This window comes from Nicotiana tomentosiformis, chromosome 7, assembly GCF_000390325.3.
Source record: "Nicotiana tomentosiformis chromosome 7, ASM39032v3, whole genome shotgun sequence".
Taxonomy (NCBI): Eukaryota; Viridiplantae; Streptophyta; class Magnoliopsida; order Solanales; family Solanaceae; genus Nicotiana; species Nicotiana tomentosiformis.
The window spans coordinates 81,840,703-81,912,791 of record NC_090818.1 but is presented as its reverse complement, the minus strand read 5'-3'; the positions used below and the strand labels follow the sequence as shown (position 1 = coordinate 81,912,791).

General features: G+C 38.7%; 1 long non-coding RNA gene and 1 pseudogene across 1 annotated transcript; both read left to right on the top strand.

Moving 5' to 3' along the window:
* The first annotated feature begins 28,720 nt into the window (after window positions 1-28,720).
* Window positions 28,721-66,931, top strand: LOC104120236 (uncharacterized; annotated as a pseudogene).
* Window positions 59,761-62,749, top strand: LOC138896524 (uncharacterized). Its single transcript, XR_011409847.1, has 2 exons — window positions 59,761-61,402; window positions 62,542-62,749. It is a non-coding gene; the product is annotated as an uncharacterized lncRNA (long non-coding RNA).
* Window positions 66,932-72,089: the final 5,158 nt, after the last annotated feature.

The window sequence follows — 72,089 nt, the reverse complement described above, 5'->3', positions numbered from 1 at the left end:
GATGTTCTTTTGTTGTGGATGCTGCATTCATGCCTGCGGGTTTAGATAATCAGTTTGACAAGCCCTCATAGTAGACAGGTTAGCATTCAGCGAAGGATCGGTAATACTCCACTTCACTCGGAGTGCAGCCGAGTCAATAAGTCATCGTGTCAGAGTTTTACTACAGACTTATGGGTAGGTCAGGTCCCTGTCCTGACTATGTTTTGATGTCGAATAATCTTAGAGGCTTTGTAGACACACGCACAGAGGTTCATTTTGTACAGTATCTCAGAGGCCCTAACGACCCATATGTATTCATGTTTTAAGAACGATGGTCCATTGATACAATGTTTGCCCATTTTAAGTTATAAATTATGATTTGTGGCCATGTTGTCCCATGATAGTTATTGGAGGAATGAGTTCAGTCAACTCAACCTATGTATGTTCTAGTTTTCGGCGTGCGATCTTGAGCTACAGAGTGGTTCGCTCGGGCTAGTACGGTATCGGGTGCCAGCCAAGCCTCCTCAGGTTTGGGGCGTGACAGAACTTGTATCAGAGCGAGTCGTGTCCTAGGAAGTATACAAAGACGTGCCTAGTTGAGTCTCACTTATGGGTGTGTTGCGCACCACACTTATAATAGAGAGGCTATAGGGCATTTAGGAAATATTGCCCTTCTTTTGATTCCAGATCGTGCCATAGATCTAAGTCGTAAGAAATCAGTATGAAGCTTCCACCAGATTTTGTATGCACTAGAGGTGCAGGTATCATAGTAGAGCTTTAAGGCATAGATGTAATTTCTACCTATGTGGAAGGGAGGTTAGGAAAGTGACAGAAGATACGATGCTAGATTGAAAGGTAAGTAAGGTAAAGGTGAAGAAGATATAAGATACTCAGGTACAAAAGGTTGTGAATAGTCTAGACTTCAGATAGAGGTTGAGTTTTAGATTAGTTTATAGAGGATACCCTAGCAAAATTTTTGTAAATCTCTAAGAGTTAACATTCGAGGACGAATGTTTCTAAAGGGGGAAGGATGTTACATCCCGTACTTTTCTACGTTGGATTTGTCATAAGATAATTGACATAAGTTCAATGACAAGACTATTTTTGAGGTTATAAGTGCTAATGATATTTATATCAAGTGATAAGTAAGTATTGTGAAGGTTATAGGGTGGCACCAATGTGCACATGAGTCATAGCACTTAAAGTACATGGTGTACACGTGTATATTTTGGTGATGAGTCATTAGGTGTGCACCTAGAGGATTACACATGTAGAATGGAAAGGAAGTCTTTAATGTTAGTAGTATAACATCCCGTACTTTAGTATTAGGATGAGTCGTAGTAATCCATATGAGCTTAAAAGGGATTAAGGTCATTCATGAGGTTATAGAGGATTTGTGACAATGTTATTGTAAGACCCCGTAAGTTTAACAACCTTGATACCGTTAGATACATTTTAATATGGTACCATGATATTTTTTTAATATTTTTATAGTAGTACTTTTGGATGAGGATATGTGGACAATTACAAGGTGACTAGGAAGTCACCACGTGGCTACATAGTAAGGAGCAACAAGTGACTAATACAAGTTATCATGGAGGTGGCATCTTTAAAGCTAATTAGGAAATTGTGGATAAGTATTGCTAGTAGTAGAACTAGATAAAGATTAGGTAGAATAAAGGGGTGGATACGTGTACAAATTAGGTGAGGTTATGGAATGGGTGTCTAATTTTATTAGATGACCATGTGTCATAAATTAAGGAAAGAGTGGAGGGGGGGAGGATCCCATGTGTAGTTGTGGGAGACAATATTTAGTGACTAAGCACTACTAGAGATAAAGGTGGCATTCCTATAAATGGTGACTCTTGGTTTATGTGGCTAGGTGGCATCTTTAGGGGATTTCTGGGCATAAGTAAGCCACAAAAGCAGGGCCCACAACTCACAATTATAAGAGATCTTCCTACATTATTAAGTGAGATGTATTTACATAGCTAGCAACGAAAAGGCTCTCACTTTGCTTACTATATTCCACAACGTTTTCTAGTCTTTTTAAGGAGTGTTTGATTCTTGTTCAAAATTAAGAAGGAGCAAAAATTGTTCTTGGAAAGCTCAAGTGAAAGTAGTTGATAATTTCATCAAGTAAGGTATGTTAAGGCTATCCCTTCTTTCCTTTTGGCACGATCCATATGATACAAACGAAACGAGCAAACGCATAACTTTCATGAATGACTCTATTCATAGACGTACTAGGAGTGCCTATGTTCTTGATTCCCCATGTGTCCTACTATCATATCGTCCATTCATGGGTCTCATGGCATTTTAAGAGATCGTATTAACTTACTTCATTATGCATTGCATTCTTTTATACATATGCATTAACCCATGACCAGATGGCATTATATACGCGTACATTATGTGTATATGGGTATGGAAAAAGGTTATGGCGTTATATACTGATAGCATACTAGGAAGCTCAACTCTATTCAAGGACAAGGATGAAGCTTTGGAATCTCAAAGATGGCCTTTAACAATATGTCAAGCTAAAGAGTTGCAAAATAAGGCCATTAGACTTCAAGTGCAAATAAAGAAGCTTTTAATTGTGGAGGACGAGCTAAAGACCAAAGGAGATAAATTATACAAGTTGTACAATTTTTTGGTGGCCCAAATTGAAGTCCAAGAGGAGGAAGATTGAGTCCCGAACTCGGCCCTTGAAATCTAGCAAAAGGGCACACAGAAGAGCCCAAAATGAGCTTAAAAGAGGTCCAAATGGGGGTGTTTGAAATGGAGCCCAATTGGAGTCCAAACCAATGACCCAAACTAGTAGTTTTAAGGCCCAAATCTGCCCCAAAGGGATTTGGCCGCCCCTACCTAATTTTGTGACTTTTCTTATTTCTTAGCAACCACCCTACCTAATTTTGATGACTTTGTTACCCCTTAGCAGCCCCCTACCTAATTGTAATGACTTTTTAAGCCTTAGTACTCCTATAAATAAGGAGTTCTTCTCATTCATTGAGACACTTCATTATTGATTAAGTATATCATACTTTGAGAGTTCTTTTGAACCTTTGTTACTTGTGCTTTGAGATTTATCTTTCAACCTTTACTAGTTCATAGTTCAAGGTAGTAAGATTACTTCTCTATTGTGATATCTTTGATTTCTTTGTGGTATTCTTAGAAGGCGATTAATACTAGTTATTAATTGTTGTCTCAAGTTACTCGTAAAGCGATCAAGATCCTAATCTATTGTTTTGATTTGCTTTTAAGTAAAGGCGTTTGATTTCTTCAATAAATCAAGACGTTGTTGCTTTGATCTTGTCAAGGCTATAGAACTTGCATTTTTGGAAGTTCTTGGAATTCTTTCCTTGAATTTTCCCATATCCTTTATTTTCTACCCTTTAGTTCTAGTTGTTAAATTCCTTATTGTTATTGCTTCCGCATTTACTTTTCAAATTCTTACTCTAGTTTGGATTCCCGACCTTGTCGTTATCATATACGCACCACCACCTGATGAGTTGGTATACGTTGATGATTTTGCTTACAGAGGCTGAGATGATATGATGGGATGCCCTCAAAGGCTTGATGATGTTATGTACGCACAGACCTATGCATTATAAGACGTTTATATGGATATGCATGACATTATAAATATTTCATGATTTACAGAGCTATCCAGACTTACAGGTTGAGTCCTTTATTCCATGTTTCTTCCATGTCCTTTATATATTGATTTACATGCCTTACATACTCAGTACATTATTCGTATTGATGTCCTTTTGTTGTGGACGCTGCATTCATGCCTGCAGGTATTGATAATCAGTTTGACGAGCCCTCTTAGTAGACAGGTTAGCATTCAACAAAGGATTGGTAAGACTCTATTTCATTCGGAGTGCAGCCGAGTCTATAAGTCATCGCGTCAGAGTTTTACTACAGACTTATGGGTAGGTCGGGTCCCTCTCCCGACTATGTTTTGATGTCGAATAATCATAGAGGCTTTGTAGACACACACACAGAGGTTCATTTTGTACAGTATGTCAGAGGCCCTGACGGCCCATATGTATTCATGTTTTAAGAACGATGGTTCATTGATACTGCGTTTAACCACTTACAGTTATACATTATGAGTTGTGGCCATATTGGCCCATGATAGTTATTGAAGGAATGAGTTCAGTCAACTCAACCTACGTATGTTCTAGTTTTTGTCGTGCGATCTTGAGTTATAGAGTGGTTCGCTCGGGCCAGTACGGCACCAGGTGCCAGCCACGCTTCCCCAAGTTTGGGGCGTGACATTATAGGCCTAGTCTATTCAAGGATGCACATGCTTTTGTGAAAATGTATGATAGGTGCCAAAAGACGGGTACAATTTCGACAAGGCATGAGATGCCATTGAAGGGCATACTTGAGGTCAAAATCTTCGATGTTTGGGGAATAGACTTCATGGGGCCGTTTCCAGCATCAAATGGTCATCGGTACATCTTGGTTGCAGTTGACTATTTGTCAAAGTGGGTTGAGGATGTGGCTTTGCTACGAATGATGCTAAAGTGGTGGTGAGCTTTGTGAAGAAAAATATTTTCACCATATTCGGGACTCCGCATGCTTTGATTAGAGATGGAGGTACTCACTTTTGTAACAAACTATTTGGAACCTCTTAACTAAGTATGGGGTGAGACACAAGGTCACAACTGCTTATCATCCACAAACCAGTGGTCAAGTGAAGGTCTCAAATAGGGAGGTGAAGAAAATTTTGGAGAAGATAGTGAGCGCAAGTAAGAAGAACTGGGCTAGCAAGCTAGATGACGCTCTATGGGCATATCGCACGACATAAAAAACTCCAATTGGCGCTTCGCCGTACAGCTTAGTTTATGGAAAGGCTTATCTGTCACGACCCAAAATCCCCCACCGTCGGAACCATGATGGCGCCTAACATCCCACTTGCTAGGCAAGCCAACGTTAAAGTATTATGAAGTCAACTCTTATACATTGCAGTAATTAATAGTAATTAAGCTATAACGAGTGCGGAATATTATAACAACTTCATCATTTACCACTTCCCGGATCTGGTGTCATAATTCATGAGCATTCAAGAATTTACTACAAGTAATAGTCTGAGAGAAGTACAACTGTTTGAATGAAAGAAACAGTAAAACAGAAAAGATAGATGGGGACTTCAAGGTCTGTGAACGCCGACAGATCTACCTTGAGTCTCCGGATAGCGGGACCAACAGCTAAACTCTCGATCAACCCTAGCCGGTACCAAAATCTGCACAAGAAGTGCAGAGTATAGTATCAGTACAACCGACCCCATATACTGGTAAGTGTCGAGCCTAACCTCGACGAAGTAGTAACGAGGCTATGACAAGACACCCACATAATAAACCTGTGCAGATAATAGTATATGTACAATAAAACAACAATTACAGCTAAACATGTACTATTGGGAGGGGGGCATGCTAAAGGGGCAAAGGATACAGGAGATACAGCGAAAATGGTAACCGGAATAGTCAACATGCTTTTAACCAGTGGAAACAACTAAACACAATGAAAAAAATTGCACGGCATCACCCTTCGTGCATTAACTCTCATAACGTGGCAAGGCATCACCCTTCGTGCATTAACACTCACAATATGGCACGACATCACCCTTCGTGCATTAACACTCACAATATGGCATGGCATCACTCTTCGTGCATTAATACTCACAATATGGTATGGCATCACCCTTCGTTCATTAACACTCACCCTTACCACATATCAATGAACAAGTAATAGCAGGGAGATAGAATCAACAAGAACAAGCCTTACTTCAACAATGGTTCCACAATACAAACCTCAACTTTAGAATCAATACTCAATTATCACAAAAACCGTAAACACGATAAGTACGATTAATTTAGTAAGTAACTAGTCTAAGCATAGATAACAAGATCAAGTACGCAAAAAACTACAAGGAACAAGTTCCACCCGCATGCTTTAACCCGACAACAACGCATAAGTACTCATCAACTCACATATATATTGTACCCAACATCTAAACATGTAACAAATAAACAAACAATTCCTAATCCCATAAGTCAGGGTTAACCACGACACTTACCTCGCTCCAACGGCCAAACTCAAAGCTCAATCACAGCTTTTCCTTTCACACAAGCCTCCAAACCGATAGAATCTAGCAATTTACCAACCAAACAATTCAATTTAAGCGTTAGGAACTACCCACTATTGTAAAGAATTCAATTTAGGCCATTTTTGAAAAAGTCAACAAAAGTCAACACCCGAGCACGCTTGGTCCAAACCCAAAATTCGGACCAAAACCCGATTACCCATTCACCTCCGAGCCCGGTTATATAATTGGTTTTGGAATCCGACCTCAATTTGAGGTCTCAATCCCCAAATTACCAAATCCCTAATTTCTACCCAAAAACCCCTAATTCCACCATGAAAACCTTTGATTTTAGGTTGAAATCTTATGGAAAATAGTGAAAGATTGAAAGGAAATAGGTTAGAATTACTTACCAACGATTTCGGGGAGAGGAAGTCTTGGAAAAATTGCCTCTAAGGTAAAGGTTTTGAAAATTTGGGAAATGAACCAAAAATCCCGTCTAAGTCCTACTTCATCAGTTGCAGATGTCGCATTTGCGACCTGGGCTTCGCAAATGCGAAGTCCTTCACACCTCTGCTGTCTTCGCAATTGCGAAGAATTTTCACAAATGCAAACTTTGGATGACCGCCAATGCGACACTATCGTCGCAAATGCGATGGATGCCTTTCCCATACCCACTTCGCAAATGCGAAGGTAATTTTGCAAATGCAAAATCTGTGTGGCCCAGCTTCTCTTCGCATACCCCTCAGAGGTCGCAAATGCGATGCCTGATCTCGCAAATGTGAGATCAGAGGCCTGCAACAAGATCAGTTACACCAGCAATTTCACCAAGTCCAAATTCACTCTGAATCCTATCCGAAACTCACCCGAGCCCTAGGGGCTCTAAACCAAAAGTGAACACTAGTCTAAAAATATCATACGAACTTGCTCGCGCGATCAAATCATCAAAATAACACATAGAACTACGAATTGAACACCAAATCAAGTGAGATTTTTCAAGAAAGCTTTGAAATTTCTATTTTCACAACCGGACGTCCGAATCACGTCAAACCAACTCCGTTTCTCACCAAATTTCACAGATAAGTCATAAATGTGGTATTGGACCTATACCGGGTTTCGGAACCAAAATATGGACCCGTTATCCAAAAAGTCAAACTTTGCTCAAACATTTCAAGTTCAATAAGTCTTTAACTTTCAAATTTCGACAAAGTCCGATATCTCGGGCTAGGGACTTCCGAATTCGATTCTGAGCATACGCCCAAGTCCCAAATCACGATACGGATCCACCGGGACCGTCAAAACATGAATCCGAGTCCGTTTACCAAAAGTGTTGACCAAAGTCAACTCAAATAAAGTTTTTAGGTAAAATTCCTTATGTTTATCAGTTTTTAACATAAAAGCTTTCTGGAAAGACGTCCGGATTGCGCATGCAAATCGAGGAAGGCTAAATCATGATTTTTAAGGCTTCGGATCACAGAATTAGGTTTCAAAACACGAGATGACCTATCAGGTCATCACATTATCCACCTCTAAGACAACCGTTCGTCCTCGAACGGACATAGAAAAGTACCTGAACTGGTGAATAGGTGGGGATATCTACTCCGCATGTCCGACTCGGACTCCGAAGTAGCTGCCTCGATGGGCTAACCTCTCCACTGCACTCGGATTGAAGGATAACTCTTCGACCTTAATTGACAAACCTGCTGGGCTAGAATGGCCATCGGCTCCTCCTCATAAGTCAAATCCTTATCCAACTAGACAGAGTTAAAATCTAACACATTTGACGGATCACCGTGATACTTACGGAGCATGGACACATGGAACACTGGCTGAACTGCTGATAACCCCGGAGGCAACGCAAGCCTGTAAGCCACCTCTCCCACTCTCTCGAGAATCTCAAAAGGTCCGATATACCTAGGGCTCAGCTTGCCCTTCTTCCCAAACCTCATGACACCCTTCATGGGTGATATCCGGAGCAACACTCTCTCACCGACATGAATGCAACATCACGAACTCTACGATCGGCATAACTCTTCTGCCTAGACTGAGTTGTGCGAAGTCGATCCTAAATAATCTTGACCTTATCCAAGGCATCATGTACTAGATCTGTACCCAACAACCGAGCCTCCCCCGGCTCAAACCACCCAACTGGCGACCGGCACCGCCTAGCATATAATGCCTCATAGGGAGCTATCTGAATGCTCGACTGGTAGCTCTTGTTGTAGGCAAAATTCGCAATGGGCAAGAACTGATCCCACAATCCTCCGAAGTCTATAACTCATGCGCGGAGCATATCCTCCAAGATCTGAATAGTGCGATCGGACTGTCCGTCTGTCTGAGGATGAAACGATGTGCTCAACTTAACCCGCGTGCCCAACTCATGCTGTACTGCCCTCCAGAAGTGCGAGGTGTACTGTGTACCTCGATCAGAAATAATAGACACGGGCACACCGTGAAGACGGACGATCTCGCGGATATAAATCTCTGCCAACCGCTCCGAAGAATAGGTAACTGCCACGGGAATGAAGTGTGCTGACTTAGTCAGCCTATCCACAATGACCCAAACTGCGTCGAACTTCCTTTGAGTCTATGGGAGTCCAACAACGAAATCCATAGTGATACGCTCCCACTTCCACTCAGGAATCTCTATCTTCTAAAGCAAACCACCAGGTCTGTGATGCTCATATTTCACTTGCTGACAATTCAGGAACCGAACTACATAAGCAACTATATACTTCTTCATCCTCCTCCACCAATAATGCTGTCGCAAGTCCTAATACATCTTGGCGGCGCTCGGGTGAATAGAATACTGGGAACTGTGGGCCTCCTCAAGAATCATCTCATGAAGTCCATCCACATTAGGCACACAAACACGACCCTGCATCCTCAAAACTCCATCATCTCCAACCGTAACCTGCTTGGCATCACCGTGCCGCACTGTATCCCTAAGGACAAGCAAATGAGGGTCATCATACTGCCGCTCCCTGATGCGCTCAAACAACAAAGACTGAGCGACTGTACAAGCTAGAACACGACTAGGCTCAGAAATATCCAACCTCACAAACTGGTTGGCCAAAGTCTGAACATCTGATGCTAGCGGCCTCTCACCGACTGGAATAAATGCAAGGCTGCCCATACTCGCTGCCTTCCTACTCAATGCATCGGCCACCACATTGGCCATCCCGGGATGGTACAAGATGGTGATATCATAGTCTTTCAATAGCTCCAACCACCTCTTCTGCCTCAAATTGAGATCCTTTTGCTTGAAAAAATATTGAAGGCTCCGATGATCGGTGAAAACCTCACACGACACGCCATAAAGATAGTGCCTCCAAATCTTCAGCGCATGAACAATGGCTGCCAACTCTAAATCATGGACATGGTAATTCTTCTCATGAACCTTCAATTGCCGTAACGCATATGCAATCACCCTGCCCCCTGCATCAATACTACACCGAGCCCAATACGGGAAGCATCATAATATACCGTGTAAGATCCTGAACATGTGGGCAACACCAACACTGGCACTTTAGTCAAAGCCGTCTTGAGCTTTTGAAAGATCGCCTCACACTCGTCCGACCATCTGAACGGGGCACCCTTCTGGGTCAACCTGGTCAACGGGGCTGCTATAGATGAAAACCCCTCCATAAATCGACGGTAATAACCCGCCAAACCCAAGAAGCTCCTGATCTCCGTGGCTGAAGTGGGTCTAGGCCAGTTCTGAACTACCTCAATATTCTTAGAATCTACCTGAATGCCCTCTACTGATACGACGTGCCCCAAGAACGCGACTGAATCTAACTAAAACTCGCACTTCAAAAACTTGGCATATAACTGGCTGTCTCTTAGAGTCTACAGCACAACTATAAGATGATGCTCATGCTCCTCTTGACTGCGGGAGTAGATCAAGATATCGTCAATAAACACAATCACAAAGGAGTCCAAATAAGGCTTGAACACTCGGTTCATCAAATCCATGAATGTTGCTGGAGCATTTGTCAACCTAAAAGACATCACTAGAAATTCATAATGCCCGTACCGAGTTCGAAAAGCTATCTTAGGGACATCGGATGCCCTACTCCTCAACTGATGGTAGCCGCACCTCAAATCAATCTTCGAAAACACCTTGGCACCCTGAAGCTGATCAAATAAGTCATCAATCCTCGGCAATGGATACTTGTTCTTGATAGTGACCTTGTTCAACTGCCGATAATCTATGCACATCCTCATCGATCCATCCTTCTTCTTCACAAACAACACCGGTGCACCCCAGGGCGAGACACTAGGTTGAATGAAACCCTTATCAAGCAAATCCTGCAACTGTTCCTTCAATTCTTTCAACTCTGGCGGGGCCATACAATATGGCGGAATGGAAATGAGCTGAGTGCCCGGAGCCAAATCAATACAGAAATCAATATCCCTATCGGGTGGCATCCCCGGCGGGTCTATAGGAAATACCTCTGGAAACTCACGAACAACTGGCACGGAATCCATGGAAGGAACCTCTGCACTAGAATCATGAACATAAGCCAAATAAGCCAAACACCCCTTCTCGACCATACGTCGAGCCTTCATATAAGAGATAACCCTACTAGTGGAATGGCCAGGAGTCCCTCTCCACTCTAATCGACACAACCCTAGTAAGGCTAAGGTCACCGTCTTGGCGTGACAATCCAATATAGCGTGATAAGGTGACAGCCAATCCATACCTAAAATGACATCGAAATCAACCATATTGAGAAGTAGAAGGTCTATACTAGTCTCAAGACTCCCAATGGTGACTACACATGAACGATAAATGCGGTCTACAACAATAGCATCTTCCACAGGTGTGGACACATATACAGAAGCACTCAAAGAATCATGAGGTACAACCAAATATGAAGCAAAATAGGATGACACGTAGGAATAAGTAGAACCCGAATCAAATAGAACTGAAGCATCTCTGCTGCAAACTGAAACAGTACATGTGATAACAGCGTCAGATGACTCGGCCTCAGGCCTGGCTAGAAAAGCATAACAGCGGAGCTGGACCCCATCACCCTGAACTACGTCCCTGGGATGGCCTCTAGCTAGCTGGCCTCTACCTCTAACAGTTTGACCTCTACCTCTAACAGTCTGGCCTCTACCTTTGGCTGCCTGACCCCTGCCTCTAGCTAGCTGAGCAGGCGGTGTAGTAGCTAGTGCCGGAACCATGGCATGAGAACCCTGATGTTGTGAGTCGCCCGATGCCCGAGGGCAAAATCTAGCAATGTGCCTCGGATCACCACAAGTATAATAGGACCTCGGCTGCTGTGACTGCTGGCCCTAAAACTGACCCTATCGACCTGAGTAACCACCCTGAAAACTCTGGAGCGGAGGTGCACTAATAGGAGTTGGTGGTGCACTGTAGGCTAGCTGGTCGGAATAAGGCATATGAAGGCCACGACCACCTGAGGCACCGTGGGATGCCTGGAGTACTGAATGAAACGGCCTGGGAGGATGGCCTCTACCAAAAGTACCCCTGCCTCCAGATGAGGCACCACTGAACCCCCCGGAATGACGTGGTCTCTTGTCAGACCCCTGACCTCCATGAGCAAGAACTATCTCGACTCGCCTGGCGACATTGGCAGTCGCCTGAAAAGAAATCTCACTCCCAGTCTCCTTATCCATCTTCAATTTGATAGGTTGAGCGAGTCCGTCAATAAACCTCCTCACTCTCTCTCTCGGTAGAAAGCAGAAGAAGAGCATGATAGGTTAAATCCACAAAACGGGTCTCATACTGAGTAACAGTCATACTACCCCGCTGGAGACGCTCGACCTGACGACGATACTCCTCTCTCAATGTGATAGGAAGAAACTTCTCTAAGAAGAGCTGAGAGAACTGATCCCAAGTAAGAGCAGGCGACCCAGCTGGTTTGGTCAACAAATAATCCCTCCACCATTTCTTGGCGGAACCAGTCATCTGAAATGCAACAAAATCGACCCCATTGGTCTCCACTATACCCTTGTTCCGTAGCACCTCATGACAGCTGTCAAGATACTCCTGGGGATCCTCTGAAAGAGCACCACTGAAGTGAACTGGGAAGAGCTTGGTAAACCTGTCCAATCTCCATAAAGCCTCAGAAGACATAACTGACCCATCACCGGTCTATGCCGCAACAACCGGCTAAACTACTCCGACTGGATGAGCGGCTAGAGTCTGATACTGGGGAGCCATCTCCTCCGGAGTGTGAGTAGCAGGAGTCTGGTCTCCTCCTCCAGCTTGAGAGGCGGTTGATGCCATGGGAAATGCGCCAGTATGGGCCACACTCTCCATAAGGCCCACTAAACGGACCAAAGCATCCTGAAGCACTAGGGTGGCAATGAACCCCTCCGGGACCTGAGCTGGTCCGACAGGCATAGCCTGGGCTGGAACCTCCTTATCAAACTCTACCTGAGGCTCCACCGCTGGTGTTGCTGCTCAAGCTCTGGGCTGAGCTCTGCCCCTGCCTCGGCCTCTGGCACGGCCTCAGCCTCGACCTCTGCCCCTCGTAGGAGCTGCCACTGGAGGCTCTGGCTGCTGCTCGGCTGAAGATGCGGTATGTGTTCTCGCCATCTGCGAGAGAATAAGAGTAGAAGAGTTCAATTTGCATTGTGAGAACAAAATCGCACGATAGAGAAGATTAGAAGTGAAATTTGTTCCTAAACTTCATAGCCTCTAGGAGATAAGTAGAGACGTCTCCGTACCGATCCTCCAGATTCTACTAAGCCTTCTCGTGAATTGTAAGACCTATGCAACCTATTGCTCTGATACCAATTTGTCACGACCCGAAATCCCCCACCGTCGGGACCGTGATGGCGCCTAACATCCCACTTGCGAGGCAATCCGACGTTAAAGTATTATGAATTCAACTCTTATACATTGCAGTGATTAACAGTAATTAAGCTATAACGAGTGCGGAATATTATAACAACTTCATCATTTACCGCTTCCCGCATCTGGTGTCACAAAGCATTCTTGAATTTACTACAAGTAATAGTCTGAGAGAAGTACAATTGTTTGAATGAAAGAAACAGTAAAACAGAAAAGATAGACGGGAACTTCAACGTTTGTGAACGCCGACAGATCTACCTTGAGTCTCCGGATAGCGGGTCCAACAGCTAAACTCTCGATCAACCCGAGCCGATACCGAAATCTGTACAAAAAGTGCAGAGTGCAGTATCAGTACAGCCGACCCCATGTACTGGTAAGTGTCGATCCTAACCTCGACAAAGTAGTGACGAGGCTATGACAAGACACCCACATAATAAACCTGTGCAGATAACAGTATATGTATAAGAAAACAACAATAATAGCCAAACATGTACTATTAGAAGGGGGCATGCTAAAGGGGCACATGATACATCAGATACAACGGAATTGATAACCGGAATAGTCAACATGCTTTTAGCCAGTGGAAACAACTAAACACAATGAAGAAAATTACACGGCATCACCCTTCTTGCATTAACTCTGATAACGTGGAATGGCATCACCCTTCGTGCATTAACACTCACAATATGGCACGGTATCACCCTTCGTGCATTAACACTCACAATATGGCACGGCATCACCCTTCGTGCATTAACACTCACAATATGGCATGGCATCACCCTTCGTGCATTAACACTCACAATATGGCACGGCATCACCCTTCATGCATTAATACTCACAATATGGCACGGCATCACTCTTCGTGCATTAACAAACACCCTTACCACATATCAATGAACAAGTAATATCAGGGAGATAGAATCAACAAGAACAAGCCTTACTTTAACTATGGTTCCACAATACAAACCTCAACTTTGGAATCAATACTCAATTATCACAAAAACCGTAAACACGATAAGTACGATCAATTTAGTAAGTAACTAGTCTAAGCATGGATAACAAGATCAAGTACGCAAGAAACTACAAGGAATAAGTTCCACCCGCATGCTTTAACCCGACAACAACGCATAAGTACTCGTCACCTCACATATACATTGTACCCAACATCTAAACATATAGCAAATAGACAAACAATTCCTAATCCCTCAAGTCAGGGTTAACCACGACACTTACCTCGCTCCAACGGCCAAACTCAAAGCTCAATCGCAGCTTTTCCTTTCACACAAGCCTCCGAACTGATAGAATCTAGCAATTTACCAACCAAACAATTCAATTTAAGCCTTAGGAACTACCCACGATTGTAAAGAATTCAATTTAGGCCATTTTTGAAAAAGTCAACACCCGGGCTTGCTTGGTCCAAACCTGAAATTCGGACCAAAACTCGATTATCCATTCACCCCCGAGCCCGGTTATATAATTAGTTTTGGAATCCGACCTCAATTTGAAATCTAAATCTCCAAATTACCAAATCCCTAATTTCTACCCAAAAACCCCCAATTCCACCATAAAAACCTTAGATTTTAGGTTGAAATCTTAGGAAAATAGTGAAAGATTGAAAGGAATTAGGTTAGAATTACTTACCAATGATTTGGGGGAGAAGAAGTCTTGGGAAAATTGCCTTTAAGGTTTTAGGTTTTGAAATTTTGGGAAATGAATCAAAAATCCCGTCTAAGTCCTATTTCATCAGCTGCAGATGTCGCATTTGCGACCTGGGCTTCGCAAATGCGAAGCCCGCAAATGCAAAGATACAATCGCAAATGCAAAGTCCTTGCTTGCTTTCATCTCAGACTTAAAGGTATGTTCTTCTTCTTTTTTCTTTTCTTGTATTATGTGATTTCTTGGAGTTGTAATCCCCCTTCCCCATCCCAAACGACCCCCACTTCACCATCTCCCCTAAGTTTCTTTTAGACTTTATGTTGCTATGGTGGGTGGTCTCTATGTAAAAATTGGTTGTTGAAATTGGGTGTGACTATGTTCTACGGAGTAGTAAACTATAATTCCCTCTACTTCGTTAAAAATTGGGAGGGCTACCATGTTCCACCATTGTTGAATAAAGAGACACACAATTGATGCTCACCACTTGTTTGATAAAATGCTTAAAAGAGTAAGTTATGCACCGGTGAAGTCTGAGTAGTCGAGTGTAGTTGTATGTGATGTTGGGCTAAATGTGGGGTATTTGGGGGTGGTATTATATAATCCGAAGCTTGTCTTTAATATTCACATGCCATAACCACACCACCCACACCATGTATCTTGTATTATGTATATTATATCACTTTGTTATAATTAGTTATTGTAGTGTATTAGTTGTAGAGATTGAGGACCATGTGTTACTTGCCTGCACTAAGGCTAAGCTACTTCACCAAGTTCGATTACTTGAATTGTGTGGAATAGTTAGTAGATTACAGGAAGTCTTGAGTACCCATCGCCTTGTGGTGCGACATTTGTGCACTTTGAACCACTATTAGAGTGTGTATAGAAAAAAAAAGAGAAAAAGAGAGAAAAGAAAATTTCAAGAAAAAATAGACAAATAATGTTGATAGTCAAAAAACACACACACACACATCCTAATCTTACTAATTCGTGCTAGTGGCGATGTAGAGTGCTTAATTGAAGAAAGGGCTATGTTTTGTATGGTTTGTGGCGAGTGAATTGGTTGAGAAGAATACGTGCTCGATTCTTAAGTGTTGTATATTAAAGTGCTTAGGAGGATTAGTCATTATTCCTAAATATATTTTGCTCGTCCCTTAGCCTACATTACAACCCATAAAGTCCTAATTGATCCTAGACTTGGCTAGCTTAAATTAGTAGAGATGTACACTACGAGCAAGCTTATGGTACGACCACGGGATGCTCATGAAATTCTTTGTGAGAGTGAGCGACTTTTTTTCAATTGAATGTGTGGACTATTCCTCTATTCATGAATGTGTGGACTAAATCCTTAATTTATGTTCAAAGTTATACTTGAATGTGTGGACTATTCCTCTATTCACTCTCTTGTTTGTTGGTGAGGGCACATGATCTCATGACGGATTGGATTGTTATAAACTACTCTTGTTGGGTGAGTGCGTGAGTTAAGGGTGCTTAGTGATAACGAGTTGGCTCTTGCGGTAGGGTGGTTGTGGATAGGTTGTTTGAATTGATTAAATTACATTGTGTATACTTGGGCATGTTTAGAAAGTGAAGAATGTGAATTGCGTAGGTTCATGCTTGATTGCCGGTATCGACCATAGTCAAAGGTAGAGCGTATGATTGAAATAAATTTGAATTGCTCTTTCCTAGTGAGATGTACTTTGTTGGGGTGTAGTTGTAGTTCCATTGCTCGAGGGCGAGCAAGTGTCTAAGTGTGGGGTATTTATATTCGGCTTAAAGTATGCATATTTATATTCATATTGCCTCGCATTTTACTCATGTTTCGTAGATTTCAGATATGTGATGTAATGATTTGCGCTAATTAGTGGTATTTTTATATGTAGGAATCATCCGGAGGCAATTTGGGATGAAGGTGCATGAATTGAAGCAAAAAGGAGATGAAACAAAAAAAAGCCACAAAGTAGTGCCACAGGCAGCATGGGGCGCCACCTGTGGCGCACAAATCAGAATCTCCAAGTTTCCAGTGCCATGGCTAGCGCCCCATGCTACCCCGAGCGCTGGTGGCGTGAATTTGTCCTATTTCACCCGGGACTTGGTTATTTCGACCACAATACGCCCCCAACTTGTATAAAAACAAATCAAAACCTATTTTGGAAAGGGAGAAGTCACTTTGAGAGAGAAACACAAATACAAAACACTCGGAAGCACGGAATTCATCAATTCTTCCATTTTTCGTCTAGTTTTCATAGCTTTTATGTTTAAAAATAATATTTTGATGATTGTTATGAACATGAATGGCTAAGAACCTCATTATTCTGGGGTTATGGGTCGTTCTTGGCTATTGTAAATTGACAGTTGATTGTTTTGCTTGACTTTATCATATTAATTTGTTTATTCAATCTTGTACTTATTTATTCTATTATGTAGCTAATAATAGAGTACTATCTACGAATCTATAGTTGAACTCGAAAGTAGGAACTATAAATTATATATAGAATTGAATAGAGTAAGTTCTTGAATCCGGGCATCAGAGAATAGATTCGTGATTAGGATAGGCATATTCTAGTTGCCTTACTTGGTTATTTTTGCAGGAAATATACATGCATTCTTGTCAAGTTTGATTCTATAGACATATAGTCTTAGGTTGGCTTGAATAGGCGAGCGAAGCATCGAAAAAACTTCGCGAACATAATAAACCCTGCTAATCAACAAATTAGATAAGTAAAGTGATTGTATCAACCTGAAAAACGCAATAGGATAGACGTCAATCCCATAACCCTGGAATATCCCCATCTCATTGAATTCTTCCTAAGTATTTGTTTGCTCTGCTTGCGATCTTATTTTCTTGCTTGCTTATTAGTTCTTAGTAATTTAGTTATAAGAATCAGCATCATTTTTTTCACACTCACTTGAGCATTAAATATATAAATAGCTTAGATTGGAAAATAGTTGATCCTAAATCCTCGTGGGAATGATACTTTCTTATCACTTATTACTTGTCGACCGCGTCTACTTGCGTGTGCATTTGGACCCAATAATGGGTTGTACTAGCATAACACCTGGAACTTAATCAACTTGGACCTACTGCTCTAGAGTATGGGCGGCGGGAGTCTGAGCTCCTCCCCCAGCCTGAGAAGTAGCTAGTGCAACTGGGATCTATCCCGCCTAAGCCAAAATACCGAACATGCTCAGGAAATATGCCAAAGTTTCCTGGAGTCCAGGGGTAGCAAAAAGCACCTCGGGTGCCTGCCTCCCAGCCGGAGCTATTGGTGGCTCCTCGGTCGCTGCTCTGGCAAGTGCTCTAGTTGTGACACGTTCCCCTCCTCGGCCCCGGCCTCTTACGGCTCTAGCAGGGGAGCGGGTGTCTGCTCAGCTGATTTGATAGTGCGTGTCCTCACCATCTGTGAGAGAATAGAAAGACAAAGGCTCAGATTCTGAAATCAACAAATTTGCATGATAAGGAATGAAAGAAGTAGAATTTTCTAATAGTTCAGTAGCTCAAAGATAAGTATAGACGTTTTCGTATCGATCCGCAAGACTCTACTAAACTTGCTTATGACTCGTAGCACCTGTGAAGTTAGAGCACTGATACTAACTTTCCACAACCCAAAATCACACCTTTAGGATCATGATGGCACCTAGTCTCTAAGACCAAGTAAGCCTAACACATGATGATAATTAACGGAAATAACCAACTTAACTACTAAACATTAAACTGATAAATGAAATAATATAGCTGAAACAGAACAATAGTCGTACAATCCCAAAACCTATAGTACAGAGTCATAAGCTCTCCTGAAACACACTACAAATATTTGAATACAACATTGTTCTGGAATTCAAATGACAATATTAATGAACGATAACAGAAGGTGACTTCAACGCCTGCGAGCGGAATAGCAGGTATACCTTGAAGTCTCCTCGGCAACTCAAATAGCTATCTAACGTCTGGAATGCTCCGAGGTACTTGGATCTGCACAATAATGTGCAGAGGCATAGTATGAGTACACCACAACGGTACCCAGTAAGTATCAAGACTAACCTCGGTGGAATAGTGACGAGGTACAAGTCAAGACACTCACTAGACACAAAACCTACGTAGAATCTCAATATAAAGCTAACAATGGAAAGAATATTAATATAAAGCTAACAGTGTAAAGAATATTAATATAAAGCTAGCAGTGGAAAGAATATTAATATAAAGCTAACAATGGAAAGTAAAAGCAACAATTGGCAACAAAGATTAGACATGTAATAAACAACAAAATAATCAGACTACAGTTAAAATGCAAGTGAAATTAATTAAGAAAAACAAATGACAGTCCAAATAATCAAGTCGTTCTAACACAAGATTTACAACGAGATTCACCTCGAGGTACAACACCTCATAATCACAAATCACAAGTCACAAATTACTATTCTTCCTTATAACGCCGTGTGAGCCTTACATTTATTTTTAAAGCATTTTTTTCGAAATAGCTTCACGCACTTCAGCCCCCTTATCTCGCTTCGTGTACTTCGAATGAAGTAATTTCCCTTACTAGCAACACGCGCATAAATCCCCCTTATCTCGTCACATGTGCATCAATAACACCACTCCTATGCCACCGCATGCGCATCTCATCACAACACAATAATCATCTGGCACCACACGTGCCCATATGCCACAACACAATACTGCCAATATCACAACGACACATAGCCCACGGTTCAATAATAATGTGTACAATAATTTCAACAATAAAATAATGAAATGGAAGAATAACTCAACAATGAAAGATATCCAATATAATAACAACTTTAATTTAATGCATATGAATAACCTAAGAGTCTAAACCGGTCAATTACCACAAATAAGCCTGTGCGCACATTCGAAACCTCATGTACACGTCTTTCACATAATTCAAAATGCAATTAGACCAAATCATATGGGGTGGTTTCTGCCACACAAATTTAGACAAGATACTTATCTAAATTAGACCAAATCAACACTCAAAAATAGCTTTTCCTTTAATATTTGCCTCCGCGCAGCTCAAATCTAACGAAAAATGACTTAATATCATCAAACAATGCTAGAGAAACCAATTCTAATAATTAAAGTTAAGATCTTTACACAATTTCCCAAAAGTCAACCCGAGCTCGCCCGAACTAAACCCGAGTCCAAGGGTAGATGTAGACTACCTATAACCCCACGAGTCCCCATATACACAATTCCCCAAAAGTCAACCCGAGCTCGCCCGAACTAAACCCGAGTCCAAGGGTAGATGTAGACTACCTATAACCCCACGAGTCCCCATATACACAATTCCCCAAAAGTCAACCCGAGCTATATATATATATATTATATTCAAATCTGAGTCCAATTCGACTCTCAAATCTCAAGTTTTTATTTTTCAAAACATAGTAAAAAATTCTCTTCAAATTCCATGGATTAGAGGTTAAATATCATAAATAATCATGTAATATAATTGAAATTGGATCAAAATCACTTATCCAATAGTTGTCTGTGAAAATTCATCCTCAAAATTGCCTCCTACCGAGTCTAGGTTTCTAAAATATGATAAATGAAGCTAAGTCCCGAAATCTCATTATTTTTTTCAGTTGCAGGTCTCGCAAATGCGACCTGAGGTTCGCAAATGCGAACTCCGAAAATGCGACAGACTCATCGCAATTGCTATGCCTGACAGACCCGGGGGATGTCGCAAATGCGACCCTGACTTCGCATTTGCGAAGTCAGTCCTCCTCGCAAAAGCGGTCATTTGGTTGCAAAAGCGAACAGCTCCCAGCAAAGGTCTCCTTCGCATTTGCGAGGTTGGCTTTGCAAATGCGAAGCCACCCAGCCCACTAACCCCTTTTCAAATGTGATGTAAATTCCGCAAATGCGATGATCACAAATGCGAACTTGTGCTTGCATTTGTGATAACTGCAGCACCAACACACCAGTTGCTGAGAAATCAGCACAATTCAATCTGATACACGTCTAAAACTCACCCGAGCCCTCGGGGCTCCACACCAAACATCCACACAAGTCTAAAATCATCATACAAACTCGCTTGCGCAATACAAATACCAAAATAATATCCGTAATCACGAATCGGATACCAAAAACACATAGAAAATTACAATAAACTCAAGAATTACTAGAAACACAACCATGCGTCTGAATCATATCAAACCCACTCGGAATGATACAAAACATTCCAGACAAGTTCCGAATAACAAACATACCTATTCCAAGTCACACAAAAAAAAATCTGAACTCGATAGCCATAAAGTCAACCTACGGTCAAACTTAGGATATTTCTAAACCTTCAAATTGTCAACTTTCGACAAAACAAGCTAAATCAATCTAGGAACCTCCGGATTCAATTCTGGGCGTACACTTAAGCCCAAAATCACTATACGAACCTATTGAAACCATCAAAATACCGTTTCGGGGTCGTTTTTACATAAGTCAAACCTCATTTCCAACTTAAGCTTCTAAACCAAGAACCACAGGATCCAAATCATTTCAAAACCTCCCCGAAATGAAACCAACCATCCCCATAAGTCATAAATCTACAAATACACATACGGGAAACTTCAAAAGGGGAAACAAGACTAAAATACGCAAAACGGCAAGTCGGGTCGTTACAATATTCTGCTTCTCTGCTTAAGCTCAAAATGCCCAATGATCCTAGGTTTAACGAGACTAGAGGTGACATTATTAATGCTGGGCATAGCCACCATTTATGCTGCCAGTAGTTGTGCATCCACTATTTCAATTGGTAGTTGAATGAATGTTTGTCAATTATTTGCTTCTCGAGCTTCTCCCAACCTTCTAGGAAATGCTCTCTCAGGTTCTGGTCAAAATCTTATAGTCTATCTTGGCTCCTAACCCATCGCATCTAAGTAAAGTACCTGAGATTTAACACACAACTAAAAAAAAATTAAAAAACTTGACCTGATAGGTAGTAAAATCTTAATCTAGTAAAATAATTAATTTCTAAGTCCCCAACAACGGCTCCTAAATCGCACACACAAGTAATATAGTGTAACGACCCGATCAGTTATTTTGCTTTCTAGATCCTCGTTCCCCTAAATAAGACTCCTCGTATGTGCTTTTACTATTTTATGACTTGCGGGGATGATTAGTTCGAGATTTGGGAGGGATCGGGTTGAAATCGGAACACTTAGTTCCTTAGTATTGGCTTTAAAGGGCTAAATTTGACTTGGGTCAACATTTCTAGTGAATGACCTCGAAACCAGGATTTGGTGGTCCCAACGGGTTCATATGATGATTTTGGACTTGGGCGTGTGTCCGGATCGAGTTTTGGGTGAACCGGGAGTATTTCGGCGCCTAAAGTTGAAAGTTAGTTTATTGAAGGTTTTAAAGTTCTTTAAATTTGGTGTGGGGTAGGTTTTGGTATTATCGAGGTCCGTTTGGGATTTCAAGCCCGGGAATAGTTCTGTATGGATATTTAAGATTTGCACGCAAAATTTGGTATCATTTCGAGTAGTTAAAGTATGATTCGGCGCGCTCGGAGTAAGTTGGAAGAATTTGAAGTTCATAAGTCCATTCTATTGGTTTTTGGTTGCGATTCTTAGTTTTAATATTGTTTTCCATTTTGAGGGTGCGATCGAGTCCGTTTTATGTTTACAAACTTGTTGGTGTATTTGGGCGAGGCCCCAGGGGCTTCGGGTATTAATCGGACTATGCGGGGACCAAGTTTGGGCTTGGAGAAGCTGCTGAAGCAGCAGGGCTTCTGGTGCGTTCGCACCTGCGAAGGATTGGCCGTAAGTGCAGCACCGCAGAAGCGGTTTGTTGGCCACAGGTGCACATTTGTTCTGCGTGGGCTAAGTCCGCAAATGCAGACATGGGGGGTGCAGATATGTGGCAGGCGCGGCTCGTACGTAGCAGGAGAGGCCTCGCAGAAGCGAACCATTTTTCTGCAAATGCGAACTTAGGCCAGCTGAGGGAGAGCCGCATCTTCGATGCACTTTCCGCAGATGCGGAGCCGCAGAAGCGTCCAATTCTCCACAGAAGCGAAAATTACTGGAGGCAGAAGCTTCATTTAAGTTGGGACTCACACCATTTTGGGTTCATTTATTGCATTCCTTGGGCAATTTTGGAGCTCTTAGAGAGAGAGTTTTCACCTATCTATTGGAGGTAAGTAATTTCTATCCAATGTAAGTTAAATACATAGATTATGGGTAGATTTTAACATGAAAAATTGTGAAACTTTTGGGTTTACATGAAAAACCTAGGTTTTGATAAAAATGGGATTTAACCACGAAAATGATTATGGAATTGGGTGAAAACTGTATATTTGAGTTCGTGAGGTTATGGGTAACATTTATCTTTGAAAATTTCCGGGATCCGAGCACGTGGGCCTGAGGGTGAATTTTAGGAATCTTCCAATTTTGGTTAGGTAATTACTCTAATAGTTAAATTATGAACTTTTGAACATATATTGATTAATTTATATAATATTTGACTAGTTTCGGGTTGTTTGACACTGAGTTGAGGATTTAAATAATATTTATGGATCGGGAGTGACCTTGAGAACGAGGTAAGTCTCTTGCCTAACCTTGTAAGAGGGAACTCATCCTTTTAGGTGTATTTTTGTTGTGAATCACTTGTGTGGGGAGCTACGTATGCACTAGGTGATAAGAGTTTGTACGTAGCTATATTCCATGGGATGTTCGGGTAGTCGTAGATTTACATCATACCTTGATTGTATTGTTATGTTTATTATGCATATTAATTATCTACATAAAGTTGAGATTAGGGGTTGTAAGGTTGAAACTCTCCAATTTAGATTTCTTATTTTGGAAAGAATTGAGGAATATATATATAATAACTCTAAGAAATACATGTTCACTGGTGTCGCAAGTACTTCCGCGAGCGAGGTAAACTTCTCTACTCTCATGGGAGCGGGTCGTTCACCTCGGCAGGTTAATATATGCATCTATGGTTCATGTCGTTCGACCCTCAGCATTGCACACAGTATATTTTTGGATTGGATCGTACGTCCTCGGCATAAATCGTGCGTAATAATACTCGTAGCCTGAATACACTTGATATTACTTTATGACTCGAGAAGTTATAAATTATTAAATGACAGAGATTGATCCGGGGTTAATAGATGTTGGTTGGAGACTTTGAAATTTATTATTAGTTAATGGGTCATTTATTCTCTGTTTGACATTGTATCATTTTTATTATTTCCATGTCTCATACCTGTTTAGAATTTTTGTATTTTATTGTTGGCCCATAGTAAGTGTCGAAGTCGACCCCTCGTCACTACTTCTTCGAGGTTAGACTGGATACTTACTGAGTACATGTTGTTTATGTACTCACGCTACACTTCTGCATAAATTGTGCAGGTTTTGAGGTAGGTACATCTGGTAGTTATCCCGGCGCACACCCCTGATACTTCGAGACATAGTGGTGAGCTCCTTTCCGAGTCCGTTTTGCAGCACCTGGAGTCTTTCTTTTGCTTTTATTTTCTGTCTATTCCATTTCAGACAGTAGTTTAGTATTTTGTATATTCTACTAGTAGCTCATACACTTGTGACATTAGGTCTTGGAAATCTTGCTAGTAGACATATGATGATTTTTAGAGTATTTAGTTCATCACACTTGTCCTTATGATTGCTCACACTTTATTTTATCAAATCTCTCACCTCTCACTTATTTAATAATTAAAAATCGACCATTTCTAAAATGTTAAAAAGTGATAATTACACGGTTACTTCACCGTTGGCTTGCCTAGCGGCGACGTTGGGCGCCATCATGACCTATAGGGTAAATTTGGGTCGTGATAACATGGTATCAGAGCACTAGGTTCACGTAGGTCTCACAAGTTATGAGCATGCCTAATAGAGTCTTACGGATCGGTGTGGAGACGTCCGTATTTATCTTCGAGAGGCTATAGGGTGTTAGGAAACTACTCTTTCTTCATCTCCTATCATGCAGTTGATGTTATGCTAAGTATCTTTCTCTTATTCTCTCACATATGGTGAGAACGCGCAAGGCAGATGTACCCGATCATGGAGGAGCTGCTCCCCCTATTGCTAGAGGCCGAGGCAAAGGCCGAGGGAGGGATCCAGCTTGTGGTAGAGGATGAGGACGTCCTAGAGTTGCTCCAGTTATGCCACCCGTGGACTCGGTGAAGGATCCTATTATTGAGGAGCAGGGCGAGGCTCCTGCAGCAAAGCCAGCCCCGATGGATTTCATGTCCTCATCGGGATTCCAGGAGGTCATGGGCCGTATGCTGCAGATCATGGATTCTATGACTCGAGCTGGTTTATTTCCACAAACCCGGCCACATCTCAGGCGGGAGGTGGAGCACAGACCCCTACGGACTTTACCACCTATCAGCTAGAGGGCAGGGCCCGTAGATGGTGGCAGTCCTATCTTCTAGGTAGACCAGTAGGTTCTCCTCCTATGACTTGGGACCAGTTCACACGCCTCTTCCTGGACAGATATATTCCACCCTCTCAGAGGGAAGAGTTGCGATTTCAGTTCGAGCACCTCCAGCAGGGCCAGATGTCGGTGATCGACTATGAGGCACAATTCTCTGAGTTGTCTCGTCATGTACTTATGATACTTCCTACCGATACAGAGAGAGTGCAGAGGTTTGTTGCCAGTTTGTACTCTGGTATCCAGGCCACTATGGCCCGAGAGGTTGAGATGGGCACTTTTTATAAGCTAGTTATGGAGATAGCTCGGAGGATCGAGGGTGTCCGTCAACAGAGCCGAGAGCAGGTGACAAAGGATAAGCGGTTTCGATATTCTGGGGAGTTCAGTGGTGCCCCGGCTGGAGGCAAGGGTCAGTTCATGAGGGGTCAGTCTAGCAGGCCACTATCCAGCACCGCCGCCTCCTCGGGGTGCTCCAATGCACCCCTATTTCAGTGCCATGCTAGAGAGTTCCTACCGCCCACCAGCTATTCATGGTTCCTCCAGTGGGTATTCAGGCCATCAAGGTCAGACTTTAGGTCAACAGTCCACCATTCTGAAGGGTTGTTATGAGTGCGGGGATCCTGGCCACATGAAGAGGTTTTGTCCCAGACTTCAGGGCAAGGCTGAACAACAAGGTCATCATCCTATGATTACAGCACCAGTTGTCGCACCAGCCGTCCGGCCGCCCAGAGGTAGAGGGCAGGTGGTTAGGGGTCGTCGTAGAGGTGGAGGTCAGACAGGTAGAGGCCAGTCAGGTGGCGCTCCAGCTAGATTCTATACTTTTCAGGCCAGACCAGATGCAGTGGCCTCAGATGCCGTGATCACAGGTATTATTTCTGTCTGCGATAGGGATGCTTCGGTAATATTTGATCCAGGGTCTACATATTCATATGTTTCATCTCTATTTGCTCATTTCCCTGGGTGTTCCTCGTGAGTCCTTGGGTGCTCCTGTTTATGTGTCCACTCTAGTGGGCGATTCAGTTGTTGTGGATCGGATCTACCGATCATGCATTGTTACTTTCTGTGGTTATGAGACTAGAGCGGATCTTCTGTTGCTCGATATGACCAGCTTTGAGATCATCCTGGGCATGGACTGGTTGTCTCCATATCACGCCATCCTTGATTGCCATTCCAAGACTATTACCTTGGCGATGCCAGAGTTACCTAGATTGGAGTGGAAGGGATCGTCTGTTAGTGCATCTAGTCGGGTTATCTCCTTTCTGAAGGCTTGACACATGGTCGAGAAGGGTTGTTTGGATTATCTAGCCTATGTTTGGGATACTACCACAGAGACTTCGATGATTGATTTATTGCCTGTGGTCCGGGAGTTCTCCGATGTGTTTCCTTCTGATCTTCCAGGCATGCCACTAAATCGTGATATCGATTTCTGTATTGACTTGGCTCCAGGTACCCAGCATCTCTATTCCACCATACCGCATGGCTCTGAAAGAGTTAAAGGAGTTGAAGGAACAACTTGAGGAGTTGCTAGAAAAGGGGTTCGTCAGACCAAGTGTATCGCCTTGGAGTGCACCGGTGTTATTCGTGAAGAAGAAAGATGGGACTATACGGATGTGCATTGATTACCGCCAGTTAAACAAAGTTACCATTAAGAACAAGTATCCATTGTCGCGTATTGATGATTTATTTGACCAGTTGCAGGGTGCTAGGGGTTTCTCTAAGATCGACTTGAGATTGGGGTAGCATCAATTGAAGATTTGGGATTCGGATGTTCCGAAGATGGCTTTCCGAACTATATATGGCCATTATGAGTTTCTAGTGATGTCCTTCGGTTTGACTAATGCCCCACCGGCGTTTATGGATTTGATGAACCGGGTGTTCAAGCCATATATTGATTCGTTTGTCATTTTCTTCAGTGATGACATTTTGATCTACTCGCATATCAGATGGTAGGCTATAATCTCATGTTTTATTCGCTTATCGCACTCTAATTTACTGCACTTTAATTGAGTTGGAGCTTTAATCGCTAGTGTTTTGCACTAATTGTGTGTTTTATGCCTTGTAGGAGTGATTCCGATCTATATAGATGTTATGGAATGAATTCAAGCTATTCTGGAGCTATGAAGTCTGAGTATAAGCCCAAGGATTAAGTTGGGATCGTGTTCAGGGATCAACGGATGATAGTGTACTTTAAGAACGAAACGAAGAATCGAGCAGGTATATTGCGTAGTGTCCAGTAAATACACATAACTTTTTGCTCAGAAATCCTTTTGGGGTCCAAAATATATCGTTGGAAAGCTATTTAAAAGGGCTACAACTTTCATGTTTTACATTTTCCCAAATTCCCAACTAGTGCGGCGCACTGGGCGACGCACAGTGCAACACATCAGTGTAAACATCTGTCAGAAAATTGCAAACTTCAGAAACTGGGTTTTTGGGGTCTGTCAGGAAAAAGCACTAATGCTACGCACCCTGCTACGCACAATGCAACTCATGAAAAGCAATAAATTTGCAAGTTTTCCTATTTCGGCTACGAAAAGGGAATTTCGTCTAGGCACGGCCCTACTTGGTATAAATACATGGAAAAATGATATTTTATGAACTTTTGACACATATTAGACCTGAGTAAGCCAAGGAGGAGGTGGAGAAGAAAAAGCTCAAGGATTTCATCATTCAATCCTCACTCAAGACAAGGGTTTGGATTGTTTTATATTTTTCTTTAACTTAAATATTGTTATGATGAATTACTCCATATCCATTGAGTAATTCTCTCTAGGGTTTGATGGATTTGGTGTATTGATACTTGTTTGTGGATAATTAACTCTAGTTTTATGTATTGAATCATTTTGGGTGTTTTAATCATTGCATCTATATTCACTAGTTCATGTAATCGAGAGAGGCATAACTTGTGATATTCTTGCATTATATTTTGTTGGTTGAATTCATTAATTCTTCTTAGTAATCAAAAAAGGCTAGTTGAATTGTTGATTAAACTTAGTTAGGAGAATAATCGAGAGAGGTTCTCCTAAAGACCAATCCACTACGAATTCTTGCATATCTTCACATTCTTAAAATTGATTCATCTTGTGAGGTTGAGACTCAATCGAGAGAGGAGTTTCTACTAATCAATTGAACTAATAACCAAGTGAATTCGAGAGACTCACTTGAACATTAGAAGTGAATTATCTAGAGTTAAATCCCAAACATTTATCTTGCACCTATCCTATCAACCCTATTTTCTCCCAATTTATAACTTCCTTTGCTTAATACTTGTGTTGATTGTCATTAGTCAATAGTTTAGACTCTTAGTTAATTCTAGTTTAAATCACATAAATCTCAATTGTTGATCATCTTGAATAGCAATAAAACTATAAACTACGATAATAACTGTTTAACTCCAATCCCTGTGGATACAATATTTTAAATTACTATATTCGACTAGCGAGCATATTTTAGTGTGTGTTTTGCGCTCGTCAAATTTTAGCACTGTTGCCGGGGATTAGAAATCAATAGTGTTTGAAATAGTTTATAGTGTTAATTCAGGAATTTTATTTTTATTTTTCCCTTTTTACGGTTGGTGTTCTTTGACTGTGCACAGGTTACAGGTTAGATTGGTACATGACCCGATCTTCTGGGAAGGAATTACTACCATACGAGCCGAAAATTGAAAAACAACTACGATAGATAGTTAAGGAAAGAAAGAAAGATCATCGAGACGTTAGAAAAGGTTTGGCAATCCTCAACCAAAGATATGGCTAGAAACAGTGAAGATAATGTTGATTTGGCTGCGAGAGAGGCAGCCCAACTAAGAGAAAAAGCAGCACGAGATGCTGAAGAAGCAGCACTTACAGATGCACAACTTGTCTTCGAGGAGGAGAGGGCTCAAAGAATGGCTCAGAATCGACCTGTGGTGGCAGACCAATTTGGAAATATAGCTCCTGGTGCTGGGAGACCGCTTGGCGATTATGCTAGACCGGTCTATAACCAAGGCTTATCGAGTGTGAGACCACCTCATGTTGCAGCAAACAATATTGAGCTGAAGCAAGGGTTGCTTTAAACCCTCCAAAATAGTTGTGTCTTTAGAGGAAAGATGAACGAAGATCCAAACAATCATCTGATGGACTTCGAGGAGATTATGAACACCTTCCAATATAATGGTGTGTCACAAGATGCAGTGTACTTAAGGTCATTCCCCTTGACTCTCAAAGATGATGCAAAGCACTGGCTTCGAAGCTTGCCTAATGGATCAATTAGAACATGGAATGAGATGACCTGAAAATTTCTTGACAAATATTTCTCATCGGCTAAGACGGGCAAGTTTAGAAGGGAGATTCATAACTTTTGTCATAACGAGACTGAAACTGTGTTTGAAGCTTGGGAGAGGTTCAAAGAAATAGTGCGTAAGTGTCAGCATAGTGGAATAGAACTCTGGATACAACTCTAGGATTCTTGGGATGGATTGACACCAACTTCATGCAAAACATTGAGCAACGCAGCTGGAGGTCCATTGATGAAAAAGACTCCAGAGGAGATAGTCACTATTGTAGATGAGTTGTCTGAGGATGCAAATCAGTGTTCCTCTGAAGTTGCTGAAAGAAGAAGAATGACTGGTGTTCACCAAGTTGACGCTAACACATCTATGCAGGTACAGCTTGATGCCATGGAAAAGGAAATAAGGAAGCTAACTTTAGCTTCAATACACAGTGAGCCTCCTGCAGCATGTGACATATGTGGAAGAGGACACCCTACTCATGAGTGTCAAGCCTCGATCGAGGAAGTTAATGCTGTTGGTAATTACAACTTCAATGCAATGGGTCAGAAGCACCCCAATTTTTCATGGAGTTCACCTGGGGGTACAGCAAATGCATGGCAACAAAATAACTCTAGATTTCAAGGAGCTCCTGGTTTCGTGAATCAGCAGAGGCTGCAGTTTCAGCCTCAACAGCCAATTCAGTCTGGGTTAGAAGATCTGATGAAGTCATTCATTATCAAGACAGATGAGAGATTAGATGCTCATGGTGCAGCTATTAAAGAACATGGGACAGGTTTGCGAAGTTTGGAGAGACTAGTGGGACAAATTGCAACTTTATTATCTGAGAGAATCACAGGAACTTTGCCAACTGATACTGAAAAGAATCTCAAAAAAGGTAAATGTTGTAACCTTGAAAAGCGGACAGGTGTTGAAAGATCCCACTCCAATTCACAAAGAAGTTGTGCCTGAAAAAGAAAGTGGGAAGGAGCTGAAAATTGAAGATGATAAAAAGACTGAGAAGAAGAAAGGCAAGAAGGGAGCTGAGAAAAAAAAGGAGGAGGAAACTTCAAGAAGGGAGAAATCTGATGATGTGAGCAAGCACATGCCTGCTTTACCTTTTCCCCAAAAGCATTATAGAGAGAAGCTGGATAAACAATTTGAGAGGTTCCTAGATATGCTGAGACAGGTTAATGAAAATTTGTTATTCACAGAAGTGCTCTCCCAAATGCCAGCTTATGCAAAATTCTTGAAGGAGATTTGTCACTCCCCAAACCTAGGGGGCGTGGCTGGCACCCGGTGCCTTACTGGCACGGGCGAACCACTCTGTAACTCATGATCGATCAACCAAAACTAGAACATGCATGGGTCGAGTTGGCTGAACCCATTCTTTATGTGACCATCATAGGCCAACATGGCCACAACTCGTAATGTATAACTATAAGTGGGCAAACGCTGTATCAATGAACCATCATTTTTAAAACATAAATACATATGGGCCATCGAGGCCTCTGACATACTGTACAAAATGAACCTCTGTGTCTACAAAGCCTCTAAGATTATTCGACATCAAAACATAGTCGGGATAGGGATCCGACCTACCCATAAGTCTGTAGGAAAACTCTGACACGGCGACTTATAAACTCAGATGCACTCCGAATGAGGTGGAGTCTAACAGATCCTTCGTTGAATGCTAACCTCGTCTACTATGAGGGCTTGTCAAACTGATTATCTATACCTGCAGGCATAAATGCAGCGTCCACAACAAAAGGACGTCAGTACGAATAATGTACTGAGTATGTAAGGCATGTAAATCAGTATATAAAGGACATGGAAGAAACATGGAATAAAGGACTCAACCTGTAAGTCTGGATAGCTCTGTAAATTATGAAATATTTATAATGTCATGCATATGCGTATAAATGTCATATAATGCATAGGTCTATACGTACATAACATCATCAAGCCTGTGAGGGCATTCCATCATATCATCTCAGCCTCTGTGGGCAAAATCATCAACGTATACCAACTGATCAGGTGGTGGTGCGTATATAACGCCATAACATTTTCCCATACCCCATATACATATAATATATGCGTATATAATGCCATCTGGTCATGGGTAAATGCATATGTATAAATGAATGCAATACATAATGAAGTAATTCAATACGATCTCTTGAAACATCGTGAGACCCATGAACAGACGATATGATAGTAGGACACATGGGGAATCAAGAACATAGGCTCACCTAGTACATCTATGAATAGAGTCATTTATGAAAGTTATGTGTTTTCTCGTTTCGTTTATATCATATGGATCATGCCAAAAGGAAAGAAGGGATAGCCTTAACATACCTTACTTGATGAAATTATCAACTACTTTCACTTGAGCTTTCCAAGAACAATTTTTGCTCCTTTAAATCTTTGAACAAAAACTAAGCACTTCTTATGATCATGGCATATTTCATGTTGTTGGACATATGGAGTATCATGGATGTATGTTTTTGCTATGTTTCTAAAGTAAGAGACTCCCTAATAATAGAAGGAAAGATTTCAACTTTCTTTCTACATCTTAATTGCAAAAGAAGTATAATATGAAGGCTTAAAGGCTTGCATTGTCACGTGTAAACAAGGCACACCAAGTGCTATGACTCATGTGCACATTGGTGCCACCCTTGGCCAACTTCATGCCATGTGGAAGCCCACAATTTCCCCTAAAATGCCACCTAATCTCATAAACCAAAGAGTCATCATTTGGATGTTTGTGTCATTTTCACTTGTTACCACGTAGGGGGTGATGTTCCCACCTAACTTATCCACCAATTTCCTAAATGTGCAATCTTGCTCTATGACTTAAGAGTCATTTATTGGGCTTTCCTTGGCTGCCACATTGGGAGGCTTATCAAGTCAAGCCTATCCAAATATTTTAATTACTTATCCACCCCAATAATTTGATGACTAAGCCACCAAAACTCCCTAATCTTGCCACCTAGCTCCAAGACTTTCCTAGTCAATATTGAATTCCCTACTTGCTGCCACCTTAATCCTTATAAAGTTGATTAGTCATGAGCCCCCCTTATCCTCACGATTCCACGTGGATTCATACAAATAACACTTATCCACTTATAACTAATTCCATATTCCATGACTTTATACCAACATTTAACCAATTATTCACACAATAATTTCTAGGTCTCGATTCACTTAAATACTAATATATTTCATATACCTTACTATCATGATCGTGTGGTACCTTGTATAGCACTAGTCCATAAATATGGAGTATTATAGCTTGGACAATATTTTATCCCAAAATATCAAACATCAACGAAACTCGCTTTCTTCGATTTGTTTACCCTATGACCTTCACAACACTTACTTATCACTTGATATAAATATCATAAGCACTTATAACCTCAAAAATAGTCTTGTCATTAAACTTATGTCAATTATCTTATGACAAATCCAATGTAGAAAAGTACGGGATGTAACATCCTTTCCCCCTTTAGAAACATTCATCCTCGAATGTTAACTCTTACAGACTTACAAAAAAGAATTTGCCAAAGTATCCTCTGTAAGCTAAACTAAAACCCAACCTCTATCTGAAGTATGGACTATTTACAACCTTTTGTACTTGAGTATCTCATATCTTTTCCACCTTTACCTTACTTACCATTCTATCTCGCATCGTATCTTCTATCGCTTTCATAACCTCCCTTCCACATAGGTGGAAATTATATCCACACCTTAAAGCTCTACTATGATACCTACACCTATGGTTGATACAAAATCCAACGGAAGCTTCATACTAACTTCTTACAACTCAGCTCTATGGAACGATGTGGAAACAAAAGAAGGGTAACATTTCCTAAATTCCCTATAGCCTCTCAATTATAAGTATGGCGCGCAACACACCTATAAGTGAGACTCCACTAGGCACGGCTTTGTAGACTCCCTAGGACACGACCTACTCTAATACCACTTTTGTCACGCCCCAAACTTGGGGAGGCGTGGCTGGCACCCGGTGCCGTGATGGCACAGGCGAACCACTCTGTAACTCATGATCGTTCGACCAAAACTAGAACATGCATGGGTCGAGTTGGCTAAACCCATTCTTTCTATAACCATCATGGGCCAACATGGCCAAAACTCATAATGTATAACTATAAGTGGGAAAACGCTGTATCAATGAACCATGGTTCTTAAAATATAAATACATATGGGCCGTCGGGGCCTCTGACATACTGTACAAAATGAACCTATGTGTCTACAAAGCCTCTAATATTATTCGACATCAAAACATAGTCGGGATAGGGACCCGACCTACCCATAAGTCTGTAGTAAAACTCTGACACGACGACTTATAGACTTGGCTGCACTCCGAGTGAAGTGGAGTATTACAGATCCTTCACTGAATGCTAACTTGTCTACTATGAGGGCTTGTCAAACTAATTATCTATACCTGCAGGCATGACTGTAGCGTCCACAACAAAAGGACATCAGTACGAATAATGTACTGAGTATGTAAGGCATGTAAATCAGTATATAAAGGACATGGAAGAAACATGAAATAAAGGACTCAACCTGTAAGTCTGGATAGATCTATAAATCATGAAATATTTATAATGTCATGCATATGTGTATAAATATCATATAATGCATAGGTCTGTGCGTACATAACATCATCAAGTCTCTGAGGGCATCCCATCATATCATCTCAGCCTCTGTAGGAAAAATCATCAACGTATACCAAATGATCATATGGTGGTGCGTATATAATGCCGTAACATTTTCCCATATCCCATATACATATAATAAATGCGTATATAATGCCAACTGGTCATGGGTAAATGCATATGTATAAATGAATGCAATGCATAATGAAGTAAGTCAATACGATCTCTTGAAATGTCGTGAGACCCATGACCGGGCGATATGATAGTAGGACACATAGGGAATCAAGAACATAGGCACACCTAGTACATCTATGAATAAAGTCATTTATGAAAGTTGTGTGTTTGCTCGTTTCATTTGTATCATATGGATCATGCCAAAAGGAAAGAAGGGATAGCCTTAACAAGATCCTTACAAATAAAAGAAAGATAGAGGAGACATCAGTGGTCATGCTCACAGAGCATTGCAATGCTATCTTGCAAAATAAACTCCCACAAAAATGTGGAGATTCAGAGAGTTTTACTATACCCTGCTCTTTAGGCTCTATTAATTTTGATAAATCTTTATGTGATTCTAGTGCCTCAATTAACTTAATGCCTTTGTCTATTTACAAGAAGTTGGAACGTGAGATTGGAGAGATAAGGTCGGTGACCATATCTTTGCAGTTGGTAGACCAAACGACTTTAATACCCGAGGGGATAGTGTGGGGTGTATCCCAAGAAGGCTGAGAAGAAGTTATCTGCATGGATGTGTGCACTAGTTCGAGCACGTGGAATGGAGCCCGACTTCGACTCAGACCCTGACTAGATATTCAGGGAAGTTTTCTCTACCTTATACTTTTTAATTGTATGTCATGGGGACATGCCAAAATTTAAAGTGTGGGGTAGGAGGATAATTGTATGTTGTATGTATATGTGTTAGTTTTGTTGTTTTAGTAGTTAGAGTTAGAAAAGAAAATTTAAAAAAAACCATAAAATTTTTAAAATTTTCGACTTTTCCCAACAATGGATATCATTCGATAGGTTTCTTGAGGGAGTAAAGTCGAAAGAAAAAGACAAAAAGATTTTTTTTGGTAGTTAGTGTAATAATTTCCCCTTGGTTTTTCTTTATGCCGCGGTTCTTTTTCAAGAGTTTTATTTGAACCGGGTGTAGGTAGTTTTCATTTTTGTTAGAAGTAGGAAACCTTGTGCTATGAATTGAATTGGAAGCAGTGTCTCTTAACTTTATTATACCTTGAGAATAGTGAGTACTTTAGTTGTGACGCTTAGGCTTAGTTTTTGACTCTGGCATAAGTACCTTAAATTGTATGATCTTAACTTTGCTTAACTGCTTTGACTAGAGTGTCTTGATAATCCAATCTTGAGTGAGTTATGTACCACGTGTGTGTGAGATTTTGTGTATTTTGTGCATTGCATTTGATGTCTAGAACTTGCCCCGTGTGTTTGCAAAGCGAAATTGCAGTTTTATTCAGTCTTGGAAGTGATATAAGCATTTCTTTGTTGAGCCAGATATATGCTTTTACCCACCTAATTGTTATGTATCTTAGTTAACTACGTTGAGCCTGTAATCCTATTTCTTTGGCAACCACATTACAAGCCTTACCCATTTGTTTGAATTGACCAACCATCTATTTGAACCATTAACTTCTCGCGAGCACTTAAAATTTTTATGAACTTTGTAAAAGTTAAAGTGTGGGGTGGTTGGTTTAGATTTTGAGTGAAACTATTGAAATAAGGAAAAAGGTGCACTGTTTTGAAAAAGTAAGAGCCACTTGAATTGAGAAAAAAGAAAAAAAATAGATTAATTGTATGATTGTGAAAAATGATCTTTGGTAAGTGGTAACTCTTGATGTATTTGTGCTTAAAGAAGTTGGGAGTTAATGTATATTGATGTGAAGGTGGAGTATGGTTTGACATAAGTGTGGGGTTTGAACAATAAAATGTATGTATTAAAGTGTTTAGGGAGGTGTAGTCACTCTTATATCTAACTGTATCCTACCCATCCCGCAGCCTACATTACAACCAATTAAAGTCCTACTTGATCCTTGACTAAAAAAACTCAATTAGTTGAGTAGTACACTACGGGCAAGTCTATGGGTCATCTTTCGTGGCATGTGAATGTTATTTCTGAGAGTGAGTGAATTCTTTCTATTTTGATGTTCCTAATTGTCCCTAAATTTATTGTGTGTGGAACTACTCGCTATTGTTGTGAGGGCACTTGATTCATGAAGGAAAGGTAAGGTCGTTGACCTTTGTGTTAGAGTAAGTGAGTGGGTTATAAATAATGCGTGGTGCTTTTGAGTCAAATTTTGAGGCTATGATGTTACACTATTGTGCTTAGTCTATTTTAAATATTCTGGGTGTAATGAGTTAGGAGAGTTGATTAAAAAGGTCGTGTCTATATGAAGTGTAGTTTGATTGCTCGAGGACGAGCAATGGTTTAAGTGTGGGGTGTTAATGGTAGGCTATAATCTCATGTTTTAGTCGCTTATCGCACTCTAATTTACTGCACTTTAATTGAGTTGGAGCTTTAATCGTTAGTATTTTGTACTAATTGTATGTTTTATGCCTTGTAGGAGTAATTCCGATCTATGTAGATGTTATGGAATGAATTCAAGCTATTCTAGAGCTTTGAAGCCTGAGTAAAATCCCAAGGATTAAGTTGAGATCGTATTCGGGGATCAACGGATGATAGTGCACTTTAAGAACGAAACGAAGAATTGAGAAGGCATATTGCGTAGTGTCCAATAAAATGCACATAACTTTTCGCTCAGAAATTCGTTTGGGCTCTACAATATATCGTTGTAAATCTATTTAAAAGGGATACAACTTTCATGTTTTACATTTTCTCAAATTCCCAACTAGTGCGGCACACTGGGCGATGCACAGTGCGACACATCAGTGTAAAGATCTGTCAGAAAATAGCAAACTTCGGAGACTGGGTTTTTGGAGTCTGTCAGGAAAAAGCACTAATGCTACGCACCCTGCTACGCACAATGCGACTCATGAAAAGCAATAAGTTTGCATGTTTTCCTATTTCGGCTAGGAAAAGGGAATTTCGTCTAGGTCCGGCCCTACTTGGTATAAATACATGGAAAAATGGTATTTTATAGACTTTTGACACATATTAACCTGAGTAAGACAATGAGGATGTGGAGAAGCAAAAGATCAAGGATTTCATCATTCAATCCTCACTCAAGACAAGGGTTTGGATTGTTTTATGTTTTCCTTTAACTTAAATATTGTTATGATGAATTACTCCATTTCCATGGAGTAATTCTCTTTAGGGTTTGATGGATTTGGTGTATTGATACTTGTTTGTGGATAATTAACTCTAGTTTTATGTATTGAATTATTTTGAGTATTTTAATCGTTGCATATATATTCACTAATTCATGTAATCGAGAGAGGCATAACTTGTAATATTCTTGCATTATATTTTATTAGTTGAATTCATTAATTCTTCTTAGTAATCGAAAAGGCTAGTTGAATTGTTGATTAAACTTAGTTAGGAGAATAATCGAGAGAGGTTCTCCTAAAGACCAATCCACTATGAATTCTTGCATATCTTCACATGCTTAAAATTGGTTCATCTTGTGAGGTTGAGACTTAATCGAGAGAGTAGTTTCTACTAATCAATTGAACTAATAACCAAGTGAATTCGAGAGACTCACTTGAACTTTAGAAGTGAATTATCTAGAGTTAAATCCCAAACATTTATCTTGCACCTATCATATCAACCCTATTTTCTCCCAATTGATAACTTCCTTTGCTTAATACTTGCGTTGATTGTCATTAGTCAATAGTTTAGACTCTTAGTTAATTCTAGTTTAAATCACATAAATCTTAATTGTTTATCATCTTGAATAGCAATAAAACTATAAACTACGATAATAATTGTTTAACTCCAATCCCTGTGGATACGATATTTTAAATTACTATATTCGACTAGCGAGCATATTTTAGTTTGTGTTTTGCGCTCGTCAGTAGCATGAAGGAGCACGAGCAGCATTTGAGAGTGGTGCTTGAGACCTTACGGGCACAGAAGCTATATGTTAAGTTCTCCAAGTGTGAGTTCTGGTTAGATTATGTGGCATTCTTGGGGCATGTTGTATCAGGCGAGGGTAGTAAAGTAGATCCCAAGAAGATCGAGGCAGTTCAGAGTTGGCCCCGTCCTACTACGGCGACTGAGATCAGGAGCTTCTTGGGTTTAGCAGGCTATTATCTCCGGTTTGTAGAGGGCTTCTCATCTATTGCCGCACCTTTGACTAAATTGACCCAGAAGGGTGCTCCGTTCCGATGGTCCGACGATTGTGAGGCGAGCTTTCAAAAGCTGAATACCGCCTTGACTTCAGCACCGGTGTTAGTGTTACCTTCCGATTTAGGGATGTACACTGTGTATTGCGACGCTTCACGCATTGGCCTGGGTTGTGTATTGATGCAGCAGGGGCAAGTTATTGCATATGCTTCACGTCAACTGAAGCCCCACGAGAAGAATTATCCTGTACAAGATTTGGAGTTGGCCGCGATTGTTCATGCTCTTAAGATCTGGAGGCATTATCTCTATGGGGTGTCATGTGAGGTTTACACCGATCATCGCACCTTGTAGCATTTGTTCAAGCAGAGGGATCTCAATTTGAGGCAGCGCAGGTGGCTTGAGTTACTAAAAGATTATGATATCACCATCCTTTATCATCTAGGCAAGGCGAATGTGGTCGCAGATGCCTTGAGCAGAAAGGCGTAGAGTATGGGCAGTTTGGCATTTATTTCAGCAGAGGAGAGGCCATTAGCTTTGGACATTCAGTCCTTAGCTAACAGACTTGTGAGGTTGGATATTTCAGAGCCCAGCCAAGTTCTTACATGCGTCGTCGCCCAGTCTTCACTATTCGAGCAGATCAAGGCTCGCCAGTACGACGATCCGCACTTGTTGGTTCTTAGAGAGACGGTATTACAGGGTGGTGCCAAGGAGGTTACTATCGGCAAGGATGGTGTTCTGCGACTCCAAGGTCGTATATGTGTCCCTAATGTTGATGGATTGGGGGAAAAGATTCTAGAGAAGGCACACAATTCTCGGTATTTTATTCATCCAGGTGCTACGAAGATGTATCGCGACCTGAAGCAGCATTATTGGTGCCGGTGGATGAAGAAGGACATAGTTGACTATGTAGCGAGGTGCCTTAATTGCCAGCAGGTTAAGTACGAGCATCAGAGGCCAGGTGGCCTATTCCAGTAGATAGTTATACCTAAGTGGAAATGGGAGCGCATTACTATGGATTTCGTAGTTGGGTTACCGTGGACCTTGCGGAAGTTTGATGCAGTTTGGGTCATTATCGACAGGTTGACCAAGTCGGCACACTTCATTCCGGTATTGATCACGTATTCTTTAGAGAGATTGGCCCAGATTTACATTCAGGAGATTGTTCAGTTGCACGGTGTGCGTGTCTCCATTATATTAGATAGAGGTCCTCAGTTTACTTTGCATTTCTAGAGTGCAGTACAGAGTGAGTTGGGGAACCGGGTAAAGCTCAGTACAACCTTTCATCCGCAAACTGATGGGCAGTCAGAGCGGACAGTTCATATCTTGGAGGATATGCTCAGAGCATGTGTGATTGACTTCGGAGGGCAGTGGGATCGATTCTTGCCTTTGGACGAGTTTGCTTACAATAATAGTTATCAGTCCAGTATCGAGATGGCTCCATTTGAGGCTTTATATGGTCGACAATGTCGTTTGTCCACCGGATGGTTTGAGCCCGGCGAGGCTAAGTTATATAGTACTGATTTAGTGAAGGACGCCTTGGAAAAGTAAAGTTGATTCAGGAACGACTTCGCACAGAACAGTCCAGACAGAAGAGTTACGCGGATCAGAAGGCACGTGATTTATCATTTATGGTGGGCGAAAAGGTTCTCTTGAAGGTCTCGCCGGTGAAGGGAGCCATGAGGTTCGGAAAGAAGGGCAAGTTGAACCCAATGTTTATAGGTCCATTTGAGGTGTTGAGACGAGTTGGGGAGTTTGCTTATGAGCTTGCTTTGCCTCCCAGTCTATCGCGAGTTCATCCAATTTTTCACGTGTCTATGCTCCGGAGGTATCATGCCGATAGGTCGCATGTGTTAGACTTTAGCACGGTTCAGCTAGATGAGAGCCTGAGTTATGAGGAGGAGCCAGTTGCCATTGTTGACAAGCAGGTTCGCCTGTTGAGGTCCAAGAAGATTTATGCAGTAAAAGTTCAGTGGAGGGGCCAACCAGTCGAAGAGGCGACTTGGGAGGCCAAGGAGGACATGCGGAGTAGATATCCACACTTATTCGGCACTCCAAGTATGATTCTAGACTCGTTTGAGGACGAACGTTTATTTAAGAGGTGGAGAATGTAACAACCGGTTTGCTTTCTAGATCCCTGTTTCCCTAAATAAGACTCCCCATATGTGCTTTTACAGTTTTATGACTTACGGGGATGGTTAGTTCGGGATTTAGAAAGGTTCGGGTTGAAATCGGAATACTTAATTCCTTAGTATTAGCTTTAAAGAGCTAAGTTTGACTTGGATCAATATTTCTAGTAAACGACCTCAAAATCGGGATTTGGTGGTCCCAACAGCTTCGTATGATGATTTTGGACTTGGGCGTGTGTTCGGATCGAGTTTTGGGTGACCCGGGAGCGTTGCGGCGCCTAAAGTTGAAAGTTGGTTTATTGAAGGTTTTAAAGTTCTTTAAAGTTGGTGTGGGATAGATTTTGGTGTTATCGAGGTCCGTTTGGGATTTCGAGTCCGGGAATAGTTCCGTATGGTGATTTAAGACTTGCACGCAAAATTTGATGTCATTTCGAGTAGTTTAAGTATGATTCGGCACGCTCAGAGTAAGGTGGAAGAATTTGAAGTTCAAAAGTTCATTCTATTGGTTTTGGGTTGCGATTCTTAGTTTTAATGTTGTTTTCCGCGTTCCGAGGGTGCGATCGAGTCCGTTTTATGTTTACAAACTTTTTGGTATTGTTGGGTTATTCTTATTTGAAATCATTGTTACATGTTACCTCTCTTATTGTCGAGTTATTCTTATTTGAAATCATTGTTATATGTTATCTCTCTTATTGTTGAGTTATTCTTATTTGATATCGTTGTTCACATTTCCTCTCTTTTTGTTGAGTTATCCTTATTAATATAGAATTATTACCCGAGGCTAATTAACATAAACTCGCTCATATTTGTAAAATCCTGAAATACATTGGATCGTTACTTGAGTGTAATTCCCAATGCATCCATGCTTGTAGCCATTGATCATTTTACTTGCTTTCTAGGTTAGTTTATATTTTCGCATTTAGGTATAAATATTTCCTCAAAATCTTTCTAAGTGTTTGGCTTATCATAATAGTGATAATTCTCTTATATTGCCTAATCGCCTATATATTGTTCTCTATGGGGTTCGACCCCGACTCATAGTTGGGTATATTATATTGCATGCGACCGTGTCCATTTACTTTTTAGTAGTGGATTTGGACGTCATCAGCTACCTCTTTGATTGTTGGATTGTTCTTATTTGAAGTTGTTATTACATGATGTCTCTTCGTGTTGTTTTATTCTTATGCACTTAGACGTAGTTGCTATTTCATACTATCTTATTCATCATTAAGCTTATGCTATACACTTGAAATGGAAGTTGTCATTTCGTGGGAATACCTTCATTTTGAGTTATTGAAGTTGAAGTTGGGAAAACTATTAATATATTGATGTTAAAGTTGTTGATTATTAAGATATCTCTCCTCGTTGAGTATTTCTCATTTATTTTGTTATTATTGAAATTTTTATTCACATTGTGGTTAAGTCGTGGGATATATGTTGTAATAACATTGGTATTGTTGATTTTGGCAAGTGTTGTGGCATATGGGCATGTGTGGTGCGAGTTGATTATTGTATTGTGATATTGATACGCATGTGGTGGTATAAAGATAGGGGTTGATACGTATGCGGTGAGATAAGGTGGGATTTATACGCATGTTTCTAGTAAGAGAATTACATGAAGCCACGCTGTGAGATAAAGGGGCTAAAACGCATGTAGCTATTTCGGAAAAAATATTTTCAAAATAAATGCAAGGCTTACACGGTGATATAAGGAAGATTATGATTGTGAGTTGTGAAATTAGATTGTGAGGTGTGGTACCTCAATTGCGATTCTTGTTGTACATTCTATGTTAAAAAGGCTTGTAGGTTAAACAGTTTTTTTTGTTATTTCTTCATTCGTCTTACTTGTATTGTCTGTATTTGATTACTTGCTGTTCTTATCATATGTTCACTCCTTGTTGCCTTTATTGCTTTAAACTCCATTGTTGGCCTACATTAATATACTGCTTTGTTGCCACGCATTTCCTCGCTTTCTGTCATTAGACTATATATTCTATTCAGTTTTCTTGTCCTAGTATGTGTCTTGACCTGGTCTCGTCACTATTCTACCGAGGTTAGACTTGATACTTATTGGGTACCGTTGTAGTGTACTCATACTACGCTTCTACACATTTTTGTGCCGATCTAGGTACATTCGCTCGTGTCGTACGCCGATGATTGATCAGTTATTTTCGGAGACTTCAAGGTACACCTGCTCGACGTTCGCAGGCCCGAAGTCACCTTATGCTTTTAGTTGTATTACTGTTTATTTCCTGTTCAAAACAGTGTTGTATTTCGAGATTATTAGTGCACTCTCTGTAGAGCTTATGACTCAGTTCCACCAGGTTTTGTGAGTTATTGACAGTTGTATTGTTTGGTTTTATTATGATAGATTACCGGTTTAAGTTGATATTTAAACTGTTATATTTGCTAAATCTTGATGTATGTTAGTTTTACCTAGTCTTAGAGACTAGGTGCCCTCACGACATCCTAAGGTGAGTATTTGGAGTCGTGACATAACTGATAATTGATTACCTTCTTTTCCATAACCGTCCCCAAACATATTGTCCCATGCATCAATAACGATCAATTTTGCATTATTGCTATTCATTCTCTTCGCCCGAAATATCAACTACTCATAACATTGTTCTATCTAGAGAAAGTCATTCTTCAAAGCATACAATTTTTTCGTAAAGACTCCATCGGCTTGTTCACCGTTGGATCCAGAACTATACGTGGCCTGATTCCCGTAAAACTAGGGATCTGTAGGCCACTCAAGAACTAGAGTTCGACCCCCACATTTTAAAGAACCTCATACCCCCATCCTCATTCATTCGGACAAAACTGATTATCATCTCGATTTCATTACGCGACAATTCTTTATCATTCCCGGATAAAGAGAAACAGCTATTGATACTCAATTTTGCCCTCATATTTTATAAATATTTTTATATATTTTTTAAAAATTTATTTTTTTTACTTTTGTCAAATTGTTATTACAAGAGTTCCATAAAAATAATTTTACCTCTTTTTAAGCTTTTAAATTGATTTTGGCATTTTAGATTGGTAACTATTTATTAATTATTCTTTCAAAATTACTTCTGGGTGATTAGTTGTCTAAATTAATTACATGCATATTTTATAATATTTTACTTCTTTTTATATAAATATATTTGCATTTTTGTATCATTTGCATATCATTTGCAATAATAGCCACAATTATTCAATAATTGTCATTATTATCCTATTTAGGTCAAAATAACTCTTTTTATATTTTTATAATCATCACTATTATTTTGAAAGTATTAATTTCGAAATAGATTTTTTATATATCATTTTATAATTATTTTTAATTAATTTTCGTATTTTTTAATTCCAACCCAAAACCAGGCTAAAATCGGACCAAAACAAGCCCTACATGTCAGGCCCAGTCCCCAGTCCCCAGTCCCAAGCCAAATAACCCCTTTACTCATGACCCGGTCGGGACCCATTTGTTGACCCGCCCCGCCTCCCCTTTAATCATGTCCGTTGATCTCAAATGATCAACGGCCTATAACAACCTCTCTATTTTTAATTACCCAAGAGCCCCTAACCCTAGTTCCCATTTTCCCCAACCATCCGCCTCTACATTCTCTCAATCTCCCTCCTCTCTTCTGTGAACCCTATCCGCCTTACCTTCCCCCCTCCCCCCAAATTCTCTCTAAATCCGGCTATACTATGGATCCATCTTTGTATAAGAGATGAAGAAAGAGAAGTTTCCTAATACCATATAGCCTCTCAAAGATAAGTACGGACGTCTCCGTACCTATCCGTAAAAATTTATTAGGACTGCTCATGATTTATGAGATCTACGTAAACCTAGTGCTCTGATACCATATTGTCACGACCTAATTTCTCATATGGACCGTGATGGCGCCTAACATTGCTGCTAGGCAAGCCAACGGTGAACTAGCCATGTATTTATTCTTTTTAATAATTTAAAAGTAGTTGGTTTTTATTTATTAAGTAAATGAGAAGTGAAAAATTTGATAAAGTAAAGCGCAAACTAATAAAAGAGCAAGTATGGTGAAATAAATACTCAAAGGCTATTAAGTGTCTACTAGCATATTTCCAAGATCCGGTGTCGCAAGTGTATGAGCAACTAATAGAATATACAAAATACCTATGCTACTGTCTGAAAGGAGATATACAAAAAGTAAATACAAAAGAGAGAGACTGCGGGTGTTGCAGAACGGACTCAAAGAGCAGCTCACCACTATGCCTCGAGATAACGGGAGTGCGCGCATGAATGAACACCAGATGCACCTGCCTCAAATCCTGCACGATTAGTGCAGAAGTGTAGCGTGAGTACATAAACAACATGTACCCAGTAAGTATCCAGTCTAACCTCGAAGAAGTAGTGCCGAGAGGTCGACATCGACACTTACTATGGGCCAACAATAAAATACAGAAATTCTAAATAGGCATGGAATATGTGAAAAATAATAATAACATAATAGCAAGCAGTGAATAAATGATTCTTTAACTGATAGTAAATTCCAACAATCTCCAACTAACACATACTAACTCCAAATCAATTTCGGGCCAATAAATAATTATAACCTCTTAAGTCATGAAAATAATATCAAGTGTATTCGGGCTCCAAGCATTAACAAGCACGATTTATGCCGAGGTCATACGGCTCGATCCAGAATAATGTGTACACTGCCAAGGGTCAAGCGGCACGAACCATAGATGCATCTATTATACTGCCGAGGTGTTCACCCCGCTGCACAAGAAGAGAGAATACTCTATGAACATCCGATTTAAAAGTTATCACAAAACTAATACACAAGGAAGCATAATTTCTATTAACGGACAAATAACTCGCCAAAACTCAAAGTAAGTGAAATTCGGCCTTTACGAATTCTTTATCAAGTTTCAATATAATTTAAGCACTTAAATTAACAAATAAAGTGCAAACAATACAAGTATTTTATGATTTGGATCCTAAAACTGCCCGGATTTAAGTATGATTAGTAGCTACGCACGGACTCTCGTCACCTCGTGCGCACGTAGCCCCCACAATTAGAAGCAAATATCAATTTAAAACACCCATGGGGTAAATTGCCTCTTACAAGGTTAGGCAAGAGACTTACCTCGTCTCAAAGCTCACTTTTCGGCTCAAAAATTCGCTTTAAATCCTTAACTTAGTGGCGAACAATTCGAAGCTAGCCAAATGTTATATAAATTAATCGATATACGCTCACAAGTTTATAATTTAGCTGTTAGAGTAATTACCCAACCCCAAATTGGAAGATTCCTAAAATTTACCCCCAAGCTCACGTGCCCGAATTCCAAAAATTTTTGAAGATAAATGTTACCCATAACCTCACGAACTCAAATATATAATTTCTACCTAATTCCATAATCATTTTCGTGGTTAAATCTCATTTTTATCAAAACCTAGATTTTTTAACTAAACCTATAATTTCTCCAATTTATATGTTAAGAATCTACCCAAAATGCATGTAAGGTGGCAAGTGGGCCGGTCTCGGGCCTAAACGGGCCAAGTGGGTCCGTCTAAACGATCCCGGTCCCGGTCCCGGGCCGGTCCCAAATTAAACGGGCCAAACGGTCCCGGGCCAAATGGTCTTTTTGTAGGGACCAAGACCGTTTGGTTCCAGGCTAAATAGGCTAAGTGGGTCCAACGGATTTAAAAAAAAAATTAAATAGAAATTAGAGACAAAAGGATGTTAAAAAAAAAATATCTAAGGCAATGCCTTGTAAATTTTATTATAGAATTGTGACCTAAATTTTTTAATTCAAATTTAAAGTCTAAAGACAAAAATATTGTAAAGAGATATTCAAAGAAATGCCTTATAATTTTATTATAGCATTAAAAAAAATATGATAATATCTTTCTTAGTCTTCATCCCCCCTATGGAATGAGCACAACAAGGTGCTAATACCACAATTGAGAAGAAAAAGGAACTAATCAAGATGTGCCAAAATACAAGTTACATAATTCATACTAATTTTTGTTCATACAAGTAAAATGGTATCTCTTACAAACTTCATAAACCCGTCAAGGTCCGGAGGAATTTTCGTTCTGCAATATAAACTAAACAGTTAGAAATAGTAGGATAATATTGCCCAGAAAATTCATTTGTAGCAATATAAAATTTTTCTAAAAAATTTACAAGTATTTTAACATTAGCCCAATCCCCATTTGTAAAGTGCTCATCATCATCACTTACATGTGCATTAAATATTGAGTTTATGAGGTTTCTATATTCATATGCAACAACCAAGCTTTCATACATGTAATTCCATCTAGTTGGACAATTTCAATATTTAAAATTGTGGGTTTATCATCATCCGGTTGAGTTTTATCAAAATCTATTTCCTCGTCATCATTTTCATCAATAGTTGGATTTGAATAAAGAGCATTCATTAATTCATGGTCTAATTGTTCACCAGCTCTAATATTATGGCAAAATTGACTCTCAGTAAATTGTAATAAACTATTATCGCTATCAAGAATAGCAGGTGTAGGACGGATATGGGGTTTGGTTCGGGGAGCCCGGGGCAGCGGAGAAGGAACAGATTGAGCACTAGATTCGCCACTCTTGGATTTTTCCTTATTTTTACCAAATTTTTTTAAAGGAAGCCATCTTAATTAATAAAGTAATAGAAAATAAATAAAATAAACAAAATTATAATATTAAAACTTAAGAGTTGGAACGAGTTTACCGAATTGAGGAACAACTTGTTGAAAATTGATTATCGTTGAAGACTTGAAGACTTCAATTCACCAACTTCATAATTTTTTCACAAATTATAACAATAAAGTAAGCAATAGTAGCAATTATAGAAGAAAATTAGAGAGAGATTGTGATAGATTGATGATTTTGTAAGAAAAATGAAAGAATGAGGGGGTATTTATAGTTAAAAATAGGGAAAAGTGTAATTATAAAAAGTTTGGGGTTAAAACAAAGTTGGGGAGAGGGGGAAGGGGAGTTAAATGGCTATTTTATAAATAGCCAACGACTATTTTTGACAGTCCAATGACTATTTTTGACAGCCCAACGGCTATTTTTTATTTTTATTTTTTAAAAAAGTTGACCGTTGGGACCGTTTGGCCCGCAAGGGGACCGGTTCCGGTCCCTGACAGGCCAAATGGTCACGGTCCTGGTGGGCCCAAAGCATAGGACCGCCCAATGAGACCGGTCCAGGCCCACTAAAATCGGTCCTAACGGTCCTGGCCCATTTGGCTCGTTTGGCCCGCGGTCCCGGGTCGGTCCCGGGCCTGGACCGGCCCACTTACCAACCTTAAATGCATGTATTAACTCATATTGTTTAGAAATTACTTACCTCAAATTACTAGGTGAAAACCTCTTTTCAAATAGCTCTAAAATTTTCCAACAAATGAATGAAATGAGCCAAAAAGCCTAAGTCCCGACATTAAATGGACCTCATTGCCCCAACGATTTTCGCTTCTGCGGACCTTGGGTCGCACCTGCGGAAAATCTATCGCAGGTGCGGTCCTTGCCCAGCTTGGCCAAGTCCGCTTCTGCGGAGCTGGTCCGCATCTGCGCACACGCGCCTGCAGATAGTCGCCCGCTCCTGCGAACCCATGCCTCCTTGGCCTAGCCCGCACCTGCGACCATCTTCCTCGCACCTACGAGCTCGCAGGTGCGGTAAGCTCTCCGCTTCTGTGAGGTCGCACCTGCGGCCAAAACCTCGCAGGTGCGAACACACCAGAACTGGAGCACTAGAAGCTCCCTCAAGTCCAAATTCCGAGTCCGATTCCAATTCGTTTTGCATCCGGGGCCCCCGGGACCCCATCCAATTACACTCACACATCCATCAACATAATACGGACCCGCTCGCGCGATCGAAATACCAAATTAACATCTAAAAATATGAATTGGACGTTAAAACGCATGAATCAGATTATGAAACTCAAAACACTTCCGCGCGTCCGATTTCTATCAAATCAAGATGGATAATAATTTTTATCTTTAATTTGGCTCTCAACAAAGTGGAATACAACATGAGAAATCTGCATACTGATATCCTAATCTATACTATATTAAAAGCACGAAGGCCCTTAGCGAAATATCGTTCGCCTTTTTCACCCTTTAAAAATATATTTTATATGGGGCAAAATTATAATTTAAGTTATTTTTTTAATTTTTTGAAATTAAAAATCAATTAAAATATTACTTATTAAATTATTCCTTATGAGAATTAAATATGAAGTCCTAATATTTAGGACATTAAAGTTAATTAAACTTTTACTTTATATAAATTATTAAAGAAGAAAATAAAAAAACCATCGACTATTTAAAAAATATGAACTAAAACACAAAATCATGTAAAAGCATAAACGTAAGAATAATCTATATCTTACTTTTTCCAACAATAAAACTCCACGATAACTTTTGTGCTCTTTGCCCTAATATTTTAATCATACAAGGTCAAGTTTGCCTATTTATTTTCTTCCATACCAAACTATTTGCCATTCTTAATTTTAAATCGATAAGTAATTTATTTAAAAGTTTGGTTATTAAATTATACCTTTCTATTTTTAAAATTTACTACGGCAAATATTTCTACAATTAGTATCGCCATTAGCGTTAAAAAAAATAATCACTGCTAGGAAAAAATAGTAATTATTTATTTGTGATAAAAAAAATTAATGATCATTTTTTGGGAAAGGAAAAAGAGGAGAGCAAGAAATATCAATGGAAAAAATAGAAATGCTTTTTTATTTGACTATTAATTTCAAGGAGAAGTCAAAGAGGACACAAAGAAAAACTAGGAAACCACAAATAGATTATGGTATTTATTTACATTTCTAGAAAAATTGTAAATATGTTGAAGACTGCAAAAGTTGTGCCAAGGCAATTAAATAAGTTATTAACAAAGGTATATCAAGCTCAAATAATCTAATTTAAAGTATGAAAGACTATTGTTACAATCTTCTATAAATTAATTCTTTATATTTAGTATATTCTTCTAATCAATTCAAAACAAATTTTTTTGCAAAACTTTGGTAATTGAAGACAAATCTAGAAATCACAAGGAAGTGAATTATATAATTCTTGACTCACTATTACTCATATTGATTCTAAAATCTTAAAATATTAGATTTTTTTAATCAATTAGTTCAAATAATGAAAGATTTAATATGTAAAATTTTAGTTGATTTTAAAGGCCTAAATATTAGAAAAAATAATTAAATGATAATTTTATCCAATTTAAAAACTAATTTTAAAGGATAAAAAAGGCGAACAATATTTCATTAAGGGGCTTTGTTAATTTAATATAGTATAGATTTAATAACTCAAACACATTAACTGATAATATTTGTATAATTTAAATTTTTTAATACTCATTAATATAAGGTTCACGCGCAACGTGCATATCGTGAGACTAGTTCCTACAAACTTATACACATCGGAATATACTCTGTATGGGCTAAATTAATCATTTTTGTCCATCCGAAAATAAATCCAGAACTATAACGATCCGACCGATCGTTTTGAGCATTTACCCTCCTTTCAACTATTTGAAGTCTTGAATAATTTTCTACGAGGTATTATGACTTGTGTGAATTGTTGGTTTTGGTTTTAAGGTATTTCGGAGTTAGCTTGGAAGCTTAAGTTGAAATAGTTGACCGAATATTGACTTACGTGTAAACGACCTCGAAATTTAATTTTGATGATTCCAATAGCTCCGTATAGTGATTTTGGACTTAGGAGTGTGTCCGAAAAATTATTTGGAGATCCGTAGTGGAATTATGCTTGAAATGCCAAAAGTTGAATTTTGAAAAGTTTGACCGGGGGTTTGACTTTTTGATATCGAGGTCGGAATCCAGTTCTGAAAATTTTCATATCTCTGTTATGTCGTTTATGACTGGTGTGCAAAATTTGAGGCTAATCGGACGTGATTTGATAGGATTCGGCATCGTTTGTAGAAACTAGAAATTTTAAAGTTTATTAGGCTTGAATTTAGGTGTAATTCATGGTTTTAGCGTTGTTTGAGGTGATTTGAGGGTTCGACTAAGTCCGTATGATATTTTAGGACTTGTTGGTATATTTGGTTGAGGTCCCGAGGGGCTCGGGTGAGTTTCGAATGGTTAACGGGTTGGATTTTGGACTTGGAACTCTGCTGGAATTTTTCTGATGCACCATCTGGTTTCCTTCATCGCGTTCGTGAGTGGAGCCTCGCATTCACGAAGAGGAACTGAGAGGCTGGCAATATTTGCTCTTCGCGTTCGCGAAGAGAAGAACGCGTTCGCGAAGGGTGGACTGGGTGTGCATCGCGAACGCGAGAGGTGTTACGCGTTCGCGAAGAAGAGAGGAAGCAGCTGAGGACCCCCAGGCAATTGGTCTACGCGTTCGCGTAGGGGGTGTCACGTTCGCGTAGTGAGGGGAGAATGAAGTATCGCGTTCGCGATGGGTTGAACGCGTTCGCGTAGAAGGCATTGAGGCAGTGGTATTTTGTGCTTTGCGAACGCGAGGGTGATGTCGCGTTCGCGAAGGAGGAATTTGGACGGGAACTATTTTGTGCTTCGCGAACGCGAGGCACTGACCGCGTTCGCGAAGAAGAAAAGCCTGGGCATTTCAGTTTTTGACGGATTTGAGCTTGGGAAGAGGCAATTTTCGGGAGTTTTTCAAGGAAAATAACGGGGTAAGTATTCTTAACTCAATATTGGTTAAATTACCTGAATCCATGGTTGTTTTTATCATTTAATTGGTGAATTAAGTTGGAAAAGTTTGAAACCCTCTTAGTTTAAATTGAGGATTTGAAGGCCGAGTTGTGGTCGGATTTGAGTAATTTTGGTATGGTTGGACTCATGGTTGAATGGGGGTTCGGATTTTATGAGTTTTATTGGATTCCGAGACGTGGGCTCCACGGGTGATTTTTGGGGCGTAATTTCGGATTTTTGGAAAATATTAGTATTTTGATATGGAATTAATTCCTATAAATTGTGTGGACTGAATCAAATTAATTGTGACTAGATTCGAGCCATTTGGAAATTGATACGCACAGAATGGAATTTCTGAAGCATTGTTTAGCTTGCTCGACATTTGATTCGACTTGTTCGAGGTAAGTAACTCTTCTAATCTTATCATAGGAGCCGAAGAAACTAAAGTTACTAATATTTTATATCACAGGTTCATTTCTGAGATAGAGGCAGTATGCAGGAAATGGTTGGCTGATGGCACGAAGAATTTGTTGGTGTGAATGTTTTGTTTATTCACCTCATCTTTACCGGAAAAGAACTTGTGATTTCATTAATGATTTAAACTTATTGAACGACATGCATGCCCAATGGAAATGATCATTTTACACATTGACTAAAAATTTATCATTTTGACTGTGTATTTGACTGACTACTGACTTTCATTTCATACATTTGACGGAAAGAGGTCAAGATTTGGTTGAGAATACTATATCTTAGTTTGCTATTACCAGAAGTAGAAGTTCTCGCTCTCTCCATCTTTCAAGAGAGTGTGATGGCTGTAGTTGAATGTTGATGCCATATTCATTAGCGTGGTCCCTAAATAAACCTGATAAGGGACTGGTTTTGATTTTCCATTTGAAAGATTGAAAGGTCGAATAATAGGTGTGACAGATACTTAAGTAAAAACAAAAGATTTGCTTACTAAAGTCTTCTAATTAGTTTAGGTCGTTCCACAAAGATTTGCTACTAGCCTGTCTTTTGGAAAGACTATTTAAAAAGAATTTGAACTTCAACCTCAACCTATACCTATAAAGAAGTGCTAGGTGTGATCATTCATCATTGTTGAAGTGCGAAACCTAAGTGAGTGTCAACAAGGTCGAAAGCACTTGCCATTACTTTTGAAGGAGTAATGGCTCCCTTAAAATCTTCTGCTTTTAGTTGTCCTATACTTATAAGATGCTGGAATAGTTTATTAGATGTTTCAGGTTTATCATCTCTAATGTTTGTAATATTTATGATTTTTTCCGGAAACTAATATATTATCACTAGCTATTCCACTTATCAAAAATAAATTATTAGCCAACATGCTATGTGGTTTTGTGCGGGATAATTTGCTATTTATATCTCTTAATAGCTTCTGTGACAATGGATTTATTTCTGTCAACAAGTGGTTCCTTTAGAGGAAAAAAACAAGTAGTTCCTTGACGGTTTATTTCTCTGAGTGGAATCTTTTGGTCGAAGTATGAAGGAAAAGATTCTCTTATTGCTTGTCTTGATTCCTTGCTTCTGTTTTTTTGCAAATTATGTGATGGTAGAAAAAGGACGCTATCTGCTTGAATATCTCTGAGGGCCTATATAAAGTCAAAGCTGACCTGAAGTATGAGATGAAAAGCTATTGCATGGAGTACTATTTTGGAACACTTAATGATGGTACGTAAATAAGTCTACTTTGAAATTAAAACTGAAAATATGTTTCTTTCTTTTTTCTTGGGATTGCCTAACAAATATCCAAAAATTTAGTTGTGCCAGGAAAAGGAAATGACTGGAGTTGTGTACTGCATGATCTGCAGCTGTTTTTTGGGGTGAATGAGTTCCTGGTATCTCTATCACTTATCAAAAAAAAAAAAAAGTTCCTGGTATCTCTATCTCTTAGCACCTTGATTTGGGTTATTATGTTTAACTTTCTTTTCCAATATTGAATGCATGTCTCTAGGTGATTGCTCTTCAAAGTGCCAGTGGTGTGGTTCTTGATGGACCAGAGGCCAGCAAACTTCTAAGTGCAGTTGCTATTGCCTTGTCCAACTGTTCCAGGTATGGTTGTCAGTTGCAAACTTCTTATTATATCAACCTGTCGGATCTATACCTTTTAGTAATTGAACCGAAGTACTAGTCTTCTTCAAAATCACTCAAAGGATTAATCTGTCTTTTTCAAAATCAAAGTGAGATTTTGATGGTGAACTAACATGCTTTGTCAAGGTTTCTCTTCATAATTTAAGTGTAATACAATAGAAGCAAGCTAACCTTGCTCAATTTTAAGCAAAATCTTGTTAGAAATAAATGGGCCCTAAATGAAAGAGAAGTTGACAGAGTATCCATTATTGAGAGAACAACATATAATTTGTGACATATTGTAATTCAGTATATAAAGTTGGTTATTCAGAATCATAGAAGTTGAGAAATTGAGAAAGATGTGAAGATAATGGCTACGTATTTTATTTTCATACATCCGGGGCTTTGGTCTATTGGTAGAGTACAACACGTGATGTGTGGATTAGGTGCACGTCATGGTTTGAAATGTGCCACATACAAAATCCTGTGATGAAGGGTAGATAGGTGAGCCCATTATCCATTGAGTTTCGAAGCGTGTGCCAGCTTGCCGTTGGGGATTTCTCGGTTGTTCAATAAAAAAAATCTTTCATCCTCCGGCAAGCAGCATGGCACATTAGCCCTAATGTTACAAGAGTCCTTGAATTTCTTTAGACTTCCTTCTGCAAAAAGCCAATATAACTGAAAGGAGAAAAGTCGGCATATTTTGGAAGCTCTGTAAATTGCAAGGATAGGTTTTTTGTTTCTTTAAGAAAAGTCGGCATAATATCTATATCACTTGAAACTTTTACTAAGAAATATGTAGCATTCACTCGTTGGCAAGAGAAGCGTCCTGCCACTTCTATAAAAAAAATGAACTTTTGCAAATATGTAGGAGTTAGCTACACCCTGTAATTGAAAATCTGCAGAGATGACTAGTACGACCACTGAAAATAACCGCCTTGTTGAAGCTAAGGTATAAATCTCTACCATATTAAGCTGACTTCTGTCGAATTTCTAATGTGCTGCTCTAAAGTAGAGATCATACTTGTATTTGGCTTCTTCAGCAGATGGTGATGCTCATCTCTATGTATATTACATTTCTTTCCTTTCTGTAATGAATAATATAGTACACTTTTGATCTTTTTCACCTTTTGGTCCCTGCAGTTTGTGTCCAGCATTCGTTCCGGTGCATGATCCTTCTCGTAAAGCTTACATTGGTATTCAGAATATGGGAACCCTTTTCACCAGGCGATTTGAGGCTGACCGTATAGGTAGACGGGAAGTTCGCTGGTGTTGGGAAGAGTCACAGCCAGTACCTAGAATGCCATCTAATTGTGTAATTGATCTATCTACCTGTCTGATTAGCCAGAAACTACACATGGTAAGTAGCCTCTGGAGTTTGATGCTTTGCTCATAGACTAGAGAATTGAAAAATATTGAGCTTGAAATTTCATGTCTATAGATTCCATGAGGACGTCTGTATATGCCACTAAGAAGTTGTGTTATGATGCATTTAGATTGTTTAAGTGCCGTGTCTGTTTCCCTCTTTTGCTCCTTCCTATGCCTCATTCTATCCTCTTGTGGTTAATTTTGAAGTCCACCCGCGCAATTCATTGCTGTACATATAGACAATCTGACAGTGGAACTAATTGTGAATGTACAATATGACCCGACCTTACCAGATATGGATAAATATGTCATTTTTTTCAGCTTATAATATGATGTTCTGTAATTTTGCATAGATTTTCATGATAATCTGTTGCCCAGTTCACTTATAAAGAGTGAAATCTTTCTTTGGGAGAAGGTGAAACTGTACAATATCTTTTAATTTTGTGAAAGATGAAGTTTTTGAGTCTTCTAACTGATTGTGTTCCTCTGCATTTTCTCTCTAGTGGATTCTCTTTTGAAGATATGGTGATGAAATATTATCTATCTGCTCTAATTGTTTTTTTTTCTTCTCTCAAATGTGTAGCTTTCAATTTGCATTAATAAAAAGCGTCAGCAGGAACAAGAGAGTCCAAAGGGCGGTGAAAAAAGTTTTTTTCCTGCTCATGTTAAGGTATTATAGTATCAATAAATGCTATCATTTCAAGTGTTTAAGAATGTCAAAACAGTGTTATGGCTGTGTGCCTGACAGGAAACCTATTAACCAATGTGATGTAGGAAGAGACTCAGGTCAAGCGTTGTTTATCTCCTCGTGATGGAAAGACTCAGACATCTTCTGGAGAACGTGACAGGTGAAAAGCAAGTGAGAACCTTTTGTGTTAATGTTGAATGATAATTGTCAGTGGATCGTGTCTTTCCAAAGTAGGTTATTTCAGTTCTTCTGCCTTTTGGTAGTGCTTTTATTCATGCTTGCATTCCAGTCTCCGGATGTTAAGCTTTGGGAATCTAAAGTTGTATTCCGAGAAGTTCATTGCAGTTGCTATTATAATTATCTTGGCCTTTACCTTAGCTTATTTGTTTTCTTGTGATGGAGGACTATAATTTACCTGTAATTGCAAAGCATGGTGATTGTGCTGACACACTCTAAAATATGTCATGAATTTTTGGATGTTTGTCAGATCTACTTTCATTCATTTGTTTTCTAATTTATGAATAACATCATAAGATTGGGATTGGTGGATATGGTGGTTTTTGTCTTGATGTGTTAGGTATAGCCTAAAGTGTTTTCCTAGAGAAATATTTTCCTGTGTTTGGTTGCCCTGCTGAAAAAAATTCCTTCGCGAGATACTTGTAGAGCAAAAAGACTTACTCCATACTTCCCGATTGTTGCAAAGGGAATTTTTTCAACAGGTTAAGGCAACCAAACACCGGAAAATATTTCTCTAGGAAAACACTTTAGGCTATACCTAACACATCGAGCCAAAAAACACCATATCCACCTCAATCTCATGATGTTATGCATAAATTAGAAAACAAATGAACGAAAGAAGTAGATCCGACAAACATCCAAAGATTCAGGACATATTTTAGAGTGCGTCAGCACAATCACTATGCTTTGGAATTACAGGAGAACTATAGTCCTCCATCACAAGAAAACAAATAAGATAAGGTCAAGATAATTATAATAGCAACTGCAATGAACTTCTCAGAATATAACTTGACTCCCAAAAGCTTAACATACTCTTACTATCAACTCTTACTTCGTCTTTCTCAATAAATAAATAAATTATCAACTCTTACTTCATACAATTTGCTTCAAGCAGCATGTAATGCTTAACACTAGCACCACCTTCTTACCTCATCTGGAACCTTTAATATTCACGTAAGCCACCTGATTCTGTGTCCAACCAAATACTGGAAAATGATCCAGAAAATAGTTTTCTAAAGTAAGGCAATTTTCACCAAAATATATTTTCCATTAAAACATTTACCAATACACGTGCACACAGTATATGAGAATATTCCCATTATTTGGCACACATTTAAGGGGAAATAAATTAATGCAGTAGTTCTGGTATTGACGGTCCTGTTTTATATCCTATTTTTTAAAACTTATATGACAGTCCTTTTAGACAATATTCATCCGAAACACTTAAAATGTGGTATTACGTGAAGGTGGGCTTGTCAGTTCCCCCCTTCCCCCCCTCCCCCCCAACCTTTTCTCTCATAAGGAGAAACAGGCTGATCCCTGACTAATCCTGATCTGTTCTATAGATTTTTAAGTGTATAGTCTTCTATAACTTCTTTCTGTTGGTATTAGCTTCTATTGTTTGGGTTTTAAGGTAATCTCAACTAGCCTAGGTATAGTCCTTCCAGTTTTTCCTTCATTTACTTTTGAACCAATTCTTTGATTTTGATCTGCAAAATTGCAGTGCCTATGAATTTGGTCTTGTAAGTTGGGGATACTTCTACTGTGCACAATCTGGACAAATGTTCCAAACTTACCAGAATGTTCAGAGTTTGCCTTTGTTTTTTTTTATTTGAATTGAGTTATTTCCTGTTTTTTTGGCAGTCTATCAAGACCAGATGGTCTAAAAGATTCTGTGGGTCATATTTCTAATTCTGGACATTCTGATACTGTGAAATTGGGTGATGCTAAGCATTCAGCATGTATTAATTAGGAGGGGATCAGCTGGTGTTGTGGGTTCTATGATGCTTTTGAAATCTCAACAGAACATGCATGCTCCATTTACACAGGTTGGTTTATTTGAATTGCTAACATCGTCTTTATTTGTTTCATTTGCGTCTTTTACTGTCCAACCTTCTCTTGTTTCTGGTGCACAATATTAAAATTTTTTCTTTTATTCTGAAAAATTCCTATAGGAGCCGCCAGTTATGACCGAAGATATGCATGAAGAACGTCTACAAGCTGTTGAAGCATTAGGCGATTCTTTTGTGAGCACCAAACTCTATTATCGACAATTCAATTTCCTGAAAGATAATCATCAATTTTGGTGGTATTACTATCCCTACAGCAGGTCATTGCTTCTTGTTGTTGAAATGATTGGTGCTTATTTTGGAAAGTCTGAAGTAGTAGTCATAATTGAATGGTTAGGTGCATAGTGGGATCAGGTATATGTTTTCTGATTTTTTGTTTTGACAGCTCTTAACCTGTTCAAGAAGAGAAATACTATTACCTTCTCACCATTCTATGGATCTTCAGTACCGGGGTCTGGTTATGAATTGTGAAACCACCTTATCCATATTTTGAGATTGCTAGTAGGTTTGCTAAAGATGATTGGGCACATGATGACGTTTGGAACAAAAGTGTAAAGAGCCATCTTAGCAATCCCTTGATCCTTAGACGCGTCTGACCTCACAACTTTTCCTTAATGCTAATGGTTTTCTTGACTAATTTTCTTAAGAAATATTCAATTACAATCTGTAACCATATGGGTCTCTCCAGAAGGTCTGTACCTGGATTTGCACTGTTGTTGTGACTACTAACTTCAATGTTGTTAGACCTACTTTTTAGCCCACCATTTTTATTTTAGCTCACGGAGTATCTCTAAAATATTGTTCCACTTCGGAGAGTAGCAATCTTTGTTTAGAATGCAAAGCTAAAGAAATATGGAGTGAGCTACAATTGGTATTTCTTGAACAGAAAACTCTCTTCTACCATTCTCTGTTTGGCTATCATAATCATACTGCTGTTTGGAGTGGAGATCTGCAGATGTTTCTTGTATCGTATATTCCTAGGATGAAAACAGTTGTTTCCAGTAAATCTATCATTCTGCTGCTTTACCTAAAAGCCTCACCTTGAACGGTAATACTTTCATTTCATCTGACGATGGAAGTTTCTAATGTTCCTTTACAGAGCTTTTCGGCTCAACTGGAGAAAGACATTTTATCATCAGGTACTGACTTCTGTGCTTATTTTCTTGAAAGGCCTTCCTTGCTGTTCTGTCTTTTGCATCATGTCCATGTTCATGTAATGGTATTTTCTCAGTGGTCGTTAAAGTGGAATTTCATTTTACCATCCGAGAAATGCCGATATTTCTTGAAGATCTCTGACTTGCATTGTACTGAGAATTTGCAAACATTTGGAGAGTTTTATAATGCAAAGATTTTGTGCCTAAAGCTAATAACTTTTAGCACATTTTTTGCCTTTGATATTTGTCAACCTCATGGTTTACAGACAGCAGAGCACTGTTGTTATTACCCTTCTTATTTTTTTAATGTTGCAGCTATATATATTATTAAAAAAATGACATAGGCACAGTCACTAGCTGAAGGATGAAATGAGGTCCATTTGCTCTCAGCTTTTCTTCTGAACAGACATTTGCATTTTGCATCTCATTGAGAATTTTGAAGTCATTCGTTTCTTGATATGACTCATCTAGCCTTCCACACTGTTCCTGTGTCACCTTACTATAGAACAAACATAGAAACAAGAGCTAATAAATGTCAAAAAGTTGCATACTAGCAGCTTTACTCCTCACTGTCTCGGAGACAACATTTGATGATTAGGAATTCTCAAAGAATTAAGGATCTCTGATCAATGTTAGTTAATGCTCTGTCAATTTTCAAGTGCAGTTACCCTTTGCAGCTACCTATTTGTAAATCAAGTGTTTGATTTGTTTTCCCTGTCAATTATCTAGTCTGCATATCTAGTGGTGTGGATCACATGAAATGTACTCTTTCAGAAAATTATTTGCTTTCTAGGTGTGCAGATCACTTGAATTAATCTCTCCTTCATGAACTCATCCTTGATAATCCTTGCACTATGAACTAGATATGTCTGTATTTAAAGCAGCAAATCCAGATGTGTTTTTGAAGATTTCATCCGATGGCATTCACCTAGAGACTGGGAGAACAATGATAATATGGACAGTGGAGCATCTCACGATAATGCAATCAAAGGGTTAACGGTTGAGTGGCCCCCTCGAGGAAAGCTTTCAGAAAGAATGTCTGAGTTTGGCAATTCGTGGAGAAAGATTTGGAATGAGGCACCTCCTTTGCCCGCTTCTGAACAGAAGCCTCTCTTGGATCCAAATCGAGAAGGAGAAAAGGTATTCTGAGATGCTTATAGGCATAAATTCCTGCGTTACAAATTATGCTTTGGGGAAAAGTTATCTTCAAGATATTAAATCATTATTTGTCACCCTTAAAAATCCATTCTAATATAATCAAGAGAATTACAATTAGGTAATTGGACAAATTGCATTTTTGATCCACGAGTTAAAATTTGGAGATATTTTTGCTACAAGACATAGCTTAAGGTGAAACATACCCACTTATTAATTGGGGGGGGGGGGGGGGGGGGGAGCTGCACAGGTTTCTCGCAAATTAAATAACTCCCTCGGCTTCATACAGCCTTTTACCTATCTCTTCGAGAGTCCTTTCTTTATCCCCTTAGATGTTCAAACTTTCCTTCACAGCTTGCAACCATTCTTATCATTTAACTTCCATGAATCTCTTGAGGAGGAGGGTTGATCAGGTTTTTTAGAGCTGGGGACGAGTTTAGGGCATATGGCGGGAGCAGCTAAGATATTTTTCCATGTTAATTGTCAAGTTTGATGATAATTTTCTACTACAAAGATTTCAATTCAATACAAATATTAATTTGAATTCAGTTCACATAATTCATTTAGACATTGTGCAACAAAATCATATTAAAAAATTTAAAAAGGAGGAGTCTGAAACTTCAAAGAAACAAGAACTTAAAAATGTTAATTACCTGATGTATACACTACAAAATATCTGTTAAATTGCGGCGGTTTATTTATAGGGTTTATACAAAACCTCCACCATACATTTATTTTGTAGCGTTTGTGTCAATCCCCACAAAATAATTCTTTTTATGGCAGCTTATTTGTGAGGGTTGTAGAAGACCCCAATATATATTTTATTTGTGGCGTTTTTGTTCTAACCTTCACAAAATTATTCTTATTGTGAGGTTTCTTTTGTAAAAGTTTTTGAGACTAGGTGTCATCACGACATCCTACGGAGGAAATTGAGATCGTGATAAAATTTTACAATTAGAAAGAATAAGGCAGTAGTAGCTAAATAGTAGAATGAGACAAAAAAATATATAAATATAAGTAATAAAGATTTTATTGATGAATGTTTATATATTTTTAATGCCTGGCGAATAGTAAGAAATAACTTACCTTAAGGCTATGTAAAAAATATAGGCTCGAAGGCAAGTATAAATCATTGTTGTGATATAGTACGCTTTAGATTGACCGTAAACAACACCTTATGTGAGGTAACGATCATACGTCAGGCGCGCGCGATATTTACCTGAAAGATATTTAAGCTTTATAATTATATACACATAATTTTTATTTTATCATTTTATTTGAGATAATATAAATTTTGAAAGGATATAAATAATACTAACAAAACTAAGCACTTGGATTTTCGTTATTTTCATCATACCAATTAAAATATTATTGCATTTATCTAATATAGAGATTTTAGCAATTTTATTGATGCCAAAAATATTTTTGTTATTAAAAACAAAAATTAATTTTCTCAACTAGTTTGGTTTTGCTGCTTAAAATTTTCATTCTTGTTTGCTCCAAAAACAGACGCGGTAATTTCTCCCTCCCATTTCAAAAAATTTCCCAAATCTTTCCCTCTTTTAATTACACTATGCCTCAAGGTTTTCTCTTTTCAACAATTCGGCTGAACTGCCTTCTTCCCTGTGACTTCCTTTCGCTTCAATTGCTTCAGGTATGTTCTTTCTTCATCTGCTTCAATTTTGATCTAGTTTAATTACGTTTAGGTATTCTTCTTCTTCTCAATTTATGGCTCCTACATTGACTTTTAAGATAAGGGATTACGTATTTTCCGTTGCCCCAATGTTTCAGTTTAATGGTTTTTTATTCAATTATTTTCAGGCTTGAAGGATGACAGGGGTTTTTCTGAAGGGAAGTATCTTTTTGGGCAAATTAACTTTAGAATGCCGCTACTCGTATTAAGGTGGTTTTTTCCTTTTCTCTTAACTCAATTTGTTTTCTTTATCTCAGTAGTCATGGAATTTGTGATTTTCAGTTGTAGTTTAGTTATTGCTTGAATCAGTAATAAAACCTTTATGGACAATCTGTCTTGGAATAGTCCTTCTTGAAGAATATTATTGAGTAAATCTTGTTAAATATATATGCTTCAAAATATATGAATACTTTAAACAAACGGTACCTCCGCTATTAGATCTTTTACTTTTGGTTACAGATTACCAAGTGTTTCTGTAAAGAGCTTTTCACTTAACGTAAAGCTTTTTCAAATTCCAACCATAATTTAATTATGTTGTATGATGTTAAAATTGCTTGAAGAGACCCATATATTAATAATTGTGCGAGAGCACATCGGGATTCTTCAGACATGGTATTTGCTAATGTTATCTCTAACATCTACATTGGAAAATCTCAAAAAACTACATGGTCTTTAGTATCTCTTTTACTTGCTAAGGTCTTACAGTGAATTTTAATCTTGGGGATTTTTGGGTAGGTTAATTATTAGTATACCACTGATGCTTAATTTATTTTGAAAAAAGACAGTGAACTATAATTTTTTATTTGGTTACTAGAGATAGAGAGCGAAGAACCTGAGCCTTACATTGAAGCATCTCAAGCACAAAAGGTGTATTATGTAGATGATGTGTTGTGCATCCATAGTCAAAAGATTTAATTTGTATGATATGTAAGAAGAGATGGAAGAAGAAATATACTAGAATGAGACATATCAAGAGCAAGAACTTGAACACTTTTTGGCCATGTGACGAGTATGTACAACTAGTTACATATCATCTAATTAATAATGTAGTAAAGGGAAATGTTGTTTCTGACTTTATTAAATATGTGCCCTATCTGAAGGTAACAATAATTAAGTAGTTCTTTTTTTTTTTTTGGTTTATAGGTATGCTTAGAATGGTATTCATATTTGATTTAAAAGTATGTTTAGAAATGATGTTCATATATGATTCACCCCTTTTTATTTGATTCACCTCTTTTTAAATTTATGGTGCTCATGTGTTTCCTTTAAGAGGATCTCTTACTATGAAGTAGTTCAAGAGACAAAAAGCTTTGTTGAAGCTAACTTGATTGGATGTTAAATTTATGCAGATTTGGTTTAAAGGATTGATGTGCTTGCATGATGACACTGGGGGGTAAGTTATGTTTCTTAACTCATCTCCTAAATTTTCAATTCTTTTACTTCTTTTCCTAGATTATATAAAGTAACCAAATTTGTTTCATATTTGTAGTTGTTAGTTCCTCTAGAAATGAGATATTGAGGTAAGCTAGTAGTATATATTTTTAATTTATTCCAGAATTTTTTTGCACTTTTTGTTGCTTTTGTTTGAAGTTAGCTCCAAAAGATTTTGATTTTGGTGTGGTTTGATTTAATTTGATAAATTAATTATTGATTTATTTCACAGTTCCAGCATAGTGATATGCAGAGTGAGTCTGCTTCACTCATGGGCGGAAGAGTATCACGAGGTGACAACAATACAGATCACCAAAGCAAATACATGTCACTTTTATATATTTATTTATTGTTGACCTACTCTAGATTGTAAAATGTTCAAGCTATCATATACCGTATGTATTGTATAACCTTAGTTTGATATGAACTTGAATTTGTGATGTTGGTTTGTTTAGATACTTTTAATGGAATTAGATTTACGGTGTATTTATTGAATCCTAGAACTAAAATTTTGAATAGAAAAAAAATATTCTGGCAGTTATAAGCTGCCAGTATTTAATTTTTTTTAAAGATTGAGATAGAAATTGTGGGGGTTTATAACTCTCACATAATATTTTTTTAAAACATTGAGATCATATTTAGAAGGTTATAAACCGTCACTGATTGCCTCTAAAACCTCCCACAAATTATAAATTGATTTTGTGACGGTTGTCGTGGAGGTTCTTAAAAACTCCCACAGAAATGCTTGTGGCGAAGGTAACTGTGACATTTTTTAAATCCGCCACAATATATTTTGTGGAGGTCAAAAACTGCCACAAATCTTTAAATTAACCCCCACAAAATGAGCTCTTTCTTGTAGTGATAACATTTCACATGGAAATTGAATCCTTCCTCAATGATTTATAACTTCAATTGGTTGAAATATTTTCATCTGAAAATAGAAATTTGCAAGTTTCCAGCTTCTTTTACAAGGAAGAAAGGACCTGAAATGTCTTCATAAAATTTTAAAAAAATAAAGGACCTGAAATCTGCCTGTTTTAGCTTAAGATATTTTCCAACTATCCAAACAGTAACACAAAACTCGATATTCGTAGTGTTCGTCCTTTTAATGTTTCAGCATTTTCTCCGCATATAATATCTAATAATAACAATAACAAATCCAGTCTAATCCCACAAGTGGGGTTTGGGGAGGGTAGTGTGTACACAAACCTTACCGTAGGTAGAGAGACTATTTTCGGTAGACCCTCGACTCAAGAAAAGGTGAAGAAGAGAAAGGAAGAAGAAGAAAGAAAAAGAAGAAGAAGAAAGAAGGAGGCGGAGGAGCACCAAACAGTAATACAGAAAAATAAAATAACTGAAGGGAACGAAACAACAAGGTGTAAATAGAGCTCTAAGAATATGAAAATACAAGAGTGCTACTAATACTACCGGTAATGAAAGGGGAAACTCTCGACTACCTACGAACCTTCTATTCTAATTCTCGACCTCCACACCCTCCTATCAAGGGTAATATCCCTATATAATATATAATTAGCTAAAAGTTGAAACAAACCCTCTATCCCTAATTCTGCTATGGGTCAAGAAAGTCTTGCCTAGGGAAAAAGTATGGCAAAATGAAGCTATAGAAATATGTATATATCCTCACAAGATAGCGGTAAGGTCTGCATACACACTACCCTCCCCAGACCCTATGGTGTAGAATAATACTGGGTATGTTGTTGTTGTTGTAATATTATTAGTATTATTTATGCACATTAACTTACTTTTTACTTTCATTTTTATTTTGTATGATGATGACATGAGTTGAGCTTAAATGGAAAAAACATGGTCAGTGAGAATTCATATAGTCGAACCCAAGTTATTTGGACTGAGGCATAGTTGTTTTTGTTGTTGCACCCACTTGAATTGAAGCTGGTGAATTGAGGAGTTGCAGAACTATGGATATACCACTTACTTGATGTTGTCGAATTGAAGATCGCCAAAAATAGTTGGAGTCTGAATATTTTTAAGAGATTCTTAGAGACTTAGTTAGGAGGAGGAGAATTGAGAAACAACAAATAGGAGAAAAAGAAAAAAAAGATGGATCGTCTAAAAAATATGTGAGTTACCTTTAACGATATATGGCCTTGTCATAAAGAAAGCCCTAAATGGGCAAACCTTCAACCAAGGTACCCACAGGTGCTTTATTGCTACGGGGGCCAACCTTACCATATAAAAAAATTATAAGAATTATATACACATAAAACAAAACTCTTGCCAAGTTGGTGGGTGCCCGAGACCCTTTGTCTTCAACTTAGTTTCGCCTCTACAGGGTACTGTCAGATATAGGAAATAACTTTCTTTTAATCGAGAGATCAACTAGAATGCTTCATGAGTGTTGCCCTGAGATATGTGACCTTGGAGTTTCAGAAGATTATTTTAAAAAGTCCCTCTCTATTGTGCTCTCTAGAGCTTTTGGTAAAAGTGCCATAATGATGTACTTCGATGCCTTCGGTTGAAGTGATTTCATATATGTACTTCACAAGTGTTACTTGAGTGCACACGATTCAAGGCACGGCAATAAAAGCAGTAATGACGCATTTCCTGGGGAAGGTGTTAGAAATAACATTCTCCACTTGTCCGTTTGTACGAAAGTGTCAAGCTTTATGAACATGATTCAATGGCAGCTTGCCGGGGCAAAAGTTCCTATATAAAGGCATCCACTCCCTAGGGTTATTCTAATGGTGCCCTAGGTAGGTAATGTTAGATAGTTATGTAAATAATATGAATTAGTCCTAGTCCCACATAGAACAGGAGTAGGATATGTATTATATAAATATGGCTCGTTGTATTATAATTAAACAGAATATCAATAATATATTTTTTCCCTTATTTTCTCACGGGTAAGAAACCTATAATGGACAAACATTCAGTGACTTGGGGATATGAAATATGGGCCACATTCCGCCAGTAGGGGATTGATGTTCCCCATATGGTGTCTTGTTTCGTCGTGACAAATATGGCGATATTGCTCAAAGGGATGTGACATGCAGTCATTTGCCCATTGAAGTTTCCGTTGAAACGGACATTTACCAGACAAATGAAACCAAGGTCAAGTGAGGTCTCTTCAGATGAAGCAACCTTCTGGCCTCTTATTAGGATCTTAAAAGTAAATACCTAGGAGTACACATTTATTTAGATTTTTTACCACGAAGTAGCATGCGCTCATCTCCAATAGTTGGTCTTTAGACAGCCTATCCCTTTTACATTGATCTCTTGATTTTGAAAGTAATTTGTATTCTTCAACTGACCTAGGTTCTTCACTATTTGGAAACACTGCGGCCATGTCAACTACTGGAGCAAATGGTTTGTACTGCTTTTAGGGCAGCTGCAGACACACTAAACAGAACAACATTTGGTGGTTTAAAGCAGCTGACAACCAAAATTGGACAACTTAACCTCACCATGGCAGCCACTCTCAGATGCTTGCAAAATAAACTTGTCAATCAAGTATGTTATTGCGTTATAGTAGGTCTTTGCAAGCTTGTAACTGGACAGTTTTGGCTTTCTGTGTTACAGCAAGTAATCTTTCTATTGACACTGAAGATATTCAAGACTTGAAGCGGCTTTGTGCAATATTTGAACATGTCGAGAAGTTGATCACACTTGCTGCATCGCTTTATCCCAAGTTCATGAATGCCCCGCGTCTATTAGAATCAATTTTCAATGACTGCTACAACTTTTATGCACCAAGAATGGGAACAGTCTCAACTGTCAGTGAAGTAAAAAAGGTATACTTAACGTGTTTTCTCTTTTGATTTTTCATGAATGAGAGATTAATATCTGGGTCAAGAATATGTTATGCTTGTGCTGAACTACTTCGAAGGCATACAACTTTTGGTCCATCACTTTAGCCTTCATGGCCAGTCCTTTCTGTTTTCTTGTATTATTTCCATGGACTAGTCCACTTTACACAACTCTCTTTTGCCTTGTTATTTGCTTAAGACTTTCGTCGTTCATCTCTTAGGATTTCGATAAGAAACAAAAGGTTGGGCGACGTGAAAGGGAGATAGCGGCAAGCATGTTCACAACTCCCATCGCTAACCAATCATGGAGGAAAGTGTTAAGCATGGGAAATCTTCTAAATGGCCATGAACCAACCTTGAGAGAGATCATATTCACCAAGCATGGCCACCTTAGTGAGAATTACTATGGTGGTCATGCTTATCAACACGAGTTAGAAACATACAGAATGTACATAAGCGGAACCTCAAATGATCTTAGTGTAGCACTAGCAGTTGCCTCTTGCGATTAGACATTTCAAGAAAAGGAACCATGTAAAATAACCCACTGTCACTCGATCCATGACCAATTAATGAAGTGGAGACATCCCTCAGCTAAGCCAACCAATGTAGGAAGATTATATTTGCATAACATGGACATGCCATGGTGGAACAAGTTTCACATTGTCACATTTTTTTCCCCTCTCTTCGAATTAGCTATGTTCTTATTCTCTCTGTTTTTCCTTTTATTTTTTTATTTTTTTTATAACAAGTTCCATTTGGAGAAGAAAATAGAAATATATTATTCTGTGAGGATCTTTACCAGCGAAATATTTCTCATGACAATTGGACAAACTGAACCAAGTAGCCATAGCAAGCGACTTATCTTTCATAAAGTCTCTTCAAAGATAAACTTTTGCAATAAATACAAAATTAATATTATATTTACCCAGTGTAGCCAGGTTTTTCTATTTACAAAAAGTAGTTAGTTTTTTTTATAAAATATATACAAATTTGATCAAAACATACAACTTATATACAATTTGGTCAAACACATATAACTTGCATATAGTTACATTAGTTGTGTATATTTTTTTATGTGGTTTGCACACCCGACATATAAAATATATATAATTTATTTTTGTCGTTCTCTTCGAATTTCAATATGAATTTGAATCAAAATTAACTTAAATCTTCACCAAATTTACTTAAAATTGAGATATAAACTCCAAAAGATATTTTCAATCATTTGAAACAACACCTAATTTAAACAAATAATAATTTTGTAAAACTCGATTTACAAATTAAAAGTTACGAAACTTTTTAATGGCTATCAATGGAGTTTAAGTTCGTCTTCGCGTTTCACCCATCCAAACAAAGTCTAATTATAGTTCACCTAAAACAATATGTGAAATTTTTGGTTTTACTGTTAAGTACCAATAAGATTTGTGCCAGACAACTATTCAAGCACTACAACAACAACGACAATAAAGCCGGTGCATTCCCACAACTCGCAAGTGGAGTCTACACCTGAAATTTGCAAGAGCACATGAAATTTGCAAGAGCTATCTTAAGTAGTGGTTTTTTTTTTTTTTTTTCTTTTTGTTGTAGAAAAGGGGATTCCTTTTGTACATGCTTAGATAAGACGTACATCCCAAATGCAAAGTAATCGAAGTAGCTAACTTAATCGATTAGAGACAATATCCAATTGCAAATCTCCTCTCCCCCCCCCCCCCCCCCCCAACCCACTAATTTGGCCTAAATAATTGCTATGATTGATTCAGTTTGGGCAATTAGGGGAGAGAAGCGTGCTTGAGCGAGGGAGGAGAGGGAGGAAAAATGGGAAAGATTGGAGCTAGTACATTACTTTGTATACGATTGGTAATTATAAAACTTCTTTAATAGTAATAATTAGGTTTATAATATAGCATAGATAAATAAAATTCCTTATTTGTTTGATAGTTTGGTCTACAAATACTGTCGCCACATCTCAGTATGATTATGAAAAATGGGAAACATCTCGTGTCGTCTGCCTTCAAATTTCCTGCAAATGGTGTTCCCTGCCCCTTCACTTATAGCATTCTATTCGTCTAAGTTTTCTCGATTTGTTGGAGTTTGTTTAAAGTTTTGGAGTTTTTGAATTAGCTATCTACTATCCGCTAAGTGTTTGTTTAGGTTAAACTTCGGACAAAAGTTACCTTGTGGTATACTTTTATAAAGAGATTTGATTGGACACTAGAGTTTAAAGAAATATAGATTTTTGGCACATGTTAGAAGTATACATAGAACTTGAGATATTAAACATGCCATACGTTTCAATAGTTATTATATCATACTATTATGAATAAATTGAAGAGTGTAACATTAAAGAATTTTTATATTAACTATGTCCTTTTAGCCTGTCGATTTTTTTAATGAAAAAGAGCATTATTTTTGTGTCCAAACGAAAAATTAGAGTAAATAAACCTTCGAAAACTACAAAATCAAAACCTTCGAAGAGGAGTTATACTCAAGATGTTCTTTCTGCTTAGCTTAGTTGTATTATAAATTTAAACTCAGATATCACCGTCAGTTAAATAGAAGCTCAATACGGGTTTGTATCATTAAATATATACTTGTATTGAATCTAGAACTCAATTATTAGTCTTTAAAATTATCATTCTAAATTAAGAACCTGAAATCCTGGCTCCGCCATTTTGCAGATAAAATAAGAGGTAATGTCAATATTGAATAAGATCTAAAAGATTGTAGTACAAGATCTGAGGTACACCTTTTCAACAAAGAATTTAAACAGGGAACAAAAAAGGCTGAAAAACATAAAAGAAGAAAGTGCAGAGTCACTAAGAAATTGTTGTTCTTCCCTGCTTTCCATTCAAGATTCTTTTGCAAATGTTCTTTTTTGATTTATCTATGTATAACCAGTTACTCCCATTGTCTTCCCCAGCCAAAAGGAAAGGAAAAAAGAAGAAAGAAAAAATACGTAAGTTATCCCATGTCCCGAAAAACGGATAGAGTTAAATTTATACGTAGATCTAAGGATACGTGGTATAACTTGGTACAAATCGGAAAAGTAAACAGAAATATGTTATACCCCATATTTTCATACGTAAAAGTACGCCATAAATAAATTGATGAGAGCTCGGAAATGAGATGTTACATCCTGCATTTTTGTACGTTAAAGTTTCATCGTAAGTTAACAGACGTAAGCTCGGGAATGAGATTATTTTGGGATTATAAGTATTGTGCTACTTCAAACAAGTGATGAGTAAATTCATGAAGGTGAGAGGGTAATCAAATCGAAGAAAATGAATTTCGTCGAAATTTGGCATTTTGAGATAAAATACGGCCCAAATTAAAATACCCGATATTTATGGATTAGTACCATACAAGGTACCACATGGCCATAATAGTAAGATGTACAAGGTATGTTAAAAGTGAGTAGTATTTTAAGTAAGTTGAGATAATTCTTAATTATTGGGTAATGAGATATTACCTAATTAATTAGGGAATTATGTGAGTAATTGGTTAATTATTGGGTAATTGGAGATTACCTAGTTAATTAAGGATTAGTGGGTGCTTAATTAAAGCTTTGGATAAGCCATAACGTGGCAGCCTGCCATCCCAAAGTTATGACTCTTATATTATGGTTGAAAGGTAGCTTATTTATGTAAATTGTGAGGCTTAGTCACCTAGCATGTGGGGCCCACCTAAAGTTAAGAATAATATTCCTAAGATCAAAATCATTTCCTAATCTCTTAAGAAAGAGTTCAGCCAAGCTTTCCTTACACAATTAACGTTAAACCATTCTAATATGCATCTGCATATTATATATCATATAAGCAACGCTCAAGACCTTCAACAATTCAAATTAACGTGAGATTTTGTAATTCTAAGGGAGTACAGTGTAATCTTTCTCAAGAGAATCGACTCAGGTATGTTAAGGCTATCCCTTCTTTCCTTTTCGCATGATCCAAATAATACAAATGAAACGAGCAAAATATGCAACTTTCATAAGTGACTCTATTCATAGAAATACTAGGGGTGTCTATATTTCTTGATTCCCCATGTGTCTTATTATTCTATCATCTGTTCATAGGTCTCAGAAAATACATAAGTTGATAAAGTTTATTCCATGACATTAATGAAAGGCATAATGGTCCTATGACATTCCAAGAGATCTTATTAACGTATTTCTTATGCATTTCATGCATTTATACATGTACATTGATCCATGACCAGATGACGTTATATACGTGTATATTATATGTATATGGGATATGAGAAAAGGTTACGGTATTATATACGCACACCACCTGATCAACTGATATATGTTGATGATTTTGCCCACAGTGGCCGAGATGATATGATGGGATGCCCTCAGAGGCTTGATGATGTTATGTACAACTATACATATGCATGACACGACATTTATACACACGTGCATGATCTTATAAATGTTTCAGAATTTACAAAGTTATTTAAACTTATAGGCGGAATTCTTTATTCCATGTTTCATTAATGTCTCTTATGTATTGATCATCATGCCTTACATACTCGGTACATTATTTGTACTGACGTTCCTTTTGCCTAGGGACGCTGCGTTTCATGCGCGCAGGTCTCGATAGACAGGTCGAGAGTCCTCCAAGTAGGCGATCAGCTCATCGGAAGATGTTGGTGCACTCCATTTGCTCCGGAGTTGCTTGTTTTGTCAGTATGATTTAGATGTGTATTGTTTGGTCTGGCGGGGCTCTGTCCCGACCTTTATGATAATTATGTATTCTTAGAGGCTTGTAGACAGATGTTAGTGTATATAAAAGATTGTATGGCCTTGTCGGCCTATGTTCAGTGTACGAGTGGTTATTTTGGTCTTAGAGGCCTATATATCTTATGTATAAGTTAGTATTACATGTTGTATTCTATCTATCTCACGGCAGCCTCTTCGGCTAGTTATCTATGATAGTATGATACGAAAAGATACATTACGTTGGTACTCGGTTGAGTAAGGTACCAGGTGCTCGTCGCGACCCATCGGTTTGGGTCGTGACAAAAGTGGTATCAGAGCAGTTCTATCCTAGGGAGTCTACAAGCCGTGTCTAGTAGAGTCTTGTTTAAGGGTGTGTTGTGCACCACACTAATAAGCAGGAGGCTATAAGACATTTAAGTCTGTCACTCTTTCTTCTTACTCTAGATCGTGTGGTAGAGCTCACTTGTAAGAACTCAATTTCCTAAACTCTATTTTATTCATAATACGACGATGCCTATATCCAGAAAGATGGTTGGTAAGAGATATAGCTGTAGAAGAGTTGAGTAAGAGGAACTCTATTTTTGCATCATACTTATGATGGATAAATATGAGGTATTCAGCAGATCATGTGTATACTAAGATGTGTAAACTTCTTGATAAGGATTCCCAAGGAAAGAATGCCTATCCACTCTTATATTAAAAAAATCAATGAAAGAATCAGAAGGTACAAGTTTCAACGAGTAAAAAAAGCAAGGTGAAGAAGGGTACGAGGTACCTAGTTAGTAGAGATGAACATTATCTACAATCCAAATAGAGAAAAGCATTTTAGGTTACCTTCAATAATAACAGAGGTATGTACAATTGGTCACACCCATCTCATTTATGCCCTATGAGGGCTCACAGAATTAGTATAAGAGAAGGCAGGATATCAGGATCTAGCTGGGGTTAGGGTAACCCAAAA